Source organism: Arachis hypogaea, chromosome 13 (genome assembly GCF_003086295.3).
Source record: "Arachis hypogaea cultivar Tifrunner chromosome 13, arahy.Tifrunner.gnm2.J5K5, whole genome shotgun sequence".
NCBI classification, from domain to species: domain Eukaryota; kingdom Viridiplantae; phylum Streptophyta; class Magnoliopsida; order Fabales; family Fabaceae; genus Arachis; species Arachis hypogaea.
Window position 1 is genome coordinate 7,985,171 of NC_092048.1, and position 70,272 is coordinate 8,055,442.

Here is a 70,272-nt window from a genome sequence, read left to right on the forward strand (position 1 = left end):
TAACAAGGGCGGTTTCTTTCTTGGGTTGTTCGTTATGTCATCCTAATTTTTGAAAAACTGCTAGCGCCATGTAATAATAATAATAGTGTGACTTAATCAATAAGCATTAAGCAACTCACATCACAGTAAATCAATCTCAGCCGTCCGTCTCCTGCAACGGAAAACTCACCGGTGATAAGATTTATAACAGTCAAAACCGGCATGTGATTTTAACGTTTTTGTTTGTAACTGGTTGGAATGTTGAAGTGGACCGGACCTGCTTTCTGACTTTTCTCCTTCGGGTTTGGTCAATAGATAAGAATCATCGCAAAGTTTTTGAATTTACAAAGCCATCATCACACATCTATAAATAAAAGTATAGAGTATCTTCCGATGCCAAAAGATTTTTTAAAATTCAAAATTAAAAATAAAAGACTCCAATAATAGTGAAGACCCCACCATAGTGCTCGTACTACCAAATGTCACGCACTTGGTGCATGAGCATGAGTGCATAGGCCATAGTAGAAAAAGAAGAAATAAAAAGGAAAAGAAAATTGTAGTGACATATTTAAATTGTGAAATTGGTAGAAGAAAGAGTGAAGATAAAGATAAACCAATACCTCAGCGCCTGTTTCGCCCACGAACAAGCCATTCATTCAATTCACTGCTTCCAAACTAAACGAAACTCTTGTGCGGTTTCCCCTCTTTGTCTTCCACCGCTTTTTTATTTTTATTTATCAGGTAAAAATAATTTATTAATTAAAAATTTTAAATAGCGTGTAACCTTCGTGTGTCTTGCATAAGGAGAAAACATAAATTTAGCAATAAGTTTTGATGTTTTTCTTCTTATTGTGTGTGTAGTAATAATGGAAGTTGTGGTGGCCAAAGCGTTGAAACCAAGCTTAAGGGGAGAGCTTATTTTCCAGCCACCACTTGCACTCGGCGACGAGTTTTTGTGCTTCAACGCCGTCAACAACGGCGGCGCCGTTGGCGAAGATTTCTCCGTCGACGACCTCCTTGACTTCTCCGAATTCCAACATGGTTCTGTAGGAAAAGGAATCGATGTCTCCGAAGAAGAAGAAGACGAAGAAGACGAAGAAAAAGACAGCACCTCGGGAAGTTCCTCACAGGACCGTACAGAAAACGACACCAACTCCAATTCCTCCAACGCCGCCGTAGACTCCGACTCCATTTTCGCCGGCGAATTGTCCGTTCCGGTGAGTCCGTGTACAATAATTTTTTTCTCCTCTTTTCTTAGCTTATTTTTTTTAATTATTTCATGTTATAATTAAATTTAAATAATTCAATTAATTCATAACTCGCATGTTTGTTGTTTACAGGACGATGATTTGGCGGACCTGGAATGGGTTTCTCACTTTGTGGATGATTCAATACCGGAGCTCTCTCTCTTGTACCCTGTACGTTCTGAGCAAACAAGGGCCCGGGCTCAACCTGAACCTAAACCGGGCTCAGCTGTAACTTCTCTTCCCCATGGAGTCCCTGTCAAGCCCAGGACCACGAGGACAAGGAAGCCCAACGGCCGCTTATTGTGGTCCTTTGGCAACTTGTTCTCGCCTCCCTCTTCGCCGTCCTCGTGCTCCTCCTCTGTGCTTTCCTCGACGGCGGCGCCTCTCGTTTTGCATGGGGAGCCGCCGGCGAAGAAGCAGAAGAGAAAGCCCGAGGAGCAAGCCTGTGGGCTCCAGTTTCAGCGACGGTGCAGTCATTGCCAAGTTCAGAAAACGCCGCAGTGGAGAACAGGCCCTATGGGCCCCAAAACACTCTGCAACGCTTGCGGAGTCCGGTACAAGTCGGGCCGGCTTTTCCCGGAGTACAGGCCCGCATGCAGCCCGACGTTCTCAGGTGATATTCACTCAAATAGCCACCGTAAGGTGTTAGAGATGAGGCGTAGGAAGGAGATGTCTGGGCCGGAGCCCAGTCCAGACCGGGCCTTCATGCTTCCGAGCTGCTGAATTTTCAGAGTAGGAAAAAAGGCATAGACTAGAAGAATAGGTATACGTCAATGAACCGGTGTGTGAACCCGGTTCGGGTTTTTGTAACATATAGTGGATTTTAATTTTAGTGCTAGTCAGCTGTCTAGGCAGGTAACGGACATTAGGAAGGCATTGATTGTTTTGTATCCCATTTCCTTAGCGCCAGTTGATTAATTGTTTTTAATTAATCTAATTAAATCATTAGTACAATAGTAGTCCTCAGTTTTAACTTTTAAGTTCGAAAATTTAAAATATGAGGCCATCTTGGCCATCTATTTAAGATATTTTATTTGCCTCTCTTTCAAACTCAAGTATATTATGGCTGCTTTGCTTTTGGTTGAATAATTCAACCTAGTTCAGCGGTGGGTGTGTTAGATTCTACGTGTTATTGTGTGTGTGTCGGGTAGAAAGAGATAGAAAGGAAGGAAGAAAGGAAGGTGGGGTAGTGTGTGATTGAAGCATTTAAAGTTGGGTGGCATTGATTTGAGACCACTGAAACTGTGCTAGTGCCAAATGGAGTGGCCAAGTGGGATGAGGTGGATTATTATTATCTTTGCCTTTCTGTTTCTTTTCTTTTGAACAAAGATAATGATGCGTTAACTCATTGTTTTGCTCTTAAAATTTAGAATAATGGTAAAATATTTTTTAGTTCATAAATATTTGAATTAAGTTTTAATTCTGTTTATGAAAATTATTTTTTATTATTAACTTCTTATTTATTCTTTTATCATTTTTATTATCAAAATACTACCGTCATTATTACGGACACCACAGTATAATTATTGTAATTATCTAACAAAAATATATAAATGAAAGGATATTTAAAAAAAAAAGTTATGACAAAACAAAAATTTTGAGACAAAAATAATACATTTTATACGACATTAATGAAATTAGGATTTTATTCAAATATTAGGTATTAAAATAAGATTTTATTTTTATTAGAAGAAATATACACAATTAAAAAAAAAAAAGAGAGATTGAATAAAGACATCCTAATCCAGTGTAGTAATGGAGTGTCACCTCATTATTGTATTTGTTGAATTAGCCTCAGAAATAATAAGAGACTATTATAGTGTTTAGAGCTCAACTTAATTCTTAAAGTACTAATAATTAGTAAAAGCCCTAAATCTAAGGAGCATTATAGAAAATTAGAAATCTAGTCAATTTTTTTTTTTTTTTGCTTATTTTATATTACATCTTTCATTATAAGTATTTATAAACAAATTGTTGGTGAGAGTTATAGTCTCTATATTTAAATTCATTTTTATAAGTTTGTTATTATTTTTATATATAAACACTGCATTTCAACCATCAATTTTGTGTTATGGTCCGTCCTATATAATATAAGATTAATGATTTGAGATGGTCTGCTGAAATTTAAAAAAAAATTCCCCATTGAGAAGTGACCCATATATATAGACTATTGTTAGTGGATTGACTAGTTGTGAGTCAGTCATGCTTATATAGGTTGGAAAAGCAACTATACTCTTCCAACTGGAATAATGGTAGGTCGTGCAATTGAACAAATTTTTTTGTTGGTTAGTTGTTAGATTTGATCATTAAAAAATGAATTTTTTTTTTCAATTATTGATCGTGTAGAGTATAATTTTATGATACACAAAATTTATGTAGAATCAGAAGAGTATGTGACAAAAATCTTATATGTAATATTACACTTTACAAAATCAATTAAAAGAAATTGAGAAGAATCATTTTACTTTCGATAATAAGTATTTGGGATAAGTATTGTTTTGGTCCCTCACGTTAAGGGTCGGAATCGAAACCGTCCTTGGTGTATATTTTGATTTAAAATCATCCTTAAAGTCGTATTTAAATTTAAAATCGTCTTTTCTAATAAATTTTTTTAATTTATTCCTAAACTACTCCTATAAAAAAATTATAAAATAGAAAAAAAAACAAAAAAAAAACGCGTGGGGTGGGGGGAGGGTATTCGAAGGGGGAGGGGAGGAAAAGGGGGAAGGGGGGAAGGGGAAGGGGGGGAGGGGGGACAGCGCCGGCGTCAAAGAGAGAGAGGAGGGGAAGTGGAAGAAGCTGGAGAAGAAGAAGAAGAAAATGAAGGGGACGCGGGTTCGGGGTGGGGGGAAGGGGAAAGGACGTGGGGTGGGGGTGGGGGGAAGGGGAGATCAGAGGGGGATGGGGAAGGGGAAAAAGGGGAGGGGGACGGCGGCGGTGAAGGGGGAAGGGGGAAAGGACGCGGGGTGGGGTGGGGAGGAGGAGGAGGAAGGGGAAAGGGGGAGGGGGACGGCGGCGCCGAAGCTTGGAGCCGCCGTCGCCGTGGTGGTCCCGTCGCCGTTGGAGATCGCCGCCTCTGCCTCGCTGTCTCTGCTCGTCGCCTCTGCTTCGCCGCCTCGTCGCCTCTGCCTCTGCCTCGCCGCCTCTGCCTCGCCGTCTCTATTTGTCGCCTCTGCTTCGCCGCCTCTTCTTTCTTACTTCTGTTTGGTGTTCTTTCTGTTTCTGTTTGTTGTTTCTGTTTCTGTTTGGTGGTGGTGGTTGTGGTTGTGGTTGTTGTTGTGGTTGAGGTTGTGGTGGTAGTGGTGGTGGTGGTGGTGGTGGTGCTATTGGTGTTGGTGGTGGTGGTGGAGGGGGTAATTGTGTTGGTAGTGGTGAGGGTATTTTTGTCCAAAAAAAATTAAAAGGACGATTTTAATACGAAAAGAAAACGTTAAGGATGATTCTAAATCGAAAATTACGATGGGGACGATTTTGATTCGGACCCTCAACGTTGGGGACCAAAACAATACTTATCCCTAAGTATTTAATCTTTCTCAAATTAATTGTCTCTTTATAATTATATATGCACAATTATTAAGATAATTATTAAATTTTATTGAATATTATAACTTTAAAAGAGAAAGATAAAAGTACTCTTTGTTAATTGCAATATATTTTTCTCTTTATAATTATGATTTTCACTAGAATTTACTTTTCAATATCTGAAGAGTATAATAGATATAAGTTAATTAACAAATTATTGAAATAAAAGACAACAGTTAGTTTGATACAAAATTAAAAACCAAACTAAAAACACTTTTATCAAAAAAGAGAAATATTTTTTAAGGAGTAAAAAAATTATGCATTGGCAGCATTAAAATTTTTGAAAAATCTTTAAAATTTTCCCTGGTATTTTGTCTTCATTCAAATATACCCCCCAAAAAAGTTATATCTTCTATTGAAATTTTCATTTATGAAAGTTTAAGGATTAAATACTTTTTTCGTTCCAAAGATTTTGGGTTAAAATCAAAATCGTCTCTAATATTTTTTTTTATATTAAAATCATCCTCAACGTTACAAAACATTATAAAATCATCTTTTTATTAAGGAACAACATTTTTTAGACGACTTTACCTTTAAACAAAAATTAAATAAAAAGCTTCAAAAGCTGGCTCCACACTTCCACTAGTCATCAGATACCATCTCCTTTTTCACGCCATACTCTCTCACTTCCTTCAGAAGTCACAAATTCTTCCCTTAGCTATGGCACCTCATGCTACGATTACCTTCCATGCCACGACGACAACATAGATTCCAGCTTTGTCGCAGGTTCCAACTCCGCCGCAACTTTGACAGGAAAAACCGATCAGAGCAGAAAACAGAGAAGTTCGCGGATATGCTGAATGAGGTGAAGGCGAAGAAGAAGAAAGAGGTGTTGGTGGAATTGAAGCAAGTGGTGAAGGACCTGCAGTAAGGACCAATTCTCCAACCCGTTTCAGTTCATTGGATGCTCCGAACCCCCCAATCGTTCCTCCTACTTCAACCGTAAACCCCTTTCGAAACGGCACACAGAACGTGGAGGAAGTGTACGAGTGGGTGAAAATTCTTACCTTTGGCGCTTGTTCAAGTGGTGGTGTTTGGCTATTTTAGGGGGTTTTGGGTTCATCTTCGTTCTTCCTTTTTTCGTTCTTCCTTTTCTTTTTTTTTGAAGAACATAAACATCATTTTTTTTTAATTCTTTTTAATTTCAGTGATTGCTGATTTTGAATTTGAAATGCGATTGATGGTTGTTGAACTGTTGTCAAATTTAAAATTTTTAGTGATTTATTTTGTAGTTATTATTGCTGATGAATTTGTTATTGTTGAATTTGCTGAATTTGTTGTTGTTGCTGCTGAAGAAGAGAAGAAGAATTGTTGTTGTTGAATTTGGTTGTTACTGTTGCTGAAGGAGAGAAGAATAATTGGGGTTTTTGAGTGGAAGAGAGGGAGGAAGGGGGAGTTGGAAAATAGCATAAGGAATGGGATGGGGAGAAAAGAGACATTGGGGGGGGGGGGGGGGAAGAGGGGTTTTTTGTTTTTGTTTTTTGTTTTTATTATTTTTATTAATTGTTAAGGGTACTTTGGTCAAAAAATTAAAATTGAGATAGAAAATGATGATTTTTTAATGTTTTGTAACGTTAAAGATGATTTTAATAAATAAATAAAAAGGTTGGGGACGATTTTGATTTTAACCTAAAATCTTAAAGACGAAAAATTATTTTAACATAAAGTTTAATTAATGAATGCTATTTTGATGAGTTGATTTTTGTCCAATTATTTTGAAGCACAAAATTTAAAAATATGGGTTATTTAAGATCAATTATATTACGTGTATATTAAAATTATCCATTAATAAAAAATAAAATACACATTATTGTATTAGAATATAAATACATTAAAAATAAAATAAATTATACATATATTTATTAATAATTAATTTTAATGACTAATTTTAATATAAAAATAGTACTTTTGATCTCGGATAATATCTAGGAGAAGTTTATGAAATATTTGGAGGATGAAGAGGGAGTATTTGTCCATATCGATATGCAATGTGCGTGCATGTGAGTGCTTATGGTTTATGGCGGGACAATGACGACGCATGGAAGCAGTATCCATTCAATGTACAACGTGGATAGGGATGGATGAGGGCCATAAGGAGACTATTTCTTTTTTTTTTTTTATTATTTTTATGAAAAGGTCATTATCATTTTACTATTATTTTAACTTCAATCATACTATATATAAATTAGCCAATGCATATTTTTATGAAATTACTTAAGTTGCGATTTGTGCTCTAAAAAAAGTGGTACATGTATCACGAGTCATGAAATAAGAGAAATTGTATTGAATGAAATTTTTAAGAAAGAGTAAAAATTATATTTAGTACTTTTATAATGTATAAATAACTTTTGACATTGTCAAAATATCATTAACAAAATCCATCGTGCTATGCGTAAAGCATTGCCTCGTCATCGATTCCTAAAAAGTAAAATTCTTTTTAACAAATAATTAAAAGTATAATCTTCTTTTCTATCGTTTATATCTTTCTTCCAATACCATAGATCTAAAAGGTTGCTTTTTAAAAAAGTTGAATCTATGTGCCCAGAAAAAAGGGGGGAGAGAGAGAGAAGGTTAAATTTGATGTCCTGTATCCGCAGGAATTAGGACGTTAATTTTTCTTGTCAATTCACTTTGTAATTTTAATTTCAGTATACGCTTTATCTGCAATTAAATGCTCTTTGATTTGCATGAGATTAATGACATGTACGTCTTCTTGGTGGGGAGGATATGCACCAACATCATACCATTATTTTGAGTTTTTTTTTTTTATTATTATCATATATAAACCCATTCTTATATTTACTTTATCAATATATGTTGGATCAATTAGTAATTTTCTCTCAGCTAGAAGAAGTAGCTCACCCCAAATTAATAGAGCAAAAATAAAATTAAATTTAGAGAGTTTAATATTTCACATACACAAGACTTTGATTTAGTGGTGAAATTTTTTTGTCTTAGGATAGGTTCACTCGAATTTAAGACTTGATTGAGACCAATAATAAGTTGAAATAATACTTAATGTTGTATATGTGAGTGCACATCTAAAATGAACTTAGGAATTTTGTACAGAGAAATATATCTTTGCATCATTTTTTAATATATTTTAAAATATTTTTTATGGTATAAAAGTTAATTTTTTTATTTTTTATTAATCATTTTAATATCAATTATAAAAATATAAAAAAAAATAATACATATAACATTATTATTTTGTATGGCCACCAATATGCGTGGAAAAAGGGTTTTAGAAATGTTTAGTTGGAATCTCATTCTTACAGACAAAGTGGCATGCATTGCATGGTTGAAGAGATAGGACATTTGCCCCCATCCATGTTCTTTTTTCCTTCTTACTATCGGATTAAGGAGATGTTATATCATTCATAAGTGGATCTCACTCATTTATCTGGAAAGCTAGCTAATCAGTTTGCTGAGTTCATGACATTGGGTCATGCTCGTGGCTTTGGTGCTGGATTCTTTTACATTCCAATTTTTATAAATTTATTAAATTTTAATTAAGTCTTTATATATATATATATATATTGAGCTTTTATATCATATCAGATTTTGTAATTAAATTTTTTTCACGATAAAAATATTAGAATTAACAGAATATTAGATTAAACAAAATAAATATATCTAATATTTGACTGAATATTCTGTATACTGTATAGTTTAATAGAATATTCTATTAATTCTAATATTTTTATTACGGTTAGAATTTAATTACAAAATTTGATATAATATAAAAATTCAATTAAAAAAATATATAAAAATTTAATTAAAAATTTAGTAAAATTATAAATACCGAACCGATTCGAAGAGTAATTAAACCTTTTATTCCAATATTCCCTTCATGCATGACTAGCTTATTTCCTTTTTGAGGTCTACCTTATTTGTTGTTTCCGATTTTTTTTTTTTTCGTTTGGTTTTTATTTTAGCCTCATTTATTTACTAAAAATATAAAAAAAATCAAACGGAGACCGAGATGAATGGACCAATAAAGGCAATAATATCTTAAACAATCGTATTTGGACTCAATGTTGCATCTTAAAGGCTTCAATGGCAAGCCCAAAAATAAAAGACTTCAATGGCAAGCCAAAAAACAAAAAAAGGCTTCAATGGATAAGTAGAGAAGCCGCCCCGTCTAGTGAAGCAGTCCTAAAATTTCACTCTAGCTCGTTTAACTACGGGTAGACGGGCTAAATCTGCCAAATTTTTTTCTCTTTTTTTTATTATTAACTATTAAATAATATATATAATTTCACAATTATTTTAATAAATTTATAATTGCTAAAGGCATAAAAAAGTTATAATTTTTACATTCACAAACATTAAAGTCTTTATAATTATAAATATTTAATAAACATAATTATAAACTAAGTTTTTATCCAAAACATAATTATAAATATTGTCTCTAAAAAAAAATAAATATAATCCAAAATATAATTATAAATATTGTCTCCAAAGTAAAATAAACATAATAAAAAATACTCAATTTTCATCTTCATTCTCTTGTAAGTTGGGCTGGGAGAAGTTGGTTTTGGTAAAAAAAATTATAAAAATATCCCCTTCCCAAAAAAATACTAAGCCCGACGAGAAAGTCCGCTCCAAAACCCGCAGTTTAAACAGTACGAGTTAGGCAGACTTTTGTTATTTGGTGGTCCCAATTTTTCAGCCCAACTCACTTTTTTGCCGAGTTATGCGAGTCGGCCAGTAAATTTAGTTGCCACCCCTAAATAAAAGATAGGTATACATGACCAAAAATAGAAAAATATTCTTTTATTGATTAAAATATATTTTCTCTTTTTATAATTATAATCTTTATAACTTAATAAACGTCAGAAAGATATAAAAACTATGAATTATTTAACGAGTATGTAAAAACCAAAAATAAATTTAATTTGACTAAAAAATAAAACTAGAAAGAAAATTTATTATGAGAATAAGGAAATTATATTTTTTTATTTTCCTTTTTGTATTATTCAATACAAGTATAAAATTTCTATTTATGGCTCTTTAATTTTATGTTTGACTATAAATATGTGTTCTGTCAAATAATAACAGAGTTTGATTCTCATAGTTGTCAGAATCGAACCGGTAATTGAACCGGTCAAACTATTGGATCACTGGGTTAATAGTTTAACCGGTGGGTCACTGGTTGAACCGGTTAATCCGATCCTATGTAAATAAAAAACAAAATATAGTACAAAAATTAGAATTAAAAATTTAAAATACATATTTTTACTAATATTTTAAAAACATCTAGCTATTCTAAACAATATGGAACAGAAACAATAAGTATTTTATTTGCCTTCTCTATCATAAATATTTTTATTTTATTTTTATATTAAAATAAGTATTATTTTCAAATTTTAATAATTTATTAATTAGTTTATATCTATTATACTATTATATACTACAAGTATTTATTGAAAAATAATATTAATAGATATTATATAATTATGAAAAAAATAATAAGTGAGTTTATAATTACTGTTAAATAAAAATATAATTAATTTAAAAATGAGTGAGTTTATAATTAAAATTAAAATAAATTAAATAAAAGTAAATTATTTACCGAACCCCAACTGTTTCATTTTGAAAAAATTTTAAACTGTTCTGGTTCATCTTGTACGGTCCAATCATCGGACCGGACCGACATAGAATCCAGTTCATCCGGTCCGGTTCTGCTAACAGTTGTACTTTGTATTCAGGCATTATTACATTATGATTTATGACTCGATTATCAATAAAATTGAAATTTTCATAATGATAATTTATATTCACATAGTAACAGGTCATTTATAACAAAAGGATTATTTGCTCTTCTCACACTTATAACTCGAACTTCAAAATTCAAAAGATATTATGTTTTTAGATATGTATTTTTTTATTATTTAATGTTCTAATTTATAGTTCATTCAGAAAAGATTGAATATGTGTCTTCTTTTTGATATATGAAGTATATTTTGACAATATAGGATACATCATGTGAATACCTACAAAAGATATTTTAACATTTAAGTTAATACAAATATGTTTTTAATAAGTCGCGATAATATCTTTCAATATATTTTTTTGTAATCCGAAACTCTTATAAGGTCGTGTTTAAATTGGTTAGTTATTTTTTTGGTGACTAAACAAGGAAAGAAACAAAGCAAAAACTATTCTAAATCCGAGCGGATGATTCGTTGGAGATCAACACTAGGCTCAGACCAAATAACATGATTAGAGTTACTCTTGGCACCATATTTAGCCATCCAATCCGCAGCTCTATTTGCTTTTCGGGACACCCATTCAACGTGAACAAGCCAAGGACGAGATAAAAGCTCCTGAATCTTGTGAACCAAATCTGTTACTTCAGATGGATACCCACTTGTAAGCTCATGCATGATGGGCAGAATGTCAAGGCAATCTGTTTCACATATAATATTCCTCAAACCGCAATTCCAAGCTAAAACCAGCCCCCTCCAAGCAGCAAATAATTCACATCTGATTATAGACCAAAGGGGAATGCTTCCAGAGCAGCCCGAGATCCAATCTCCCTTAGAATCTCTAATAATACACCCAAATCCCGCTAAATTTGAATCCATATACAAGCTTGCATCACAATTAACTTTAAAACTATTGCCTACCGGTGGTTCCCAACACAGGCAATTTTGGAGAGATCTAAAGGCATTGCTTCGATTCCTGTAAACCTGTAAGTCCTTGGAGGTAATTCTGGCCAAGGCAACAACCTTATGGTCTGTCCAAGGGTTGTCAGTGTTGAATATGTCATTGCACCTATGTCTCCATACCCACCAAAGCCCTGCACCAAAGGACGCCTCATTGTTAGCCAAGGCCTTCCGAAACCACTCTTCAAGAGCAGTACCAGCCGTCGAGTCCAGGATACTAGGATCCAACATATACCAGATTGCCTTTGATCGTTCACAGTCTCTAAGGCAATGCTTCATAGTCTCCTGCGCCTTGTTACATCTCTTACACATATCTGAAGAAGCTAAATGCCGCTTGAATCGAAAGGCCTCAGTTGGTAGAGCATCATGTAAGCTAAGCCACATAGTAAATTTGAACTTCTCTGGAATGTTTGTGTTCCACAACCAGTTCCAATTACTGTTGGCATTCCAATTTAATGTTTTCTTTAATAACCATCTGTAACCCTCCCTTGCACTATACTTTTTTGTTGCTGCAGGCCACCACTCCCACTGTGGCTCCAACTCAGTCAAACTAGGATATCTCAGACCACAAATAAACTGCTTAATCTCATGCGGAATAGGCGTGGTAAGACTATCAACCTCCCAAGACACCCCTTTCCACAAGTCAGCCACCATGAAATCTGATTCAGAAATATGTACATAAGGAACAAGGTTGCAAAGCTTACCAAAAGGAGTCCACTCATCATACCAAACTGATTTGTGGACATCTCCAATATTCCAATGAAGCCCTTCCTTGAGATGCTCATAGGCACTAACAATGTTCTTCCAGGTAGCCGATGAAGAATTTCTACTGTTTCCGTTCATACCAGATTGATTCCTGAGATATTTATGCTTCAGAACCTGCACCCATAACTTCTCACTATTATTTAGACAATCACATACCAACTTTCCCAGAAGCGCCATGTTAGCACAAGAAGTATCCCTAATACCCAATCCTCCTGCCTTTTTAGGAGTTATGGCGACCTCCCACCTGACCAGAGGCAGCCCTTTTCCAGTCTCTTGGCCTTTCCACAAGAATTGTCTCATCAAGGAATCAATTTTATTACATGCATACTTCGGGAGAAGAGAAATTTGCATTTCATAAACTGGGATAGAGGCCATAACCGATTTAACAAGACAAAGCCTCCCTGCCTTATTCAGTAGGTGTCCTTTTCAACTGGAGAGCTTTCTCGAAATTTTTTCAATAATCTCCTGAGCCGTCTTCCTGGAAGCTCTGGCATGACCGATGTTAATTCCCAGGTATTTACCCAAATCATTGCAGAACCGGATGTTAGAGACCCCTGAGAGAACCTCTTTTCTCCTCTCCGACACCCTCTTGGAACACTGGGCCTTTGACTTATGAAGATTTACCTTTAAACCTGACGCTCTAGAAAACAAGTCCAAACAATGCATGACCTCTATTACTTGAGCTTTTGATGCCTTACAGAAAAGTAAAATATCATCTGCAAATATCAAATGAGAGAGTCGTGGTCCATTCCTAGAAACCGCAACTGGGTTCCACAAACCTTGGGAAACTCTATGAGAGATAAAGCAGACAAGCATTTCCATACAGAGTACAAATAGATAAGGAGACATAGGATCTCCTTGCCTCAACCCTCTCTTCGGATTGAAATTTTGGAGCCTGTTCCCATTCCACAAAACTGCCAACGAAGAGGAAGTCACACAATTCAATATAAGATTAATGGTAGCCTTTGGAAACCCAAACCGGACCAAAGTAGCTTCCAGAAAACGCCAGTCTACCCTATCATAAGCTTTTTCCAAATCAATCTTGAATGCCATGGTCCCTTTTCGAGACTTGGTGTTCCTCATGAAGTGCATAATCTCTTGAGCAATGATAATATTCTCTGTGGTTCCTCTTCCTGGAATGAACCCTCCTTGCAAAGGACCAATGATCTCCGACAGGAAAGGTCTGAACCTGTTAACTAGAACCTTTGTGACAATTTTATAAATTACATTACATAAGCTAATAGGCCGAAACTCCCATAAGGAAGAGGGAACTTCCACTTTAGGAATTAGAACAATGAGAGTATCGAAAATAGCCGCATTCAATGGCTCACCCTCAAAGGCTCGCTTGACCAGTCTACACACATCCTTGCTAAGAGAGTCCCAGAACTCTTTGTAGAAAATTGCTTGAAATCCATCTGGCCCTGGGGCTTTAAATGAACTCATGGTCATCACAGCTCTTTTAACCTCTTCAGACGTCACCGGTTCCACTAACTTTTGACAAGTCTCAGTACTAAGAGACGGGCAAGAAAAAGGCCCCATGGCGTCCAGGTCAATATCCTCCCTTGTAGAAAAGAGCTTTTGAAAGAAAGAATTTGCCGCCATTTCTAGAGTCGTAGTCTCCGTGGTCCAAGACCCATCCTCCAAAAATAACCCATGAATTTTGTTCCTCTTTCTCCTGATAACTATCTGTAGATGAAAAAATTTTGTATTTCTGTCTCCACATCTCACCCATTGTTCTCTAGATTTTTGATACCACAACAACTCTTCTTGAAGAAGGACAGCATTCAGTTCCTGATGCAAAACTTGCTCTTTGATCCTAAGCTGTTGATCCTCCCGACTTTCCAGATTATAGTAATCTGAACGTCATTCAAAAGCCTCTCCAACTCCCTTTTCTTAACAAAAATATTGCCAAAAACCTTTTTATTGAAGCTAGTTGCATCTTTTTGAACCTCCAACAAACATTTAACTACATCCGGAGCTCCTCTATTCCAAGCTGTATCAACAACATTCCTAAAAAGAGGATGAGTCATCCACGCAGCCTGGAATCTGAACGGACGATGGCCCTTGGTAGCCCTCTTTGCCATCTTGCACCTAGTGAATAATGGGCAATGATCAGAGTGAAGGCGCGCCAGCACCTCAGTATAAGCCTCTGGAAACATTAGTCGCCAGTCCTGGTTGATGACTGCTCTATCAAGCTTCTTGGCCACCTGCACCCCACCTTTCACCTTCCTGTACCAAGTGAATCTTCTCCCAATAGCCCCCATATCAAACAGCCCACAATCCTCCAATGTTTCTGCAAATTGTTCTGCTCTGGCAAGTCTAAATTGCCCCCCTCTAACTTCACTCTGCAACAAAACATCATTAAAGTCCCCTAACACAATCCAAGGTCCGTGGATCATATTAGCAATCCTTGTCAAGTCACCCCACAGTTCTTTACGCCGATGTATATGCGGATTAGCATACACCGCACTGCAGTAACTAGATGTATTGCCCATAGTGATTTCAAAACTGATACATTGATCAACTACATCCAATACTCTCACAGAAATATTTGAATTAGAACATAGAACCCAGATACCCCCACTATGACCATTAGCCTCAACAATACCAACACCCTGGTAACCTAGATTATTCCAAAAAGATTTCATCCTCTCGAAAGCAATTTGGGTTTCAAACAGAATGAAAAAAGTAGGATGAAATTTATTCGCTAACTCCTTACTATGAACCCGGGCCAATTTATTAGAGGCACCTCTAATATTCCAAAATAGAAAGCTTAAATCTAAATAATCCATAAAACAATTTGTATTGTAAAAAGGACCAACCTCAGCTGAAGTCCCTAACGAGATGATGAAGATCCACCATCATATCCCCCTGAGCCTTGCTTGTCCTTGTCCGGTTGTTGCCCGGTCTGTCTGTGTCCCTCCACTGACAACCCTTTCAATTTGCCGATTTGCTACTTGCTGGTGTCGCCAAGGCAGTCCGGAGTCGACGGCGAATTCTGCAAAGAAGAAGGGCGCAACCTCTTATGTCCGTTTTTGATAATGGCAGTGAAAGTCGGCACCACAACGGAGACAGATTTGCCCTTCACCCCTTGCTGTTTGGAAGATGCCATGCGTGCCTTAGATCCACTAACCGACCCGGTCTTCACCCCTGATTCGGCTCCTCTCATACGTAGCCCAAAGTCACAGTTCTGGTCCAATTTCTGATTTGAGCGCACCGGCATTTTATCTTTAGATGTTTGTTGGGCTTTGTTTGATTGACTCAATTTTCCTTTCCTTTTACTGCTGACTTTGGTCCTGCCAGCCTCATTTTCCAAATGTTGGGACCCCACTTCCTTCCCATGCAACGTATCATCTAATTTCTCCCCAATTTCTGCAACTATCACTGACTCTTTGGGATTGCATCCAAATTCAAAAATTTTCTCTTTTGAAGCTTCCTGTGGCTGCACCACCCGGGCCGCCGTCTCGGTCACTGATGTTTCCTTTCGATCCACCCTTTCCGAATCTATTGGGGTCATTCTGCAGTCAGTTGCTGGATGCCCGAAACAATTGCACTTGTCACAAATAAGGTGTAAGCATTCATACTCCACCTTATATTCAAACTCATCGACAATCACACTCCGGACCACCGGCAAACCAAGATTAATTTGCACGCAAGCCCGAGCAAATTTTCCCCTTTCCGCCAACTTAGTAGCCAGATCCACCTTGACTGGTCTTCCCACAGCAGAAGCGATTCTCATCATGGCTTTATCCTGATAGTACCATATGCTCAAACCAGAGATTCGAATCCAAACCATAGTCTCCTCGAAAGTGTCCTCACAAGGTTTAAAATCCGGTGTCCATGGCTTGACCGCAATATAGTGACCGAAGATCATCCATGGCCCCCCTAGTAAAACCTTCTCTCGATCGTCCATGCGATCAAATTTAACGAGGAAGTACCCAAAACCCACATCCAAGATTTCATATCCACCGGTGATCCTCCATACCCCTTTCAATTTGTGAAACATGGCCGTGTAACTAAGGTTTTTTCCAAGAACCTTAATCACAATTGCTTCCTTGTATGGTTCAGAAAGGATGTTCCTAGCCTCTTCGGAGAAGCAAACTCTTGGAGGCATAGGATCTCCTTGTTTTCCAGTGACCACTGCCATGGAATCCTCATCTAGAGCTTCAGCCCGATTTATCCCTGTGGCTACCGTAGAACCAATAACCTTGTCACGGAACGAAATCTTGGAAGTCACCCTGGAACTAAGGTCGCCCTTACTTGATCCCTCCTTCACACCTGATGCAAACCCTCCCACACTCTCCCCCTTATCTCTTTCGATGGTATGGCCATCTTCTTCACCGTGTTTCACCCTCAAACGTTCTCTCCCGCTCTCTCCTTCTCTCATTCTCTCTGAGTACGGAGTACGTACTCTTTCTCTGCTAGGGTTTTTTATTTCTTAATGATTTAATCATAAATGACTCTGATAATTGGTTAGTTATTTGGTTAGTCACAAATAACCATGATGAGGTGGTTTTTTTTTTAAGAAAAAAGAAGCTCAATATAATAAAGTGGAATGACAAAAAAAATAAAAATAATAAATAATAAATAAACATAAAAAAATATTAATTATATATCCGTTATTACTATCAACAATCAACAATGAAAAAGATTTTTTTAGTCCACTCCGTGTAATTAAAAAAGCGTTTGTTTAGTGTGTGTGTCTGGTCAATACATGAATACGGTGGAACGTATCTTTTATTTGATTTGTGAAACACAAAAATGAGAGTATGGGTGGCAACGGGGCGGGTTTTTGTTCTACCCGATCCAGTTCCGCTTGACAAAAAAACCGGCATAAAACCCGCGGGTAATAAAATGTTAAATCCTAACCCGCCCCTGCGGGTACCCGCCCCTATAATTATTAAATCCAACAAATAAAATAAAATTTTAAAAATTATATAACCACTATTTACAAACATAATATAAATTAAAGTAAAAATTTATATATGATATAATATTATTAATCATTTTACTAATTATTTTATATATATATATATATATATATATATATATATATATATATATACCGGGGCGGGTTTAACCTAAACCCGACCCCGCCCAAGAACCCGCCCCGATGCGGGGGTGGGGTAGCCCTGAGCGGGTAAGGGTGGGGTGGGTACTCGCGGATTCGAGTAGTGTTGCCACCCCTAAATGAGAGAGATACGCATACCCATAAACATATACAATATATATATATTTTGTGTCTCACTAAATTGATGAGGCAGAGAATTGAAGCCATGGACACTGATCTAAATTTTTTTTGGATTATTTTATTCTTATTGATTTTTTAAAATTTTAAATATCTCCTTTTTTTTACAAACCTTAATTTAATTTATGAGAATATAATAATCATTTTTAGTTATGTAGCGTTCTTGTGTTTTGCAACTAAACATAATATTAGACATTGCATTGATAGGAATAAAACATACAATTTCCTACTTGCAAGAATTAGAGGAGCAACAATATCCACTCCCACCAAGTATTAACACTAGTACAATAATACCCAATAGCAGCGAAAAAATCACATAAATCAGAAATTAGAGACAAGCTAACACACCAAGATTTTTAACGTGAAAAACCTCCTCAATGAGAGAAGTAAAAACCACGAGTCACCAATACCAGGATATAGCTTCACTATGATGAAAAATAGGGTACAAGAGAGATCACAAATTACTGCACAAAACGTGCATACAACAAGCCAAACAACCCAAGCTTCAAAGCTTTCAAAACAAGAACAAGAAGATGAAAATACTACAAAAATAGAGCTACTGTGCGTGGCCAATATCTCCAGCTACAGACATCGATTCGAAGATTCGAACGGTGAAATCAAAGAACCAGATGTGTAGAACACACTGTCCAAATTTGAGCTCGATCCAACAGTTAACGAATCTGCAGTGACCAATTTACAGAGACAGATTTGTGTATGCGAAAATAACTTTCTCTCTTATTTTCTCTCTAGTGTTTGGTGTTCTCCTTTCAAAATGACCTCTCTCTTTCAACCCTAACTCACCTTAGCCACTTCAACTATTCATGGGCTTTGATACTAGCATTTGGGCTTTTTCTCCACAAAGGAAGGGAGCCCCAAAAACCCAACAAATCTCCTCCTCACAACTATGTGGAGGTAACCGCTAATCCGGCGATTAAGCAACAAACTTCAAACTTCCATCTTGGTAATGCCTTGGTCATCATATCAGAACCATTCTCATCAGTATGAACCTTTTCAAGTTTCAACAACTCAGCATCCAAAACATCACGTATCCAATGATACCTCACATCAATATGTGTTGGATCGAGAATGAAAAGTATAATTTTTACCAAGATGTATAGCACTTTGACTATCACAAAATAATACATACCTCTCTTGAGTAAACCCGAGTTCTTTCAAGAATTTCTTCATCCAAAGCATCTCCTTGCACGCTTCGGTGATGGCAATAAACTCGACCTCGATAGTAGACAAAGCAACACATTTTTGCAATCTAGATTGCCAAGACACAGCTCCACCCGCAAAGTTGATCAAGAAGCCTGAAATGGACCTTCTAGAGTCAATATCTCCTGTCATGTCTAAGTCAGTGTAACCAACTAGAATAGGTTTATCACTTCCATAACACAATTTCATGTTAGAAGTACCATGAAGATATCTCATTATCCATTTTACAGCATTCCAATGCTCTCTTCCTGGGTTTGAAACAAAACGGCTAACACAACCAACAGCATGAGCTATATCTAGTCTTGTGCACATTATAGCATACATTAAACTACCCACGGCTAATGCATATGGAACTTTTTCCATGTCTTTCTTCTCTTCATCACTTGATGGACTTTGCTTGCAGCTCAATTTGAAGAGTGTGGCAAGAGGAGTACTGACGGCCTTTGCTTTCTCCATTTGAAACCTGTGCAACATTGTCTCTATGTATTTCTCTTGTGACAACCAAAGTTTCTTCTCCTTTCCATCACGCTCAATTCTTATACCAAGAATCTCCTTTGCCGGCCCAAGGTCCTTCATTGCAAATGACATTGCAAGTTGCTTCTTCAACATATCAATATTAGAAGCATTCTGACCAACAATAAGCATGTCATCAACATATATCAAAAGGATAATAAAATCATTACTAGCAAACTGTTTAACAAATACACAATTATTAGAAGTAGTCTTCTTGTAGCCTTGTTCTACCATAACAGACTCGAACTTCTTGTACCATTGTCTTGGAGCTTGCTTCAAGCCATACAAGCTCTTCTTCAGTTTGCAAACATGATCCTCTTTGCCCTTTACCATGAAACTTTCAGGTTGTTTCTATGTAAATTTCATCCTTAAGATCACCATGAAGGAAAGCAGTTTTCACATCCATCTGCTCTATCTCTAAATCAAGACTTGCAGCCAAACTCAAAATAGTCCTAATAGAAGATCTTCTCACAACCGGTGAAAAGATTTTATTATAGTCAACTCCCTTTTTCTGCCTGTAGCCCTTGACCACCAATCTAGCCTTGTACCTTGGACACTGAGAATTTTCTTCATGCTTCAACCTATAAACCCACCTGTTCTGCAAAGCTTTCTTCCCTTTTGGCAACTTCACAAGTTCAAATGTTTGATTATCATGCAAGGATTTTATTTCATCTTGCATTGCATCAAACCATTTCTTTTTGTCGTCGCCTTCCATAGCTTCCGCATAGCATTCAGGTTCTCCCCCATCAGTCAAGGTCACATATCCATCAGTAAATGTCACATACTCATTAGAAGGATACCTCGTTGAAGGTCGTCACTCTCTAGTAGATGGAAACCTGGTGGATCTTCAGGTAGCTCAGGTTGATTATCAGCATCATCATCAATTGGAGCATCAATCAGATCTCCCATCTCCTGGTCATCAGGAACCAAAGACTCATTTTGCTGCATATGCTCCTGATCTTGATTCTCTGCTAGTTCTGACAAAGGAGGCGGCTGAACTGGATCTACATCAGTCAAGTCACTGCTCTCTTGTGATTGACTCTTCTCTGCCTTATCAATGTCTTCAACGGTCTGGTCGTCAACAAACTCTACATCACAGCTTCTTACAAGATTCTTTTCAACTGGATCATAAAGCCTATAACTAAACTCATCTTGACCATATCCAATAAAAATGCACTGCCTTGTCTTCATATCCAACTTGGACCTCTCATCCTTTGGAACATGAACAAATACTTTGCATCCAAAGACTCTCAAGTGACCATACGAGACATATTTTCCCGACCAAACATGAGCCGGAACATCATTATCTAAAGCAATTGTAGGACTCAGATTAATCACATGAGCCGCTGTAAGTGGCGCTTCACCCCAAAAGACTTTAGGTAGCTTAGCTTCAGTAAGCATACACCTAACTCTTTCAATCAGTGTTCTATTCATCCTTTCTGCCAAACCATTTAACTGAGGTGTTTTAGGTGGTGTCTTTTCATGCCTAATACCTTGCTGCTTGCAATACACATCAAATAGTCTACAATACTCACCACCATTATCAGTGCGAATACATTTAAGATTTTTACCTGGTTGTCTCTCAACCAAAGCTTGGAATTGTTTGAACTTTTTCAAAGCTTGGTTCTTTGTTTTCAAAGCATAAGTCCAAAGCTTTCTTGAATGATCATCAATAAAAGTAATAAAGTAAATAGTTCCGCTAAAAGACCGTACCTTCAAAGGACCACAAATATCGGAGTGCACCAATTCCAATAAGTCTGATTTTCTTGAAGGTTGATGCTTCTTGAATGATAATCTTCTTTGTTTGCTATCCATGCAATGAGAATATTTCTCCAACTCTGCATTCTTCAAACCTGAAAGAGCATCCTTTCGAGCCAAATAATTAAGTTCTTTTTCACTAATATGACCAAGTCGTCTGTGCCACAAGCTACAAACTTCTTTATTTTCAACCGCATTCACATTATCTTTTGCAATCATGGCATGCATCACATACAAACTTGAAGTACCTTTTTCTCGAGCCACCACTAAGTTGCCTTTAGTAAGCTTCCATTGTCCAAAGTCGAAAGTGATTACAGAGCCTTCATTATCAAGCCTTTTAACTGAAACCAAATTCAAGCGAACACCTGAAATGTGTCTAACATCTTTAAGTAGCAGCTTCATTCCCATATTGGTCTCAAGACAAACATCTCCTACACCAACAACCTTGGCCAAGCCATCATTACCCATCTTAAGCACTCCAAAATTACCTGGAGTATAAGAGGTGAAGAACTCCTTCTTCGGTGTAACATGTATTGAGGCGCCACTATCAATTACCCAACTGAACTCATCATCAGAAACAAGATTGATCTTGTACTCATAATCAGCAATATCAACAGTAAGAAGATCATCTGAAATAGATGATACACGATCATTACCACTATCATCCTTTTTTTCTTGCTTACCTTTGTTTTCCTTTTTCCAAATATAGCAATATTTTTTTAATGTGACCCATTTTGTGACAGTAGTGACACTCAACATTCTTGTATCTTCCCTTGGATTTGCTCCTGCTTTTACCTCTACCCTTTTGAACTCTATTATGATTTCTCCCCCTGGTTTCAGTGACTAACATTTCAGAGTGTGACAAAGAATTCTGTGTCTTCCTTCTCATCTCTTCATTTAAAATGCCACCTTTAACAAGTTGCATGCTCACTTTACCATTTGGAGCATAATTAGTAAGAGAGATACGAAATGTCTTCTAAGAATCTGGTAGAGTATTTAGCAACCACAATCCTTGAACCTCATCTTCAAATTTGATTCCCATGCTTGACAACTGATCCAGAACCCCTTGAAATTCATTCAAGTGAGCTAATACTTGTGACTCCTCCTTGTATCTCAAATTCATCAATATATTCAACAAGTACAATTTATTATTGCCATACTTGGAAGCATACAAGGATTCAATTTGATTCCACAAAGCCCTATCATGAGTCTAGTTAGCAATGTGATTGTAAACATTATCATCCACCCATTGCCTAATAAAACCACAACCTTGTTGGTGTTCAAAATCCCATTCTTCATCTGTTTTAGATTCTGGTTTTGGTGTAGAGAATATAGGTAAATGTAGATTTTTGACAAACAACAAATCTTTCATTTTGTCCTTTCATAGATGGTAATTAGTGCCATTCAAACTTATCATTCTAGTAGAATTATTTGCCTCCATCTTTCAAGCAAGTTATAACCAAATACCCAAAACTGAGCTCTGATGCCAATTGATAGGAATAAAACACACAATTTCCTACTTGCAAGAATTAGGGGAGTAACAATATCCACTCACAACAAGTATTAACACCAGCACAATAATATCCAATAGCAGCGAAAAAATCACATAAACCAGAAATTAGAGACAAGCTAGCACACCAAGATTTTTAACGTGGAAAACCTCCTCAATGAGAGAAGTAAAAACCACGAGTCACCAAGACCAGGATATAGCTTCACTATGATGAAAAATAGGGTACAAGAGAGTCACAAATTACTGCACAAAACGTGCATACAACAAGCCAAACAACCCAAGCTTCAAAGCTTTCAAAACAAGAACAAGAAGATGAAAATAACACAAAAATAGAGCTACTGTGCGTAGCTAATATCTCCAGCTACAGACATCGAATCAAAGATCCGAATAGTAAAATCAAAGAACCAGATGTGTAGAACACACTGTCCAAATTTGAGCTCGATCCAACGGTTAACGAATCTGCAGTGACTAATTTACAGAGACAGTTTTGTGTATGTGCGAAAATAACTTTCTCTCTTCTTTTCTCTCTAGTGTTTGGTGTTCTCCTTTCAAAATGGCCTCTCTCTTTCAACCCTAACTCACCTCAGCCACTTCAACTATTCATGGGTTTGGATACTAGCATTTGGACTTTTTCTTCACATAGGAAAGGAGTCTAAAAATCGAACATACACTAGTGTCATGTCTATTATTTTCAAATACTATATATAAATACAAATATTTTATATTTATATCTCAAGTATATATTTTTTAATCTCTATGTCTCAATACATACACTAACTAAACAAACTAAATGGAGCCTAATTGAAGACTTGTTGATAATTTCTTCCAAACAAGTCTTATATTTTTAAAAAATCCTTCTATTTTTTTATCAAGATATAATTTAATTACAGCCGAGTTATAATAGACGGATCAATACCCATAATAAAATAAGATATTCACCTGTATTGATCTCAGCGTTAAAAAAATCTTTATCCACACCTTGTGTTTTCAATAATTTATTGAGGTGAATAATTTAACCATTGAAAAAGAAACGAAATTAACCTCAGTCAAACGAATTATATTCAAAGGAGTTTAATCACGCAGAAAATTACCATCCACAAATCTAATATGTATTTTAAAATTACAAGTTTAGATAAAATAATATTGATTGATCCAAAGATGTTATTAAAAAATATTAGGAGTTCCGTTAAAAAAGGAAAAGATATATATATGTAAGTAAATCTGATCAAACTTTATCTTAAAATTCATCAGGCCTCAGTGATTTACATAAAAAGAAAATGACATATATGTTAAAAAAAAATCTCTTCTAGATAATCAAATAAATCCTTAATTTTACACCTTAGTTTCATATTATAAAATAAAAACTCCATCATCATTTTACTCTCTCTCTCTCTGATATTAATGCATTTATTCGCTCTATATAAATGCTTCCCTTGACCCGTTTCCATCCATCCAAAACATAACAAAACATCATGGAGTTTTTTCTACACTCTACTTTTCAATCTTCAACCAACATTTTTATTTTCTTCTGTGTCTTGGCTTTCACTGTCTTCTTCATCTTTCGACTTCGCCGAAAGCTGCCATACCCACCAGGCCCAAAAGGGCTACCCATCATAGGAAACATGTTGATGATGGACCAACTTACCCATCGGGGCCTGGATAAGCTCGCCAAACAATACGGTGGGCTTGTTCATCTCCAAATGGGCTCCCTCCATATAGTGGCAATATCAACACCACAGATGGCCCGTGAGGTTCTCCAGGCCCAAGATAGCGCTTTCTCAAACCGGCCCGCAAATGTTGCAATTTCTTACTTGACATACGACCGGGCCGACATGGCTTTCGCAAACTACGGCCCGTTTTGGCGGCAGATGCGTAAGATCTGTGTAATGAAGCTTTTTAGTCGCAAGCGGGCCGAGTCATGGGCCTCGGTTCGTGAAGAAGTTGAAGAAACGGTTCGAAGCATATCAGCGAACGTTGGTTCAGCCATGAATTTGGGTGAATTGATTTTTGCTCTAACGAGGAGGGTCACCTATAAGGCCGCGTTTGGTGCGAGTTTAAATAAGGGGGAAGAGGAATTCATGGGAATCTTACAAGAGTTTTCAAAGCTTTTTGGAGCTTTTAACATTGCAGATTTCATTCCGTGGTTGGGTTGGTTGCATGCACAAGATTTTCACAAGAGAATGGTCAATGCACGAAAAGCACTTGATGTGTTTATTGATGAGATCATTGATGATCATATCAAAAAGAGGAACATCAACATGGGGAATGATAATGATGCAGATAAGGATATGGTTGATGAGCTTATGGATTTTCTTAATGAAGGTAGTGTTGGTGATGATGCTGTGAAGCCAAACAATTCACCATCAATCCTTAAGCTTACTAGAGACAATATCAAAGCTCTTATCATGGTAATTAAATACATAATTAATATAATTATTATTATTTCCTTTTGATTTTATCATTTTAAGTTGACTTTCTCTTGAGCAATTAATTTGGCAGATATCACTACTTTTGTCTCCATCAGATATTGCTTTGATGAAATTATAGTATATTCCTTGCTGTTTCTCGTTTATTATTGATTCTTAAATAGCCAACACTTTTCAAAAAGTAAATAATTTCCATTTAGGCAGATATACTGTTGAGATTTTTGTTACAAATTCATTGAATTCTGATCGACCAAATAATTCAATAATGATGTATTATTAGTGTGAGAAATATAGTAATAATGTTTACTAAATTGTTTTTGCTTAAAATGGTTCAGTAATAATGATATAAATTACTTTCTTTGTCTACAAATTGTTATCACCTTGATAAAAGATTCTTTGCCTACTTTAATTTGACAAAAATACTATTTGTACACAAAAATCAGCCACTAATGTATTTGTATATAAATACATGTATGGTTTAATTTATTTTTAATTTATATTTGTATTTTAACATGTATTTTTATACTGATGGCTAACTTTAGTGGCTAATTTTAATGTACATGTAACATTACACTTAATTTAATAGAAATGAACACTCATATAAATCATATACAATTATTTTTTTATGTGAAGTTGAAAGTTAAAAATAGTTAAATATTAATTTAATTAAATATGTTAAATTATTTAACAGTTTTTAACTAACAACTTTACATTAAAACAAATTCATGTGAATTTTCATATTTAGTATATAATTATAAGCGATATATGATAGATACTAAGGACTTTTGAAATTTGATGTGAGGAGGTTAAAAACTAAATCCTTTATTTTGTACTATAACAAAATTAACCACCGAATAAAGAATGAATAACTAATTAAAACAATGAATATTTTGAAATTCCCATTTTTAATATTCAAAAAAATAATTTTACATTAAATCATGTAATCTTTTTGGATAAATATATTATCTCATTAGAAGTACTTTTTTTTTTCGTAAATTCATAATTTTTCAAAAAATGTATTGGTGCAAATTGACTGTAGTAGTGTTAAATATCTTTATTAATAGAATTTAACTAATATGCAGTTTAAGAGTATATGTTAAAGTTATTAGTTAAAATTAATTTATAAAAAATACATAAATTTTTTTTCTTTTAATATATTTATCATGCATTTAAGAAAATAAAAAATAAAAAATTTTTGTTAATAATAATCTTAATATGTTTTGTAAAAATAAATGTTAGTTAAATCTATTTTAATAAGATTAATAAATCTCCTAAGAATACTTTTTAAAAATGCTACAATTAAAGTTTTTAGATAGAAAATTTAAAGCATATATAAATTTTTTAGATTTCTATGCATTAAATTTATTAACAGAATTAAAAGTTTGTGCTTTGGTCATTAGGATGTCATGTTTGGAGGAACTGAGACAGTAGCATCAGTGATTGAATGGATTATGGCAGAGCTTTTGAGAAGCCCAATGGACCTTCACAAGGTCCAACAAGAGCTTGTTGATGTGGTGGGCTTGGACCGAAGGTTCAATGAATCGGATCTCGAAAAGTTGACTTTCCTCAAGTGCGTGGTCAAAGAAGCCTTGCGTCTCCACCCTCCAATTCCAATGGCTCTTCACGAGAGCGCAGAGGACAGCGTAATTGAGGGTTACGCAATCCCAAAGGGGACACGTGTCTGGATCAACGCGTGGTCTATAGGACGCGACAGCAGCGCGTGGGATGAGCCAGAGACATTCAATCCTTCAAGATTCTTGCGAGAAGCGGCACCCGATTTCAAAGGAAGCGATTTCGAGTTCATTCCATTTGGGTCGGGTCGAAGGTCATGCCCAGGGATGCAACTTGGGCTTTATACCGTGGAGTTAACTGTGGCTCATTTGCTTCATTGCTTCAATTGGGAGTTGCCCAATGGAATGAAGCCCGAGGATCTTGATATGAATGATACTTTTGGGCTCACAGCTCCAAGAGCAGTTCAACTTGTTGCGGTACCTACTTATCGTCTCAAGTGCCCCCTTTATTAAGTCCTAGAAATGTGTAGTGAAACTTGAGTATTAAGGGTAGGTATTTGTGTCAATAAAGTCATGTCCATTCCTTTTGTGTTTGCTTCTGTTAGCTTTGTTTGTGAACTTGTCATTGCAATAAATGTTGTGGTTAATTTGCTTGCTACTTAATGCTTGTATAAAGTTGGTGTTATGGTGTGGTGTTGGCAGACCTTGAACGCATTATTAAAATCTTTTCCTCATTATTAGCACTAATTCAAGTAAATTCGAAAAGAAAAAAAAATTGGAAAATCAACTTTTTCACCTAGCGTTTTCTCTTCTGTTTCTCTTAATTTTTGTCGTCAACCATTTTATTAAATAAAAAAAATTGATTTGCTAATAAAATCGAATTTCGAATTGACCGTTATAGTAAGGTGAAATCAAAGCCAAATTGTTAATTATTGGATGAGTTAATAGGAAGTTAATTTTTTAACCCATTTTTTTACCCTAAATTTTAAGTACTAAATTTTTAAAATGAAACCATAAATCATAATTTTAAATTCTAATTTTTTAAAAAAATGATTAAAAGAATAATTTTACAATAAAAAAATTAATATATACTATTTTTTTTTTTTGGCACCAGGTATCCATCAAGTCGGAAGTCCAATGACTAATTTCGCAGAGGCACACAAAGTGGGCGACCCTCTCAAGCAAGCAAACTCCATTCCCATCCTCCAGTGAGTATTGAATCCGAAAAGATGGTTAAGGGACACAAACCCTCATCATCTGTGCCAACTTGCTGGTAATATTGACTAATTAAAACCTTGTTTTTTATACTTATTTTTTTGGACTCGTTGTGGGCTTGTCTCGTTTTCTTTTGGGCCAGATTCAAAATCAAATTGATACTTCAAGTTCTTTTTCTTAAGCTCAATCCAAAACGCAGTGTCGTCTTATTCATTGTTGCATTTCTTGTTTTGCTTAATACCGAAAGAGAAAAAAAAGGTTGCATTTTGTGGTTATTCATTGTGGTTAAATATATAAATAGCTCGGAAAATGTGAAAATTAAGAAGCAAGTTCCTCCGCGAATCGATGGAGAGTAACAGAGATGAAGCAGCAGCAACAATGGGAGGAGGAGAAGGAGAAGGTCAAGCTCGAATCCCTGCTCCTAACGACAAAGCTAATCCGAATCCAAATCCAAATCCAAACACAAACCCTAATTCTCCTAATAACACCACTCGAGGATCCAAAGCAAGATCGTGTAAAGGATGTGCTTACTACTCTTCGGTTCACAAATCCAAATCAAAGAACCCTACTTGTGTTGGCTTCTCCAGTACGCTCCAACAAGGTTTCTTCCTTTATCCCGTTCCCCGCTTCTTTCTTTTACTAAAGAAAATAGTTTCTGGCATTTATTTATCTATTATTATTGTTTTGATTTCCTGAGAGCTGGTAGGCCGGGGCAAAAGAAAAGAAAAGAAAAAGGAGATTAGAAAATGCATTGGTTGAAAATGTGAAAATTTGTAGCTAAGAAAATGGCAATCTTTGTCGTTTAACATGTTATGTTTGCTACCTGAGCTTAGGAAAGCATGAAAAGCATAGTATCTAATCTTGATGTTCAATTGTATTTTGAAGGCCAAGATTCATTCCCTTTTAATCTGGGGAAGTTGGTATTTGGAGTTGGCTAGCTATGAATTTGTGTATTTGATGATCATTTTACTGGAAAATTGGATTGTTGAACATGTACGTATTCATTGTGGTGTTATAGAATTCAATTGATAGACAAATAACTTGGATTTTTTAATTTATATTACATGTCTTGAACGTAACGGATGCTGAATTGTCTAATGTTCATCAGTGTTGAGTTTGGTTATATACTATTGTTTTATTCTGCAAAGGCAGATTGAAGCATATTCTATGGCCTTGTTTGAGATGTTTATATCACTTGGTTGTTGCTTGCTCAATTTTGCAGCAGCTAGTTGATATCTCGTCATTCATAATATTTTAATTTTAGTAATATTATAAGCTTTCAAGATTTTGATTTTGATGTTCATATGCATTTAAGCAGTACCTCCATATGTTGTTGGAGAGACTGAGTTGGAAGCTTCAAAAGAGGGCCGCAGCCTTGCAAATTTCAAGTATGCTTGCCTTGGATACTCAGTCTACTTAGACAACAAGGATTCTTCTGCTGACTCACAGGACAAAACAGCGAAGTTGCCCTTTTGCACTGGGCTTGAGGTTTGATATCTAAACCTTCTTTATTATTCATGTATAGGTTTATCTCTTTTCAACATATTTAACATGATATTATTGCATGTATCATGGAGCTAGCATCAATTTATTACAGGGGATGAAAATCATTTGAGAGTTCATTGAAGAAGAAAAATAAATAAAATAAATAAGGAGAATGAGGGTGGGGAGGGTGGTGGTGTCAAAGTAAGCATTTCAATTATGTCCAAGGAGATATGGTATTAGTTCTGATGCCACTGGTGCTTGTTTCAGGTGGTGTTGGAGGAGAGGTCTTCAACTTCGCCTGCTGGCCAAGTTCCTGTAAATGCTCATAAAACTGAAGGTATTGAGTTTCTCTTTCTTTTATTTATCTACATGTTTACAGTTCATGGGTTATTTCCTTCCTTTTCATTTGTTCCTCTTTAACATATAAACTGAATATCAATATATTTAAAAGTATCATCATATTGGACAATTCTCTTGGTTCGTGGTGTTTCTCTTTGTAACAGTGATAACTTCTCCTACAATTGTTATATATGTAAAGCTGGAAAATGTTCATGCTATGTCATAGAAGCACTAGAGCATTTTATCTGTTGTGTTCTCTAGCATTTTCAAGTTGCTGCTTTTTGACATTATAAATTATCTTTGAAAGAAAGTAAAATATGACCACTTTTTCTGTCAATCGTAATTAGTTTTCCATTCTTGAATAATTTTATCAATTGAAGATATTCTTTGTTAATAAGTAATTATGCACCAAAGATTTTCGATAGCGCTTGTGTTTGAGCAATTTCCTCTGCCCTATTCTACCAGTAGTCTTCTCTACACTTGTAATGAGGCAAGTGATATTATCCTAATTACTGAAGCATCACTTGAAATGCATGACACAGTTATACTTCCAGCTGTTTTTTAGTATGATCCTTTCTTCTGCACAATAAATCTATGATTTGCAATGGATAAATGTGGTTCTTTATTTTTGAGAACTCACCTCTAGGTAGTCCTGGACAGAGATTATCGCATCGATTAGACTATACGTGTATAGAGTGTAGAGCAGTTGAAATTAAAAAAAAACGTGTCATCAATTTTTATGCTCTTTTTTATTTTGTTGATGATGTATTTTGAGTCTGTTACTTTTTTTTTCCCTTTGTTTTTTATTTGTTTTTCCGTTTGTTTTGTCCCTTTTTATTTATTGCTTTGCTAATCAATGTTGTTTATCCAGGTGCCCATCGACCTCATCCTCAATCACAATCACAACCACAACCACAACCACAACCCCGAAGATATAATAAACCTCCAAATACCACAGCAGAAGAATTCCTTAACAGGCAAGCATTAGTTTTCGGCATAAACTAGCTGTTCTAGCACTTTATATTTGTCTTCTAGATACAGAAATGGTATAGATGATTAGATGTTCTCTGAGTATGCTAAATCTAACCCCCTGAAGGTTCCAAATACGCAGGTTTCGAAGAAATGCAATCCTAGTGGCAGCCGGTGTTGTAAAAAACATGAACAAAGTGGGTAACTACGTAAAGGAGACCTTAGATGACATCTTATATAGGCGACCCAAGTGAAGTTTGTTACATTTCTGCATATTTGGCCATTTTTCTTATCAATGGGGCCAATTTTATTATTTGGATTCTGACGGTGTATGTATCACTTATTGTAATAAAACAAATTTAGAAATTATTAAGAATAAGTAAGGTATCACTAATTTATAATGATTCCTCTTTCTTTTGTTCTTTGCGGTCCATTAAACATGAAAGGATTTTATGATGGCTTCGTTGTACCCATGTTCTATTATGGATTTTGCAGAAGGTATCGGAGTGGGTTGGCTTCTATAGTTTGTCCGCTAATTAATACCTTTGTTTTATCTGCATTTGTTGTCTATTCTAATACGATAGCACCGTAGAATTTTTCTCTGTTTGATTTGAAAATAAAGCTGGACCTTATGACCTTTAAAGTTCATTTTTTTTTCTCTGTTACTAATTGAACATTAATTTGATGCTTGGATGTTAATGAAGCAATGCTTCGCCGTCAACTAAATTTCCATTTTTGTGATTTGTTAAGGTCAAAGATGAAAGGCCTTTGGTACTCGCTCATTTCCTAAACAATTAATGTGATACAAGAAATCATTTAATGGAGATTGACTGATCACTGATAAGTATGTTTATGTGCTCTGTCCTGCACCACTACATTTTTTTCCCTAAGAGATGAATACTCTTAATTATTAAAAAAATGTTACAATTTAGTCCCTTATATTCTTAATTTTTAGAGATACTGAAAGAACTGAATTTTGTGTCTTAAGATTGAAATTTTAGTTCTAATTTTGTCACTAAACACACTAAATTTTATGTTTTGGTGTTCAATAAAATTACTCAAAATCTTGATTAGTTGGATAGTTTTGTTTAATATTTTTGATGCACTGACAGTATAAAATATTTTATATAATTATGCAATTACATCGATTCTTTTGGATGACCATTCACGTAGTGATTGTGAAAAGTAGTTATTTTTTTTATGTGGTGTTACGTAATTTAATGCACATGTTAAATTACTTTACACTGATAATATATCAAAATTAAATTCTAATTTTGACATACCAATACATTTAAATTTTTGACAATAGAAAATGAAAATTATTTTAGAATTTTGCTAACTTATGTTCCAAAAATATATTTTAGAAGTATCATAAAAAATATTTGATTATAATTTTTGAAAATTGATTTTTTTTTTTACACTTTCAATATATTAAATGTATTAAAAATGTAAAAATTTTTATTATTATCTTCTTGACATATGACTTTAAGGCACAAATCTAGACTAAATCCCCATAGTGGTCCCCCAGATTCAGCCCGTGCATCAATTTAGCCCCTGAGATTCCAATTGCACTGTTTATGTCCCCCAGATTGCGATTCGGGCACCATAGTCCTTCGAAAATTTTCCGGCGTGACTCAGCGACGGCGTTGCTTATGTGGCACAGCCACTGCCACGTTGGACATTCAGAACGACGTCGTTTCATTGGGCAAAAAGATTGAAAGCCCACACGTCGCCGTTTTGATCACAGTGAGAATAGTAGTAACTTGGGCAAATGGTTTGGCATTCGTTACGTCTTCTCCTCCATATTTTCACACCTCTCTCAACGCTTGGTCTCCTCCTCCATAATCATTGGGCAAGGGCACTGCTGCCTGGTTTCTTAACGTTGCTGGACTGAACTTGGGGGAAGGTCCGTGGTTCGCCATTGAAGCAACGACTGAAGAACCGTTTAAGCTAGCTTCAAGGTACAAATCTTATTTTATTTTTTTAATTTTGTTGGATCATGTTTCATTCCTGAAATGGCCGATTGTTAAAGTTACTTGAACATGATGCATGTAGTTTGTGTTAGAATCCACTGCTTGTTAGGGTTTTAGTTTTTTCCTTCTTCAAACCACTAATGCATGCTCTGTTTCTTGTGAAAAGAACAAGGGTTAATCTCTGGTGGTGTGTAATATCTAAGTTATTTGTTGTTTTTGTGTTGCATGCGTGATAAATTTTAAGCATTTTCCTTGTTATGTTGCAGATGAACGCCGAATTGTTAGACATAATGTTTCATCATGGGAGAAATTTTGAGAGGGGTAAGGATGGGAGATGGACATACACACCTGACAATAAGCATTGTTTAGGTGATCTGGATGTGGACAGGTTGGATGTATTCTACCTGAGAAATTACTTCAAAGAGCTAGGCTATGAGACCATGAAGGAGGTTTGGTGGCAGGTCCCTGGGATGAGTCTGGAAGTAGGTTTAAGGCGTTTAGACTCTGATAATGAGTTGAGAGAGCTGTGTTCTCATGGTGGAAAGAACAATGGGGTAGTGGATGTCTGCATTGAACATGGCATTTCAGAACCTGAAATAGTACAAGGAGAAGATGTTGTTGTGCATGTTGATGACCAGGTGAGGGATCTTGGAGAGCAAGCCAAGTCAAATTCTAGGATGGTGAAAGACCCCCCTGTCAAACCTACCACCGAGAAGGACCCTCCTATGAGTTTAAGCATGGTAACATACAGGCCCCAAGCTAAAGAGGCGTTACTGAAGAAGAGCAATGTGAATTCTAACATGGAGTCCCAACCTAAGCCTAAGTCAAAGTCTAAGCCTAAGACAGTTCCCAAACCCAAACTCATGCCCAGACAGAACAATGTAACTAGGACTAGGAGATATTGTCTAAGGTCTGTAGGGAAAGGTATTTCAAAAGCAAAGGGAAATGCTGGTGATCATGTTCTTTTATCCTCTGACTCAGACTCTCATGACAGCTATGAGAGTGCTGAGGACGAGGCCTATAAGCCACAAGAGCCGGATGATAGCTCGGATGAATCAGGCATTGGATATACAGTTCCTTCACAGAAGAAGAAAGTCAAGAAACCCAATGCAAGGAAGAAGGTCCAGGCAGATAGTGGAAAGGAAAAAGGGAAGGCCAAGGTCTGTGTTGATGATGATGGATTTGTGGAAGACGTTTCTGATGAAGATGTGGACATCGGATTTGTGGGGGGAGGTCTAAAGGGGGATAATCATGACGCTTTTGATCCGGGGTCAGAATCGGATGGTGGCAATTTGTGGCACTCTTTGGAGATGAAAACACCACCTAATTCAGAGGATGAGCTGATTGGAGAAGAAAGTTTGGAGGAGGTATTTTCGGTGTTTAGACAGGGTGGTAGGTTCGGGAACTACATTTAGAAGTCAGGATGAAATTCAATACTAAGTGGGAGTTCAAGGAGGCAGTGAGGGAGTTCACTATACAAGAAGGGAGACGGATGAGGTTTAGGAAGAACGACGGAAAAAGGGTAAGGGCAATATGTAAGGTGAAGGATTGCAAGTGGGTTGTGTACGCATCAAGGGACCACGAAGACAGTTGCTGGCAAGTTAAGACTTTCTTCAATGACCACACTTGTCCACGAGAGGATAAGAACAGGACAGCAAATAGAAATTGGGTTGCAGGTAAGTTGGTAAAAAAACTAAGGAAATATCCCAATTTCAGGAACTGTGAGGCAACAACATATTTCAAGACGAAATATGACTTGTCGCTCAATAGGAACTCTATATCACGGGCACTGTGTGATGCTATAAATATAGTCTATAGGGATGCGAAGGAGCAATATGCCATGCTTAGGGACTATGGTGAAACACTATTGAAAACCAACCCGGGATCAACTGTTCAGATTTGCACAAAGCCACAGCTTAGTAGTGAGGTCATATTTGAGAGGATGTATGTCTGCTTGAGTGGCTGCAAGTCAGGTTTCAAGGCTGGTTGTCGTCCGTTAATTGGACTTGATGGAGCTTTTCTAAAAACTGTTTTCGGGGGGCAAATTCTATCTGCTGTTGGACAAGATGCTAATCATCATGTCTACGTTATTGCTTGGGCAGTTGTGGAAGTAGAGAACTTTGAGAATTGGAAGTGGTTTCTAGAGTTGCTACATGAGAATCTTGGAGACTACAAGACCCATGGGTGGAACTTCATCTCTGATATGCAAAAGGTAATTTCCTACTGTAACCTTAATCCTTAATCTCACATAAGTTTTAATTTGTAAAACTGTGTTAGCATGATTTAGTGCATAAAGTGCAGTATACTGCCATATTGTGATGATACCTCTGTTGTTGTGCATATTGTGATGATACCTCTGTGGTATACTATTGTTTGATATAATTGTTTGGTATAATTGTTTAGTGCATAAAGTGCAGTTTACTATACCTTTGTGGTGTGCTGTTAGGGTCTACTGCCATACTGTGATTACTGCTCTGATATAAATCTTTCATTACATACTATACCTATATGGTGTGCTGTTAGGGACTATTATGGTGATCGATTTTTAAAGTTAGGGACTATTATGGTGATCGACTTTCAAAGTTAGGGACTATTATGGTAACATATTGTTTGCTATCTTCAGGGATTACTGCCTGCCATGAAAGCCGTGATGCCTAATGTGGGCCACCGATTCTGTGTCTGGCACTTGTGGCGAAATTTCAACAAGCAGTGGAAGGACCTGGAGCTTAGGAGACTGTTATGGGAGTGTGCTAGAGCTACAACATTCCAAGAGTTTAAGGTACATAAAGCTACTTTTTCTGCAACTGCAATTAGCTTACATGGACTTTTTTCCCAACTATTAACTGTTGAAATTCAGGAATACATGGATAGGATAAAGAGGCTGAATGAGAACGCATGGAAGTATCTTGACAAGTGGCCAAGGGAGGCATGGACGAGGTCACAGTTCAGGCACAACCCGAAATTAGACTCGATTTGCAACAACGCTTGTGAGGTTTTCAATTCAAAGATCAAAGAAGCAAGGGGCAAGCCTATACTTACTCTTCTAGAAGAGGTGAGGATGTTTGTCATGAGGACTATGGCTAAGAACAAGGTTAAGTTGGACAATCACCTGGGGTTGTTACCACCCGTAATCAAAAGTAGATTAGAAAAGGTGAGGAAAGAGTCCAGACATTGGCATGCTATATGGTCTGGAGATACTGGATATGAGAAGTTTGAGGTCCATGGGCGCCCTACAAACCATGTGGTGGACTTGGGGAAAAGATAATGTACCTGCCGGTTCTGGATGTTAACAGGTTATTTTCTCCCATCCACTTACCTTTACTCATTGAATTTTACACTAGTGTTATAAATTTTGTTTTAACCTAAGCTGGATGTAAACTGGACTTGTAGGGATTCCATGCGTTCATGCTTGTGCAGCACTGGCCAGAGTCAACAAGCACCCCGAGGATTTCTGCCATAAGTTGATAACCATGGAGTCTTACAAGGAAACATACAAGTACCACATCAATCCTATACCTGGCCAAGCCTTCTGGGAACAAAGTCAGTTTAACAAGCCATTGGCACCACCAATCAAGAGGAAGCCAGGGAATCTTCAAACAAAGAGGAGGAAGGACTCCGATGAAGACACAAGTTCTAGCAAGAAATCTAAGCCAGTAACAGCCTTGAAAAGTCAGCTTCGGCCTTTCACCTGCAAGTACTGCTTGCAAAAAGGTCACACCAAGAGAGGATGTGAAAAGAAAAGAGCAGCTGATGCTGCTCAAGCTGCAGCTGATGCTGCGGCTGCTGCAAAGGCAGCAGAGGCTGTTAAAGACCCTAAAAATGCTAGTGCACAAGCAACTGCAACTGCCTAGGCCACCACAACTAACACTGCAACTGCCACTGCATCTGCCAGTGCCACTGCAACTGCAACTACTACTACTACAGCTACGGCTACTGCTAATGTTACAATCAATTCTGCTCCTATTGGTCAAGCTTCAGAAATTGATATCTCACAGCCAATTTGTTCTGAACCAGAAGACTCTCAAAAGGTACAATATTAATTCTATAATAAGCCTTTCTAATTTGTATAGTTTACTGGGTGACAATGTTTGGTATTTATTTCTGGTTTGAAATTTGTATAGTTCACTGAAGTAACCGGGGAACCAGCCACAAGACCTGCCAAACTGCCTGCTAGAAGAAGGTCACCACCAACAACCCCTTCTACAACACTGGACCCAATGAAGGGTGCGAGTTCTACCACTGCTTTACGATTCACAAATTTTCTGAAGTTCGTGCCGACTCCTGGATTTAAGCACCCCCGGAAGAAGTGAACTTTCGTATTAGGACATTAGGACATTTTGCTTGTCAAGTGTTTGTTTTTTGTTAAAAGATACAGTGACTGCGCTCACTCTAAACAATGGTTCATTTTGTTGATTACTAATCAAGTATGTCATGCTACTTGTTCAATTACTTATGGTTGTAATGTGTTAAAACTATGAATGGTTTGCCATATTTTGGTATAGATCAATTAATACTGTCCATGGTTTGGATCAATCTTTCTGTTACTTATTTACAAGTACTTTTACTTCATCCAACAGGATATTATATTATATCAAACTAAGATCATTTACACAAACCTTGTTATGTTACCACATAACACTTTCATTCATTAATTTGGGAACTACATTACATTGATATGTTCTCAACCCTTTAATAGCACCAATCCTACAAAAACAACAACTACTAAGAACCCAAATCCAAGAACATGAGTTATGAATTTCAGATTCCTAATGTCTGCCTCCATCTTGCCCATCCGCCATGCAAAGTTCATCTTCCTGTCACCATCATCATCTCCTGCAACAGCTCTTTCAGACACCTCCTCTTGCACAGAATCAGCCCAGACGAATAACCCACACTATATTTTTCCACTTGTCTGCAACCAACCAAAATAATCAACCAAAAAAAAAAATTTTCAATCAGCTACAAATTATTTAACTTTACTCACATTATAGTTGGGGCAACCAAAGAAGGGCTTGTTAGGATGCGACTCCGTCCCAGACCACCTTAGCACCAGCCGACAACCACAGCCGCACCAGTCCGGAACCCGTCCCTGCCTGCTTCGCGTCGTGCTTCTTCTCCATTTCTCCGTCGACGATGACCGGTTGGAACTTCCTGCAACATGGCTCCCACTTCCTCTCATGGGGGACAGCTACTGGTGTACAGAAGAGATGCAGAAGAAAACGTTGCTGGAGAGAACCATAATGAGGGAAGGCCAACGAAATTTTAGGGTTTAAATATGAAGACAGGGACTACATTGAAAAATTTTACCAAACAATCCACGTCATCTGTACACTACGGCGTCCAACGTGGCAGTGGCTGTGCCACATAAGCAACGCCGTCGCTGAGTCACGCCGGAAAATCTTCAAAGTACCATTATGGTGCCCGCAATCTGAGGGACATAAACAATACAATTAGAATCTTAGGGACTAAATTGATGCACGGCCTGAATCTGGAGGACCACTACGAGGATTTAGTTCACAAATTTACTAAGACCTTTACTCTAACAGTCTGAATTCACATTGAAATCAACTAACAAAAAGACATAAATTTTAGAACTTGGAAAGTGGACCCACAAATACCGCACTTTTCTTTTCTTTTCTTTTCTTGAAGAGAACCACTCGCATTTGTGCACTCCGAGGAGATTTAGCAACAGCATGTGATCTCACTCTCTCTCTCTCTCTCTCTCTCTCTCTCTCTCTCTCTCTCTCTCTCTCTCTCTCTCTCTCTCCCACGGCCACTAGTAATTCAATTGTCGGCGATCTCAGCTATAAAATACCATAATTGACCTTCGCCATTTCTCTGCACACTCTTAACATTACAACATTCTGCGCTCAAAAGATGAAGGGAGTGTTTGTAGTTGCGCTCATTGCATTTGCATTCTTGATGGCTGCGAAGTTAGCGAGTGGAAGTCACGACTACCAAGACGCGTTGACGAAGGCAGTACTGTTCTTTGAAGGGCAGAGGTCAGGGTTCTTGCCGCAGGACCAGAGGATGAGCTGGCGTAGCAACTCCGGACTCAGCAACGGATGGACCTACAACGCCGATCTCGTCGGCGGTTACTACGACGCCGGCGACAACATCAAGTTTGGGTTTCCGATGGCATTCACCACCACTATGCTCGCTTGGAGCGTCCTTGAGTTCGGTGCCATCATGCCTCCCAATGAACTCAGAAACGCAATGCTTGCAATCCGTTGGGCTACTGATTACTTGCTCAAGACCGTTTCTCAGCCTAATCGAATTTTTGTTCAGGTTTCATTTCTCTACCTAATTCAAGTTGCTCTTTTGTTTTAACTATAATCGAATTTAAGCGACACTAGATTAAGAAGTAAAACGATGAATTGTAATCATGATAATTTATTAACGATGTAGAAAAATAGGTGTAAGGAAAATCATAATTCGCATAAGATCTCTAATGCTTGAATAAAGTTGCCTCAAGTAAGAGAATATATGTCATTTGGATTAGAAAACGAGTATATAATTACGGTAATGCGTAGTTGATTTGGTTTTTCTTTATTTGTAAAGAAAATATGATGAAGATAGTATAAACTTATTGCGTGAACCAAAATTAAATTCTATTTATATTTATTAATTTACAGAAATGGAATGTCAATTTTATTAATTTTCTTTTGCTTAGAAAAATTGAAAAAGGAAACAAATTTGTTGTTAAATGGCCCACTCTAATAATGTTGATTAAAGTTTCATCATTGCACGTGAAAGTGTGGAATACTCAGTGTTTTCTTTTTTTAATTGGATGAGATACATTTACTTTTTATTAATGCTCCGACTAGCGGGAGATCAAATTCTTTAAAAAAATTGATAAAATAAATAAATAAATAAAAATATTTAGTAACAAAAAAATTATTAAAAATAGTTAAAATTTGTCTTATTTAATATTCGTCAATTATTGTTAGAATTATTGAATACTAAATAAAATAAATTTAGATTCTTCTTTTATCTTCCTAACATTAAAAAAATTATTTTATTTTTGCCTTACTAATTTTTAAAAATATATTTTTTTTGGGAAGAAATATACTGCAATTTAATTGAAGTGGTTGAGTTGGTAAATTGGGTTGTTGGGTGAAGGTCGTCTGGGAATTCAAGAGAGGCTTCAACTAATCCGTACAAGTGGCGGGAACATGGTCTCCTTTTGTCTGCTATTGATCCTTTGGACCCACACCACAGGGCCAGCAGCCCAGCACCATGCACCTTTTCAATCATTCATGATTCATCACTCAACCCTCATAGGGCACAGCCTGGATAATCCAAATCTAAACCCACCCCTATTAGTTTCAATTTAATTTCTATTGAATAAAAAAATTATACATACATACATACATACATGATACATACATGCATGTGTACAATAATAGTGTCATATTCTACTATTTGTAGTGTGTTACCTACACTAGTGTCAAGGTTTAATGAGTGATGACTAACAAACTTGAATTGATCAGACACTTTTTTTTTTTTTGAGAAAAGTCTTGCTTAATCCCCATCCTTTAATGTCCACAAATGGGCCACTTTTGCTTTTGTCAAATGCGGTCATAGTTAGTTATAGTTTCTCAACTATGCATGAACGTGGACCACAATTGGGTCTTGAAATTCATAGGCTTAGAAATTTACAAGTTGAGAATTCTTTCCTTTTCAATTCTTAATGACTTAATGTGGAAGCAAGCATACGTCGTTTACACACAAGGGAATAAGCATAAAGATGCCCCACGTTCCCTTGTGCTTTATACCATTCACTTCTCATTTGTTGCTAACTTTGCATGTGTTAGTTTTTGCTATGTCCCCTTTACAAATTTCTCTTGAAAATGATCTTAATACGATTAAACAAAAAGTTGTAATTAAAATATTGCGAGCATTAACAAGAATTCAATGTTTTCTTATAATTATTATGTCTTATGAGGACCTTTAAAATAATTGCATAGGTGGGGGATCCACGCTCAGACCATGATTGTTGGGAGAGGCCTGAGGACATGGACACAGCCAGGACGGTGTACGCTGTTGATGCCCCAAACGCGGCTTCTGATGTTGCCGGTGAAACCGCGGCCGCGCTTGCAGCCTCATCCTTGGTATTCTGGTCAACTGACCCGGGTTATGCAGAAACATTGTTACGGAATGCTATTAGTGCCTTCCAATTTGCAGATAACTACAGGGGTGCTTACAGTGACAATGCCAATGTTAAGTATAGTGCTTGCCCATATTATTGTGATTTTGATGGATATCAGGTAACTAATTTGATTATTGGATAAGTTGCTTTTGCCTTTTGGATATACTAGAGACTAATAGCATTGGTAGGATAGCGATTTAAACTTTTCAATGAAAGAGACAAGGAAAATGATGCATCCAAATGATAAATTTAATAGATTAATTAGCATAAATACAAGTGTAGCCATCATAGCTAAATCCAATTAGCATTCTAATTTCTTTATATTTATGCTCATCATTGACAAAGTTCAAAAGAAATTTGTGTGCAGATATAATGTACACCATTGGTATAACATGTAAAACTATTTTACTCTGCTGATATATAGTAATTGAATTTGAATAGAATATGCATTAACGGAATTTGTGACTTGTGACATGATAGGACGAGTTATTGTGGGGTGCGGCATGGCTAAGAAGGGCCACGAAGGATGATAATTTCCTCAACTACCTTCAAACCAATGGCAAAACGCTTGGTGCTGACGACAACATCAATGAATTTGGTTGGGACAACAAGCATGCTGGCCTCAATGTTCTTGTCTCCAAGGTCAGCCTCTCATTACTCCTCTGCTCCACTAAACCACACACATTAAAATCACAAAAGTTTAATGTGACACCAAAAATGTACACAAATCATACCAACAGAAATTAAAATCAACGTGCATCTTGTTGATAATCAAATTGATCAATCCCTCTCCTTTTCTCTCCCAGGAAGTCCTTGAAGGAAATCTATACTCACTTGAATCCTTCAAGGCGTCAGCCGATAGCTTCATGTGCACGCTCATACCCGAATCTCCTAGCTCACACATAGAGTACACTCCTGGTGGACTTTTGTTTAGGCCCGGAGGGAGTAACTTGCAACATGCTACTTCAATTTCATTCCTTGAGTTGGTTTATGCTAATTACTTGGATCACACGTCACAGTCCCTCAATTGTGGGAATGTTGTGGTTAGCGCTCAAACACTTCGGCAACATGCTAAGAGGCAAGTTGATTACATTCTGGGTGATAATCCAATGGGGTTATCGTACATGGTTGGATATAGCAACTACTATCCGCAGCGCATTCATCACCGTGGCTCCTCTTTACCTTCCATCAAGGATCATCCTCAGTTTATTGCATGCAAGGAAGGTTCAACGTACTACAACTCCACTGATCCAAACCCAAATGTGCTTGTGGGAGCCATCGTTGGAGGACCTGGGGAAGATGATGTGTATGTGGATAATAGGGATGATTTTAGAAAATCCGAGCCAACCACATACATCAATGCACCATTTATTGGTGTTCTAGCATATTTTGCTGCTAATCCTAACTTCAGTTAATTCATGTGTCAACAAATACAAGTTATTTTTTGTAAATTAAAGAAAGATATAGGGCTAAGATTAAGATGTCTCTCATCTTGAGGGAATTCAAGATAGAAGAGGCTTTGCCCGTGTTTTAGAAATGTAACTGAATTGAGTTGAAGTCACAAAAGCTCCTTGTGACTTTTATTTTGTTTTCATTTATAAGGGGGGAATCAAACTTCTAATTACTTATAAACAAAACCGCAGGAACAAACATGTTCTTATTATTTCTCAGTTTAGAATTAGATTTTAACTTTTTTTCAAAAAGGTGTAAACTCTTGAATATCTGTTTGTTTGTTGAGAATAGAAGACTGATCATAAAACCTGCTATATACATGTAGTTCTAAAAAATTGAATTCAGGATATGAAGTTTAAGTAACCCAAGTAACTATCACCAGTGCTAGGCTTTATGAGTTTTTATAAATTCTAAATCTTAAACTTCACATTTTTATTCTCTAATTCAGCTAAATAAAATTTTTTGGATAAAGTATGATTTTTGTCTCTAATATTTGTGACTTTTTTCAAAAATACCTATTTAATTTTGTTCAATATTTGTAACGTTTTCGATTTATTCAATTTTGTCCTTTCAATTTGTGCCAAAACTATCTCCCAAAGTTTTTAATTTTGTCCCTAAAATTTTACATGAACTAATGTACAAGAGTAATTTTGACACAAATCAAAAGATGTTGAGCGTATTTTTTAAAAAATCGCAAACATTAAGGACAAAAAAAACATACTTTACCCCCTTTTTTTTTTGTTCGAACTATATATTCTCTTTTGTGTTTTGGTATTGGAACTACATTTTTCAAAACATAGGGGTTAGTTTTTGGGCTTGACAATGATAGAATCCAGATAGAAACTTCATGGGCCAACGAGATGTAAGGACAAACCAAGGTATTGGGCTTCCTTTGGTGGATTAGATCCATCTCTTGTTCAGTCTAAGCCGGGATGAACCAAGTTTTCTTTTTGAAGTTAATCTTGTCCTGACCAAAAAAAAAAAAAAGTTAATCTTGTATTTTGTTAACCAGAATCTTCTAATGTTTCATAACTATTGATATTGCTGCATTTTAACCAAGGTCATTGAATAATGAATATAATTGCAGTTTGGCATGTGTGGCAGGGGAGGGAGGTCTAAATCCGCAAGTAACTAACTCACATAGCAATATAGCATGGTTTTGAGACCTTAATCTCACAAGATCCTATAACTAAACCAGGACCATAGACCACTAAGAAGAAGACAAATCAAGATAATCATAAGGTAAATTATAACCGCATATACTTGTATTCCCCTAGAAACCACTCTTACTATTTTGTACCCTTTTGGATGAATGCTATACATAACATATGTCGCTACTAGTAACGCAAAGGGAGAAAAAAATATCTCCATTTTCTTAATTTTTCATTTATTTAATTTTTTTGGGGAGGTTTGAAAGGAACCATCCATTCCAAAGAACGTACCTCAGAATGCCAAGTAAGCAGGAATTATCATCCACGTGTCAAATGAGGATAGGTTGGTTGACATGAGCCTCAAATGAGATATCACTTTGTAACTATATAAACTGTGTGAAGAGCATGCATGTGTGGTAAAGAGGCACACTAAAAGAGGTTGCTGTAGGGGATAAGATTCTTGTGTTGTTGCTGCTGGTTTAGGCATATTCATTATTTTTCTTGCATTGAAACAATGGCCTCAGCATCAGCATCAGCAACTCTTCTCAAGTCATCCCCAGTTCTTGACAAGTCTGAGTGGGTTAAAGGCCAAACACTTCGCCAAACTGCAGTGTCTCTTGCAAGAACTAACTCTGCCACCCCTTCACCACTCACCATCAGAGCTGGTTCCTATGCCGACGAGCTCGTAAAGACCGCCGTATGTATCAATCATTAACCAAGGATAGACTCACATGTAGATAACAATTTAAAAGTTTACAACTAACAATTTCACGTGAAGACAACTGCACGAGTTTACAACTAACATATCATTAGTAGTGTTTATTTGTTTTGATGTTGAGTTAGTTCAAATTGTTGATGTGAATGCAGAAAACTATTGCCTCACCGGGGCGTGGTATTCTGGCCATGGATGAGTCGAATGCTACCTGTGGGAAGCGTTTGGCCTCAATTGGGTTAGAGAACACCGAAGCTAACCGCCAAGCATACCGTACCCTGCTTGTGTCAGCACCAGGCCTTGGTCAGTTCATATCTGGCGCCATTCTCTTTGAGGAAACTCTCTACCAATCCACCGTTGATGGCAGGAAGATTGTTGATGTACTTGTTGAGCAAAACATTGTTCCCGGTATCAAAGTTGACAAGGTAAGCCTTTTTTATTTCAATTTCCTTTCAAATTATACTGAACTTATGTGTACAATATAAGAAAAAAAAAAGTTGATATATTGGTCAACTGTTAATCAAAAGTTGTTAGCTTTTCTAGAATTCCTGTACTCTTCTTATGTGAACTTGGTAGTATTTGATTTGATTGATGATAGAGATGTGGGACATGTAACCTCCCATTGGATGGAATAGGCTCTGATACCATATTAGAAACCCAAAAAACTTGCTGATAGGGTGAGAGATGTTTAGCACTTAAAAATTCTTAAGACACCTTATCTTTTAGAGATGTGGTTTAATAATTTATGACATTCTACACTTTAACAAGTGGTTTATGTGGCAATAACAACAGGGTTTGGTGCCATTGGCTGGTTCCAATGATGAGTCATGGTGCCAAGGTTTGGATGGTCTTGCCTCTCGCTCAGCTGCATACTACCAGCAAGGTGCTCGTTTCGCCAAATGGTGAGTTTCTGCCTATTGTTATTGTCCTCTTTTTCTTTGGCAGCAACATCAAACTTATACCAAACTCAATTTCATTCATAAATTAGGCGTACCGTTGTGAGCATCCCCAATGGTCCTTCTGCTCTTGCAGTTAAGGAAGCAGCCTGGGGTCTGGCTCGCTATGCTGCCATTTCTCAGGTGAGAAGTGAGAAACACTAAGTTACATAAAGAGATTTTCATTTTGGTTTCACTTCTATAAATACAGTCTTCTGATGTGCATTCTTTTTAATGCTTAGGACAATGGCTTGGTCCCAATTGTGGAGCCAGAGATCTTGCTTGATGGTGAACATGGCATTGACAGGACTTTTGAGGTAGCGAAAAAGGTTTGGGCTGAGGTTTTCTTCTACCTTGCTGAGAACAATGTCCAGTTTGAGGGTATCCTCCTTAAGCCTAGCATGGTTACTCCTGGAGCCGAGTCCAAGGACAGAGCCTCTCCTCAGAAAGTTGCTGACTACACACTCAAGCTTCTTCACAGCAGAATTCCCCCGGCCGTCCCCGGAATTATGGTAAGTAACACTGCCAAACTCCATCATTACATTGTTCTTTATATGTTGATGTACTAAGAAAATGTCCAATTTTGTGTAGTTCTTGTCTGGTGGACAATCTGAGGTGGAAGCAACTCTCAACTTGAATGCAATGAACCAATCTCCAAACCCATGGCATGTGTCCTTCTCATATGCCAGAGCCCTCCAAAACACTTGCTTGAAGACATGGGGAGGCCGTCCGGAGAATGTCAAGGCTGCTCAAGATGCCCTCCTTTTCCGTGCCAAGTCTAACTCGCTTGCTCAGCTTGGAAAGTACACCGGCGAGGGTGAATCCGAGGAGGCCAAGAAGGAGTTGTTTGTGAAGGGCTACTCCTACTAAGATGTTTGATAGTGGTTATGGATATGATACATGTTAGGCAACAAAAACAAGATGGAATGGAAGGCTAATTTGTGTAAAATTGTGTAATGTTTTTATGTAGTCTTGGAGACTATTTTTGTTTATGAACACTTTCACCTCTACAACTTAATAAACCTTTTGCTATGAGTTAGAAGCTGTGTCCTTGGATATATATGCATCTTCATACAGTGAATTTCTGCACTTGATGAAAGCCCTCCTTCAAAGAACTAACTATGACCTTGAGTATATACCCATCTCCTTTAATTTATTTAGATGCAAGAACCATAATGCAGTTAATCATTAGCTAGAACTAACAGAAGCTGTAAACTGATAACTGAACTTTTTCATTCCCATATTTATTTCCCATGTACTTAATTGTGATCAATCATAAGCTACAAAGAGTCAAGGATCTGTCTTGGGATAACAAATCAACAAAATTGTAACCTCAACTATATTACTCTTCTAACTTGTTAAAAAGGCAAATGGGTTATTAATATTTACCTTTTATCATATATGTTAAGTTGGTTACACATCTCTTTGTTATTAAATATAGTGTAGAATTTATATAAAAGATTTTTCACTTTCATCTATTTAAAAAATTATGTGTCAGATATACGAGACAAAATAAGTACACAAAATATTTCTCTTCTTAATAAAGAATTTTCTCCCAGAAATGAAATTTTTTACTAATGTATATCTAGTGGCCTTCCGACACGACTAACCTCTTAAACTAGACTCAAGCTCAACACAATATCAATTCCAAAAAAACACCTGAGAGCCCCTCTCTTCTTGGCCTTTACATTGTTTACATAGTCTTTTCTTTTTCTCTAGTTTTACTCATGAATCATGATTTTCAACTTTTCACTCAAGAATTACATCAGCAAAGGATGAATGATGATGTGTAAGATTTGATCAAGTTGTGAACTATGCATATCTAGCAAAGGATATTCTTTTAATGCCCCCCCCCCCCCCCCCCCCCCCTTCTCTCCACACCTGTCTTTTCTTTTGTGATAGATATTGAATATGGTTTTGTACTTCATTCCTTGTACTCTTCTATGCTAAGAATACTAGAATAGGAAATAAAACACTCAGTAGATTACTGTAGTAGAATGTTGATTAATCACCAAGAGTGCCCTTACTAGATTGGATTATAATAATAAATAAAATAGTTTTATAGAAGCTATCACTTGGTAATGTGTAGGGTTGAAATCTTGGTTCTGTTTGCACTTTATAATGTTCATTAGTTTGCCAACTTCAAGAACCATGTCAGTTGGATTCTTATTTTATTTTAACCAAAGTTTGCAGATAACTTAAGTACCTTCCCTTCAAATAGGTTTGGTAATTCTGTCTTCTTTATTCTTTTTGCTTCTACCAATCTACATGCGATTGCTTAATAGACTTGATAGTTTCCCTACTACCAAAGAAGGAAAAGTAAATATATTTGTGACTTTGGCCATTGAATATCATAGTTTGGAGACCTCAATCTCTCCAAAATCTGAGACTAAATCAGGACCATAAAATCTTTTAGAAGGAGACAAATTGCATCATCATCAAGCCTAGTTATAACCGCACACTGGTTTTTCCATACAAAAGCCACTAACTTGTACCCTTTTGGATGCATGTTACACCTTTGTCACTAATAGCAGCACAATTGTGGGGAAAAAACTCTACCTTTTATTTCCAAATTCCAAGTCTATTTGTTAACTTTTACAAGGTGAGCAAAGAGCCATCCATTTCAACCACTTAATGCAGGAGATTATTGTAAGAGCACAAGTTTACCATCTTATATTTAAACACACTCGTAATAAAAATAGTATTTTTACTACTTGTTATTAAGAGTGCGTTTAAATATGAGATGGTAAACTTGTGTAATGTATTCACCTAGGAATTTTTTGACAATGGAAAATGCCAAGTAAGCAGGAGTTATCATCCACATGTCAGGTGAGGATAGGTTGGTTGACATGAGCCTCAAATGAGATATCACTTGGTAACTATAAATATAGAGAGAACAGAGTGCATGTGTGGTAAAAAGGCACACAAAGAGGTTGCTGAAGGGGATAAGATTATTGTGTTGCTGCTTGTTAAGGCAGATTCATACCATTTTATTGCATTGAAACAAACAATGGCCTCAGCATCAGCAACTCTTCTCAAGTCATCCCCAGTTCTTGACAAGTCTGAGTGGGTTAAAGGCCAAACACTTCGCCAAACTGCAGTGTCTCTTGCAAGAACCAACTCTGCCGCCCCATCACCATCAGCACTCACCATCAGAGCTGGTTCCTATGCCGAGGAGCTCGTCAAGACCGCGGTATGAACGATAAAACATTGTTTTGAATGCTAGATGATAATGATTCACCCCCATAATTCATTTTGTTCTTTGCACTTTGGATTTCTAGTACTTTAGTTATGAACTTATGTTGCACCAAAGCATGGTTTACTTTACCAACTACGAACCAAGAGTAGCTCCATTTATGAACTTCAGAGGGCGTGTAGTTTTACATCTTACATTAGCATGGTTTTGAAATTGTTGCTTCAATCTTCTTCAACCGTGTAATCTTTTGAATGTGTACGTGTATAATATATTTAGAAAACTATTGCTTCACCTGGGCGTGGGATTTTGGCGATGGATGAGTCAAATGCAACCTGTGGGAAGCGTTTGGCCTCAATTGGGCTAGAGAACACTGAAGCTAACCGCCAAGCATACCGCACCCTCCTTGTGGCAGCACCAGGCCTTGGTCAGTTCATCTCCGGTGCCATTCTCTTTGAAGAAACTCTCTACCAATCCACCGTTGATGGCAAGAAAATTGTTGATTTACTTAAAGAGCAAAGCATTGTTCCTGGTATCAAAGTCGACAAGGTAAGCTCAATGTGTCTTCTTTCTTTGAAATGTTTGACAACAAAAAAATTAGCCAAAAACAACAAAAAATTCTCTTATTTAATATTTATTAATTATTACTAGAATTAATTAATCTTAAATAAGACAAGTTTGGATTTTTTTTTTCTTTCTAACATTAGCGTCTTTTCTGTTTTGGATTACCTTTATGCCTTAACCAGTAGAGTAAAGAATTGAAGGAATGATATAAATATATCTCTAACATCAAATATCCTACTTATACACTAAAAATCAACCATCAAATCAATCACATGTATAAAATACATATTAAAATATAAAATATATATTAAAAATAAGTTAAACAATATATGTATTTACATACAAATATATTTTGGGTGATTTTTAGCATGTACATAACACTTTTGATATACCATAATTGAAGTTAGCTTGTTGTATGATTGTCATTGTCGTTGTCATTGTGTAGTACATGTGTGTGAAACGCACAAGTAGTAAGATGAAAGAGAGAAAGCAAACGATTTTCCCTTGGTGTGTAGTATTTTATTAAGAAAACATGGTTTATGATATACAAGTTTAGAATTTTACTCATGCCATTGTATTTGTTAATACATGGTTTATGCATGCGTTAAAAACAACAGGGTTTGGTGCCCTTGGCTGGTTCCAATGATGAGTCATGGTGCCAAGGTTTGGATGGTCTTGCCTCTCGCTCAGCCGCATACTACCAGCAAGGTGCTCGTTTCGCCAAATGGTGAGTTTCTGCATATTCTACTCTTTCTAGGGTCATCAGAATTTATTGTTTAGCCATTAATGTTTAAAAGTATGGGATAAAATATATTGTTGGATTACTAGATTAAAAAGATTAAGTTGATGGGGAAGTGATGGCCAAAAATAATAGATTTTTAAGGTTCGTATCTCAAATCGAAATTTTAAGATAATTTTTGCATTAATAATGACTTAATTTATAAACCAGGCGCACTGTTGTGAGCATCCCCAATGGTCCCTCTGCTTTGGCTGTCAAGGAAGCAGCATGGGGTTTGGCTCGCTATGCAGCCATTTCTCAGGTAGTAAATTAAAGAAACAATTCAAGTTATTCAAGAATACTTAGTTGTATTTATATAGTCTTCTAAGCTGTTTTTTTTTTGGTTCAATGGTTAGGACAATGGCTTGGTTCCAATTGTGGAGCCAGAGATCTTGCTTGATGGTGAACATGGCATTGACAGGACTTTTGAGGTAGCGAAAAAGGTTTGGGCTGAGGTTTTCTTCTACCTTGCTGAGAACAATGTCCAGTTTGAGGGTATCCTCCTTAAGCCTAGCATGGTTACTCCTGGAGCCGAGTCCAAGGACAGAGCCTCTCCTCAGAAAGTTGCTGACTACACACTCAAGCTTCTTCACAGCAGAATTCCCCCGGCCGTCCCCGGAATTATGGTAAGTAACACTGCCAAACTCCATCATTACATTGTTCTTTATATGTTGATGTACTAAGAAAAAGTACAAATTTGTGTAGTTCTTGTCTGGTGGACAATCTGAGGTGGAAGCAACTCTCAACTTGAATGCAATGAACCAATCTCCAAACCCATGGCATGTGTCCTTCTCATATGCCAGAGCCCTCCAAAACACTTGCTTGAAGACATGGGGAGGCCGTCCGGAGAATGTCAAGGCTGCTCAAGATGCCCTCCTTTTCCGTGCCAAGTCCAACTCGCTTGCTCAGCTCGGAAAGTACACCGGCGACGGCGAATCTGAGGAGGCCAAGAAGGAGTTGTTTGTGAAGGGCTACTCCTACTAAGATGTTGAGTGGTGAATCTGATATATATATATATATATATATATATATATATACATGTTCAGCAACATAATGTGGAGGGAAAGATTGGAATGGAAGACTGATTTGTGTAAAAGTTGTAATGTTCTAGTCTTGGAGACTATTTTTGTTCATGGAGACTGTTTTGCTCATGGTTAAGTGCAACTCTACAACTTAATAAGCCTTTTGCCATAAGTTAGGAGCCATGTACTTGAATATGCATCATTATATAGTAAAATGTTTGAATTTCAACTTAAAAGAGTAATTAATTAACTAGAAAACATGTCACTTGGTTGAGAGCCAAAATCCTCTCTAGTAGTATGATTTGTTGTTCGATCTTCTTAGAACGGTCAAATAAATTACTAAGTTTGTTCATCAAATACTGTTAATGACACATTATAAGTCTTTAAATACATCAAGAAGTAAACTATATGACTGAAGTTAAAAGACTGATGCAAAAGAATGAAGGTCAAAATACTTCTTTAAGATCAATGCTAAAAAGAATGAAAACTATAGAATTGAACATTTTTTAATCAAAATATCCCTTTCGGTTCTAATGTAAAAGATTTCTAGCTTTCTTTGTTATACATCAAAATTAAAACTTAAAAGGTAGATTTGCAGGTCAACATCATTGTTAATTAAAGGTTATTGAAACAAAGCCTGCCTCATTTTTTATTAAAACAAAAATGTTATTTTTGGTCAGATTTCTTTTTTCTTTTTTTTGGGGGGGGGGGGGTGGAGGATGTGGTCAGTTTCATTAGTGGCTAGTGGCTACAAATATGTACTGTTCTTTTTTAAAACTGAATTTTTTATGTGACAGTGGGTTGTGATGTGTAAGCTGGGCCTGTGAAGAACCCTTGCCACAAATTTGTGTATGTTTTAGAACTTAATTTCATCGAACTGTTGGAGGTTTCTAATCAATCTAGTGGTGCCTACCGCTGTAAAACGGATCAGATCGGCCCATTTAGACCTGGTCCACATAAGGCTGTATGTTAAACAGATTGGTTGTTTAAGTTCATTTTGTTTATGGATCGTAATTATTCAATTCAGACCGTTTATAATCAGTTCAATAATTTAAATAAATTGTCCTATTTACTCTGTTATTTTTTAAAAATATATAGACAAAAATATTATTTTTTAAGTCAAAAATCTTAAATAAATATTTTTTAAAAAATTGATGGGTCAACTTTCCAAATATTGGATCATAAAAAATATTGTCTAAAAATGCTAATTTTTTTTATATTACAAAAAACAAAAATTAAATGGACCATCAGCTAACGAGTTGGTCCGTATAACCCAAAAGTTAAAACAAGTTTAATTTGAGAAACAAACCCGCTCGTTTAAATAGGTAAATGAGTTTATCATACGGATTTGGCCCATTTGAAAGAACCTACTGGTGCCTCAGCCTTTTCCTGTTTCTATTCGGGGAAAAAAATATGATATAAATAAAAATTAGAAGGAATAATGGAATATACCAAAAAAAATTTAGAAGGGGAGGGGGGGGGGGGGTGAGTTAAAGATGGTCACTGGAGCTCGGCGATAGTGCTAATTGCAGAACTGAGTGGAACGGGGTTTTTCTATTAATTCTATAGGTTTGAACCACTGCGGTATTTTCATTTTCCCAATTGTTTAGGGTGTATGTAATTACAATGTTCTATTGGAATTGTAGTTAAATAACTAGAAAATATAGGCCTAAGTTAATTCTCAGTTTGATAGAGTTGCATGTAATTTGTTTCGGTCTCTTGGGATAAAACTGCAACTTTTAAAAAATTATGGGTCACAATGAAATATCAAATATGTCAAATTTGAGAGAGCCTTGTGTACATAACTGAATTTTATAGTGGAAAGATTGCTTGAGGTTCGTCGGAAAAGGTTGTGATATGGGGCTTGATGACTACTCTTTTTTTCTTTTTGGAACCAAAAGAGCTCAACACAGCTTTAGTTTTCTACTTGTGAGTGAGTCTATATGATAGTTGATAAGTTGAATATGAGTTTCAATTGCTATAGTAATTACCTATTCCATAGGATTTCAACTAACTTGTTTGGTCCCTTTGACAAATTTGTTATGCACTACTACTGTATAGTTAGTTTTATTGTCTCTTGTATCAAAACTTTTGTTTAATGAAATTTTTATTAATAAACTCTTACAATTTTGGTGTATTATTTCTTCCATATATCGGTCCAAGGGCTAACTCAAATTAGTTTTCACTCCAATTCTCGTGTACCTGAATACTAGCTAGACTATAATATAGCTCATGAACCTTCATTAAACTGCAATAAAATTAGATTGATCAACCAACTGTGGCTATGCGTACATGACAGACCATACGTAATTTGTAAATAAAAAATTAGGCCTATAAATTAAGAGGTACAATTATTGGAGGAGGATTTTATGTGCCTATTGTAAAAATCTTTATCCTATCTCAAGTCATGATAAATATCATGAATCATGATTAGCACAAATCCATTTAACGTCAAATAAGCATCTTTTGTTGGTAGTGATAGACTTTTCGAAATTTTTCTTAATCTACCAAACTTTTTACAGGGGTTAATGCAATTTCTATAAACATCAATGGTCTAGATAAATAAATTTGAGTGAGAATTGAAACCCTCAGTAAGCATGGAAGTCAATTCTCTAGTGATATCTACAATAAAAAAAAATGCGAAGAAATAAGTATTAAAAAACAAAGGTCGATATTCTTTTACAAATGAAAACATCTTATGCATGTGCTAGTTTATTACAACTCATTTTTTTATAATAATATTTCTCTTTTTCTTGATTAATTTGGTTAGAACTCAAACACTTAATAGATAATCTTATTACTTCATAAGACATGCAATAAGTTCACTCCATATGTTATACCTTAATTACTTCTCAGCTTCTTGTTTGAACAATTCTACCGGTACAACACCAATAGAATCATGATTATTACTGCCCAATATATCCTTATCCTGCTTCTCAAAAACCAGAATATGTATTAATTCAATTGAACTATCAAAACATTAGTCATCACATGCTCAATAAATTAATCAAATGTCATGAAATGAAATCTAGAAAATATTTTTTGAATCATAAAACTCTAGAGAATGAAAAACAATTACCAGGTTGTTTGATGTTGAACCATTTATCCGTTGTGGCCTGGTATTAAGATCAAACAGTTTTTTGTCCATTTTTCTATGACCATCAATATTATTTTCTAGCATTGTAACTGATATAACCTTGTGATTGTGACTCTGGTGGTTATCTCTTGCATTTAGCTTGATTGATTGACTCTGGTCTCTCCTTGGTTCATTTTGATCCAAAGTTTGCAATCCAAATTCATCCAATCCACCAGTTTTGTCACTTGGAAACTACCACAAAGAACCAAGAAACATTCCTTCAACTTACAAGCTAGAATTTTTTTAAAATTTTATTCTTTGTTCTTCTACAGTTGAAAACATACCTCAATTCTCTGTCTCAACAAGAGATACCTTTCATGAGTTCTTTTACCACCAACATGTACTATCATATCACATTGTAGACACAACGAACTACCGTCTATCTCACAGTAAAAGAAAGCTACATGTACAAATGTTTATGATAAAAAATAGTATTTAGTTATGGTCTTATATATCAAAATGCACAATCTGGTCAGGAATCCATATAAATACCAGGTGCATTTTCACATATATCACATCGAGGAACATCACTAGGATCAGCAAGTCCAACTCGAACATGTCTACTAGCAAGTTTGTTACACATGTGGACCTGAAACTCAAATGTAAATCACAAGTTTATTTTGTCATATAAATCTACAGTTTCCAACCATCTTATTGTTTTATTCTTGAACCAAAAACTAACAATCTAAAAATGAGATGAATGTAGAAAAAAAATTATGAATTATATAATCAACTGCAAACAATATCTAACGAACTTATGACTTCATTAGTCCTTTGATTAAATCCAACTTCACATAACATAACACAATTCAATTCCAATATTCCTACTCAAGATAAAAATAAAATAAAATAAAAGAAAACTCAATTCAGTGGACCAGTAGATTAATAGAGAAAAGCTTTAGATCTTGTTTACCAAGCAATGGCGTGAATTCTATTCATATAAGTGAATCAAGTCAAACGATGCAATATACTTGTCCTAGGCTCCTAGTATACAATAATTTCATCTATTATTTTGACTCCATAACAATTCAATTTGTGTAGTAAAATAATCGAAATGACTAGACATTAATGAACGGAAGAACAATAGCTTGATAAAATTGAAGTCAAACCTTGTCATCGCAAGAGCGGCAAAGAGCGGCCTCGTCGGCGGCGCAGAATAAAATTGCAGCGGCGTTTTCGCATACGTCGCAGAGGGTTCTCATTGTCGCTCTCTTAATAATTATGCCTTTCAAACGTCAATTATTCTTCAGCTGCACTGCTTTCTCGCTCTTTCTTCCTCCGCAATAACTTTGCGATTTGAACAAGTGGTTCAGGTAGTTAGCATCATTAACAGAAGAAGAATAACAAATAGAAGGAATGAGGAAGAAGGAAGTTCAAACTTGGAAAGCAGGGTCAGGGGCTCCTTGCTGCTTCCTATTCGTCGCTCACTATTATTATTATTTTTCAAATACTGGAGGTTCAAATCCGAAATTTTTAGATGAGTACAAAAATATTATACCATTTAAATTATAACTTGTTGATTATTATTATTTATTTATTTATTTTTTTTTTATTAAAGATAGGAGACTCGAACCCGCAACTTCTTAATTGAGTATGAGGAGACTATGCCATTTGAGCTATTACTCATTGGCTATTTATTTAGTTTAGCAAAAAGTGCCAAATAAACTAAAATTTATACTTTGTATATATTAATTCTAAAAAGAATTTAATAATTGTAAATAAATTATATTAAATTAAGATTTTTTTATCTTATTCGCATATATTATCATAAATTTTATTAGTATCTTTTTAAATTAATTTATCCAAAATTTTAATTTCCGGAATTTATTTGTGACTTTATTATTTATTTTGTTATCAATTGCTCTCTTTTATTCTACCTTCCACTATAATCCACTTTTCCCGCAGGGTAAAACCGTAAATATGCCTCCTATTTATAAATCCCATCCTATTTACAAGTGGAATTCACTAAAAAAGAAACAGACTACAAGTGGAATAAAAATTGAAAATAATGGAATTGTCTTTGAGATAATAAATTAATAATCAATGTAACAAATCACTAATCGGTAATCTGTGGTGGAAATAAATCGATTTGTATCAAACTACCAATTGTTGCTTCGGTCAGTTCATGTACCCGTAAAACCCAACATCTTGCCTAGATAAATATAAATATAAATAGAAATACTAGCTACTTTAATACTTTTTTAATCCACTAATTCATCTATTATATAAAAAGTATTAAAAAAGTTTGATCCACATTTTTTTATAAATTTAAACTTTAGTGGTTTTTTTAGTGAGAAAACATGGAAAAAAATCTAACACAAACAAAATGCCAGACCAGTCTTTCTATGAATGAACACGGATCAAATTGGATTCGATTTGGCTAACACTAGAAAAAAAGGAAGCAAAGCTATAAGCCAAGCTAGCGTGCAGTTGTAGAATGATCATAGTTTATTCATCAAGACATGTTTATACTTGAATTTCGATAACTAGGAAAAATGTTATATATTTTATTTAAGTCTAAGATATTGTAATCAATTTATGTTTTCTACTATTAAATACTTTTTTAAAAGAGTAATTTATAATTTTGTTGTCTTTATTAAAAGAAAAATAAAATAAAATGTGCCGCACAAAAGAGTTTTGCTTCATCAACAGTTAGGGGGAAATTACAAATGAAGAAAACTGAGTCACCAAAAAAAAAATGAAGAAAACTGCAATAGAATTCATTGGTGTTGAATATTTTGGTTTATGTCTGATTGGGTTTTATTGGTTGAGTCCAAATTGGTTGTCCTCCCATGACAATGTGGTAGGAGAGTGGCTGATTTTGTGTTGTGTGTAGTGAATTGGTGCTGCTCTAATCTAAAGGCTATATTTGAAAAAGAGATTGACTAGAAATTGAGAAATAGAAATTAAATTAAATTTTTGTATTTTATTTAGTATAAAATATATTAAATTAGGTTATGTCTTTGTATTATATTTAGTTTAAGAAAAATATAAAAAATAATTAGTAAATTTAAAATTTAAAAAATTAAATGATGATATTTTAAAAAAAATTATTAAAATTTGAGTTTTTCTCTCCAAAAATTTTAATTCCTTTTGTCTCTATTTTTTAGAGAAATAACTAAAATTTTGTATCTCGAGACTAAAATTTTAATTTCAGACACACAATATTAAATTTCAGTTTTCAATTTTTGAAAACAAACGTTACTAAATAGATGATATTCTGTCAAATGTTTCTGTAAAAAAACAATAAAATATAAATGACGAAATATTTATTTTAAAAATAAAAAAACAACAGACAATATTATATTTTAAAAAATATAAAATAGAATAAAAATGAGAAAATGGAAAAAGATTATTGAACTATAAATCATTTTAAAAGAGAAGATAATAGAACATGCTGCTGGAACCACAAAAAGATTCAAAGCTGTCTGATGAAAGCAATGGTTCACTCATTCTGGGCCACATGTTCTAAAACTACCATCAGTTTGGTGTTGGTGGTAGCATGCTATTATTATGTTTAATGAGGGAAGAAAAGTGCAGTGTCCATGAGCCAACAGATGGTAAGTAACTTAATAAATAATAACTAACTTTTGAAAATAAGTAATTCTAATAATAAATAACAACAAAAAATCAGAACCACAAAAAACTCGTTCACAAAAAGTCGAATCTCATACATGATACACTGTCCCACTCCCACGCCCTTTTATTTATTCTTTGAAGCCAGTGGCTATTTCTTGCCATATTGATTGATTCTCTTCTCGACACTTGTCTCAGATAAAAATGAACAAGCCTGAAGATGTTTCTCTGAAAATGCACAAGCTAATTTCGTTTCCCTTTGTCTCTAAATTTGTTCAACAAAGTAAAACGATTAAAGCTTTTTTTTTCCCTCGTCAAAAATCAAAGTTTTTTTTTTTTTGTTGTCCACGGTATTCTCTACCTCGACAGGCCAAGGACTAATTCATCGCAAATTGGAGCTTCATTTAAGGGTCTGCCGCTGGCCAATGAGTTGCTGCATGTACAAGGCCGGATTCAAACCACCGACACTTGCTTAAACGGACGAGTGAGCTGACCACTCGACCAACCCAAATTGATTATAAATCAAAGTTATAAATACACGTTAGTGATATTTAAAAATGGGCCAAGCCCAAGGCCCAAGATAAATCAGTACTTGTAAGGCAAAACGCTTAAACACGATACACTTCAAGCCCAAAAAAATAGCCCTTATCGTTCTTAGTAGATTTGGTGGAGATCCCAAAAGAAAAAGTCATATACCAGTACAAGTCCAAGGCAAAATATACGATCCTGGGCTCCGGATTCTGACAAAAAAAAAACCAGTTTTGTTCTTCAACTAAAAACCATTTAAATATATTTGGCAAAAACATAAATAAATAAATAACAACACAAAAAAAAGAAGAATAAGAAGCACAAGGGTGGAAAACTGGAAACAGATCAGGAGTCTACTGGCTGCTTATCAGAAGTCTATAACTAGGCCAGTATTTGGCTTAATCAGTTACAAAATAGACCCAAGTTTAAATTATTAATATATTAATATGTCAAACTCAAATTTACTAATTAATTTGATTAGATTGTAAAGTTTGTCTGAATCTCTTAAAATATAAATAAATATATAAATATTTTATTATTATTATATTAACAAAGTTAGTAGATATTTTAAATTTATTATATTTTATTATAAATATTTTTGTATATTTTAAAATTTAAAATTTTTTGTAAACATTAAATTCAATATATTGTATATAAGTAATTTTTATTAAAAAATATTTTTAAAATAATATTTTTTAATTTTTGTAAAAAAAAATTCTATCCAACTTTTTAGGCTTTTAGTAGACTTTAAATCATATTAAATTTAAAGGAGCCACTTAGATAAAGATGTCAAAAATGTCTTTTTTTAAAGATTTTTTTTTTACCAAAGATAAGAGATTCGAACCCGCAACCTCTTAATTGAGCATGGAGAGACTATGCCATTTGAGGTATAACTCATTGACTTTTAAAGATGTTTTTAAATAATTAAAATTTAACACATATAATCAATTAAATTGTATTATTTTTATTAAAATTAGATCGGATAAATCAGTTTAGTAAAAAAATTAATAAATTAAATTTTGAACCGATATAAATTAATATTTTTTATAAAAAATTACTACAATATCCCTATTATAAAAACACAACTAAAATATCCCTATTATATATATATATATATATATTAAAAACTTTAAATTCTAACTCGATAAAGAAGAAAAGAGTTAGAATTTAGGATTCTCAAAATTAATATATATAATAAAAATATTTTAGTCATTTTATATAATAGAGATATTGTAGTCATTTTTTATAAAAAATAATATTAATTTAGATGGATTCAAAATTTGATTAACTGTTTTTTGGTTAAATTAATTTATCTGACCTAATTTTAACAAAAATAATATAATTTAAGTGATTATATGTGTTAAATTTTAATTATTAAAAAATATCTTTAAAAAAAAAACGTTTTCTGCGTCTTTATGGGAACATCCCCTAAATTTAATAACAAATGAAGCTTAATACTTAAAAAAAAGTTTATAACAAATTGCATGTTAAACTCAAGCCTAATTAATTACAGTACAAACTTAATCTATTAAGAGTTAAGTCTGGTCTCACCTAACCTGTTTTCACCTCTAGCAACAATATATGCATGATTGCATGGTATGCAAAAATTACAAGAAAAAAGAGTTCATATGCAACACTGGAGATTAAAATTTCAAAAATACGATAGCCACCTATCTCAAACCCTCCAGTGGTTGGTTGATTGTCTTTTGAACAGAGTACGTTACAAAGCTGAAATGATGAAAAGAATTGTTAGTTAAAGGAAATGTGCTGCAATTATTATTGAATATTGTTGAGCTGTTATTCCATTCATAGTTTATGACTGTATGCAAGTTATTGCAACATTGATCAAAATAAGTCTCGTGTGTAAGATAAATGATATGAAATTATGAACTCTAGTTTACTAAAATTGTGTTTGTTTACTATTTTAGAATAACAAAGACACAGACAAACAGATGTATATAGGAATATATTTGTCATTAAAAATAAATCTTATGATAAAATTTTGAAAGAAATGAGATTAGAAAATAAAATTTAGAAAATGTTAAATTAAAAATATTATAATAAAAATAATAATAATAATAATAATAATATGTAGGGGCAAAAAGCCTGCAAGACTCTCATGTCTCATGCATGATGGCATCTCTGAGCACAACATAAAAAAAAAGGCATAAATTAAAGACACAGAGAACTTATCCTTTATCAAAGGAAAACTCTTTATTAAATCTTCTATTTTTTTCACTTTTGTTGACCTCTTTAACACTTTTGCATGTGCTATTAATCATGGACATATGAATTGAACAAAGGCTCCGATTTTAACTTATTGATTGGCAAACCTTGTACTCTTCTCATATTGATTGATGATACAACATACATTAATGGCATCCATGACGTTATGATTCTGTTGATGTGTTTTCAATATAATTTTCTAATTCTAATTTATATTTATACTCACAAATTGTGGAATTTTGGGTAGTATTAATTTGGCTGGAAACTGGAATTGTGAGTCAAAATATTATATCGATCTCCTGTAAGTTTTTTTATTAAATAGTCATAAATAGTAAAGGTTAAAAAAAATTAAAGAAAAAGAAAAGGGAACATTTAATGAATAATTTATCAGAAACATACATTATTATTGATTTTTAATTTGGTAAAAAAATTGTTTAATTTACCTAGACACGTTACACGTGAAAATTAGATACTAAATCTAGAATTTGGATCTTCTAAAATAAAAAAATTAATAAAAAAAAAATTAATCATCATTAATTTTATAATTTTTATAAAATATTATTTTATTATCTTAATTTAAAAATAATTAATTTTTTATTTTATCATTTTATCAACTTCTTTATTTAAGAGAATCTTAATTCTTAAATCTAAACTTGGTATAGAAATAAAATGACCTAGCCCAGGCTAATTTATTTTTATTATTTTATTAATTTTTTAATTAAATCATAATCCATATCTTTGGGGAATAGATTCTTTCAATTGTTAAAAAAAATTGAAAGTGTAAAGTGTGATCTCTAATTATTTATTATTTTTTCTCATATTTATTTTTCGTCTCACTTACAAAATTAATAGTGTGAAATCACATTTTACTCTCTCAATTGTTAAAAAAAAATTAAGAAGACCAATTCTCATGTCCTTGTTTAATTAATTTGTCACTGGTTGCACATTTTAGTAGATGGAACGGAAGAAAAAATAAACTCCAAAATTAGTAGCTACGATTGTCGGTTATTTTTTTTAGATAGTAGATAAAAAATTGTGTAATTCTTTAATGTTGCAAATTACGATATTTTGTAAAATTTTGGAATTATAAAATTCGTAGAGTGTAAATTGTCAGATCAATTTTTTTTATTTATAAAGACAATATATAAATTACGTATTGTAAATACACTGTATATTATCAATATAGTACGTATTCTACTTACATAAAACAGTATCTCAAAAAATTATAAAATCCCATTTTTTATAATTACCGTAAAACTCTATTCATTTCTTAATATTAAAATAAAAAATCCACGACTGCCAGCTTTCTTATCTACGTAATATCAACTATATACAGAGAAATTCTCAGGGGCTGTAATGAGAGCAAAAATTAGCGATTTGCTTTTTTCATTCAGCATTTGTCAGATTAACTAGTGAGTTTTATATTATTGTTAAATAAATAATTGTTTTTAATTTAAAAGGTAATTAATGATGGTAAATAATATAAACTATAAAGGCTTGTTATTCTTGTGTGGTAAATACTAGGGGTGTACATGGTCCGACCCGACTCGAAGATCTGGTTCGGTTCCAAATATTTTATGGACTAATTTAGTGTGATTTCATCGGATCTAAAATCGGGTAAGAGTCTTAAAAATAGACCCGGTTATTATTTCGGGTCGGATCCGGGCCATAGTTCGGATCGCCCGAACTCGGTCCGGTGGCCCGGTCATCATACACAATTAATATTTTGTGTTATTAGTGATGGATGATGGCTATTCTTATGTGGAATTTAAATATTGTAAACCTTAATATTTTGTGTTATTAGTCATTATAAGATTATAAGTTAATGTTTTATGTTTAAAATGCATAGGACTTTAGACTAATGCATAATATTGTGTTATTTGTATTGATTTAAATATTTGGTGTTATTAGACAATATTAGTATTGATTATGGTTATGCTTTAATTTTAGAGAATGGTTGGTTCTTGTTATATTTTTTTAAGTGAATTTTACTATGTGAGTTATGAAATAATGGTTGGAGATTAGGTGATTTTTACATGCTAAGAACCCGGTTTTTATCCGGTTTTTATTCGATTTTCACCCGGTCTGAAGATGTATAGGTTTTATCAGGTCTAAAATCGAATTATGGTCTAAAAATTAGGCCCGACCTATATTTTGAATCGGGTCTGGATTAAACCAAACCCGATATAGCTCGGCCCATATAGGCCCTAATAAATACTATATACTAAATGACGAGGGCAAATCACTAATTCTGTTCTCCAAATACCCACTACAAATATACAATTATTATATTTACTAACTTTATATTTGTAACTAATTAAATAATTATTATACATATTCAATTTATAAAAATAATAGATATAGATATGCTTACTAATACACTAGTATTTGATAGACAATTACTCATATGATATGAAAATAACCATCGATAACTATTAAATAATTTGATATATTTGATTAAACTGTTTTACATAATATATATTTACATTTTAATTATGATCTTTGTGTAAGTAGTCATAAGTTAAAAATAATTGACAAATGAATTGTTATTTTAAATAATTTAATTTTAATATATTGTCAGTGTAAAATAATTTTATATATGTATCTAATTACGTAACGTTACATCAGTAAAAATAACTATTTTTTCAAATTAATTGTATAAATGAACATGCAAAAGAACGGATATGACTGTATGACGGTATAAAATATTTTATACTGTCAGTGCATTAAAATTAAACATATTTTTAAATTGGTTAAATTATTAAGTGTTTTAAAAAAATATTACTCTCTTATTAATAAAATCATACCATTTTTTCATGAATGTAATTATACTCCTTGAGGCGTGCATCCCACAACCGAAATAGCAGGGGGTTTTGTGTTTGTTTGACTCTTCTTCCCACAATCTCATCTCAATTTTCTTCTTTTTGTTACCACTTTATGTTGCCAACTATTAACTATAATGCCGTGGCCCATGACTCGTTCAAGCAAGAAGGAAAGACTTCTTTAAATTTTTTCTTCCTCTCCTGAAAAGGCTTGAACCCACAGAAATCTAGCTTACTACATACTAGGTTATTGTTCTTGATGCCTTTAAATAATCATTAATTAGAGCTAATTAAGCTGAAAGTGTTTAAAGTCAATAATGACTTCATTGAGGACTGTTTTCTAAGTTAAATAATGGTTGTGCTATCATTGTCACACTTTGGAATTGGACTAGATCTGCCGACGAAATTGAAAGCTTGACTTTGTTAAAATTCGAAATACAAGACAATTATGATAATGATAGACATTGAGACAAATAATTAAAAGGCAAATTCTATGGTGCCTATAATTTTGAAATTGAATTTGTCGAATTTGTTTTTATGATAAATTTTAAATTTTAAAAAATTATTTATTTTTATATTTTTTAATTTAAATATTTATTTTTATTTTTTTAATAAGTTAGACAAATATATATAGACACCATAACATGCATCATAATTAAAATAAGCAAACATAAATTAAAAATTCTGATAAAGTATAACTTTTAGTCTTTTACATACATACAATAGATCATTTTATCTGAATATTTTGGATTTAGCTCTTCTAAAATTATTTAGTCACCTAAAAAAAAGCGAGTTAATCATTAATCATCCTTAAATTAAGATAGTAGATTCATAAATAATAAATATTATAAATTTAAAAATAATTAAAAATATCACTTTGTCAATGAAATATAGTTTAAATAACATAGTTTTTTTTTCTTATCTAGAGGTCTCGAGTTAGATTCTCACTCATAATTTAAAAATAAAAAAATAAAAACATCACTTTACTACTTTACTAATATTATTATTTAAGAGAAATTTTTTTCGAATTCTTCACCTAGTATATATAGTCGTAATAATCTTATTAATATATGGTCTTTTATTATTATTAATAATTAAAAAGGTAAAACTCATTCTAAATAGAAGAGAATCACTAATAAATAAAAAATTCTCAAATATTTATGTTATATACAATCTCGCAACTACTTTCCTTTTTAACTTAGACCCGCGCGTTAATTTTCTAACTTCTAATGATTCATTTAAAACACTAACACCATTAACAGCGAAGCATCATTGATTAAAAGACAAATTACAATTGCTTCAATCCAAAAGATTAAGACTACAACCAATAAATTAAAAAAATTAAAGAAAAGACGTGCTTTTTTTCCCGAGTGTTTGACAAATGCTAAATTTAGGTAAATTTTATAGTTGGCATCACTCAACTTACCAAAATCATAAATCAGATATCAAATAAACAATAATAATAACAATAAAGAATATGTTAACCTTTTTTTTTTTAATTTGTCCTGAACCTTTACACTTATATTTATCAATAATGCTATGTAAATATTAAATATCAATCATTAAATTAATTACATTATAAATATATATTAAAATATAAAATATATTTTAAAAATAAATTAAATAATATATATACCCAACTACATACATGGTAATTGTTATAATAGTTAATTTTTAATGTACACGTAGTATTCTTTTTATATTTATATAAACTTTTTTATGTGACTTGTTTATTCTTTCTATAAATTTTATATTTTTTGCTAATATATGATATTGAGGAGTTCTAAAGTTAGTAAATTTTATGATTTGTAGTTATTATTAATATTTTTAATAGTATAAAATTTTATTTAATAATGTAACATTATTTATTTTTTTATTAATTAAATACTGGTCAAATTTTAATAAAAGTGCTGTATTACCATATTTAGAAACAAAAATAGATATAGCGTGACAGACAAAAGGAAGCAATTGTCTTTATTTATGATTGAATTGTCTTTCTTACAACTGTCTTCGATCACCACCGTGATTCATGCAACTTTTTATAAGCACCGCCCATTCCTTTGTTTCTTTTGTTTTAATTTCTATATCTCTAAACAGTTTTTTTAGAGGAAGCTTGAAACTTAATGAGTAGTAATCTCCCCAAAAACATTATAATAAAACTTTGTTGGTGTTACATATGGAGTGTGACTGTGTTTAATTAATTTTTTGCTAACTTGTTCTTCTACAATCTTCAGCTCATCGTGTATGTCATTATTATGGAGTAGTATAATCAACTATAAAATCATGCTTATAATTTAGCTACCATTCGTCAGAATATTTAAGAGTTAGGTATGTGATGTTAACATTCTTAATTTATTCGGTCATCGCTTTTTATTTCTCTCTCTCGAGTCTTGATATATAGTTTTACCTCAAAAGATTGTAGTATAAAATAATTGGAATTGTAATTATTTTATCCATAATGTTAAAGAGACAACAAAATACTTTATTTAACATGTATTAATTATGTACCAAATATAATTAATAAATATTAAATTAAACAAATTTTAATTTTTTGATTAATTTTTTTTATTATCAAATATTTTCGTTATTTTATCTATTTTTTTATTAATGTGACATGAGTGTAAACTTAATTTAACGGAAGCATTAATTAAAATCTTAAAAGTTGTGATTTTTATATTTAGATTGGTTACCATAATGAGTTTTGGTTACGATAGAGTTGAACTTTAAGATTGGTTTAGAAGAATTTTGGTTACGATAGAGTTGAACTTTAAGACTGGTTTCTCTCCTTTTCCTTTCTTGCAGACGTTCATTAGGATGACAATTTCTCTATTTTCAGTTAGTGGAAACTGTAAAAGACGTCGTGTCTAAAGGTAGAGAAATGACCACCTTTTATGTGTTATTATCTTTAAATCTAATGCGTCTATCAAACATTAGAATTAACGGATGAGATTAAGTCATTAATTATTTATAAATAATTACAATTAGGCCACAACAGAAGTTTAAATTACAATAACTTCTAACATTCTCCCACTTGACCTAAGTGTAATCATATTTTCACACGTTACATAATTGTTTTAATATGGTAAAATACTTTATGTGAGTTATGGCAGTCATGAATTTAATATGAAACATATTTCCTTATACTACAACCATTAGCATCTTACTACACAAGCTATATAAATAACGTAAAATTTTATATCAGTCCCATAAAATTTCTAGATCATTATGTTATAACTCATAAAATAATATTACTTTAACTAGAAATAACAAACTATCAATGTTCAGAAAACACATAAATAAACATAGTGAGCTCAGAGTGTTAGCATCATTTAGAAGAACCAAGACCCATTCCATGTACATATTCTTTAAATATATTTGGTTGCAATTCTTTAGTCAATGGATCAGCCATCATAAGTTCTGTTCTAACATGTGCTATGGACACTCTTTGTTTCCGAACTTCCTCCTTAACGCCAAAGTACTTTATTTCCATATGCTTGGCACATTTAGAATATCTATTATTTTTGGAGAAAAATACTGCTGTAGAATTATCACAATAAATTTTCAATGACCTAGCAATTGAGTCAACAATGTCAAGTCCTGAAATGAAATTTTGCAGCCATAAACCTTGATTTGTAGCTTCAAAACATGCTACAAATTCAGCCTCTATAGTAGATGTTGCCACAACACTTTGCTTGGAATTTTTTCATGATATGGCAGCTTCTCCAAATAAGAATAAGTAGCCAAATGTAGACTTTCTTGTGTCAGCACATCCACTAAAATCTGAATCTGAATAATTAATTACTTTTAATTGGCTAGACATTTTGTACATGAGCATATAATTCTTTGTACCTTGAAGATATTTTAAAATCTTTTTTGTAGCTTTCCAATGATCCATTTCAGGATTACTTTGATACCTTCTTAGTATTTCTACTGCAAAGCTAATGTCCGGTCTTGTGCTAAGTTTGCACATACATAAGACTTTCCACTACAAAACTATATGGAATTCCTTCCATTCGCTTCCGTTCTATATCATTTTTTGGGTATTGCATAAGACTAAATTTGTCCCCTTTTTGAATTGGTGCAATTCCTGTGAAACACTTTTTTATATTGAACCTCTCTAGAACTTTATTTATATAGGCCTTCTAAGACAATCCTAACAATCTTTGTGATTTATCACGAAAAATTCAATTTCTATCACATAGAATGCCTCCCTCATATCTTTTATTTCAAAGTTTATAGAAAGATATTCTTTAGTCTCACGCAACATTCTCAAATTATTTGTTGCAAGTAAAATATCATCAACATATAAGATCAAAAAGATGAACTTACTCCCACTGACCTTTCGGTATATACATACATCAATGTGTAAAATTTCAAGAAGTTGACTACTTCTTGTGGCACCTTTCTTGTTTTGTTTGGTTTGTTTTTCCTTAATACAATCCACACATAAATCAAGATCAGTAAAATTTAGATTTTGTAAAATCTCATGCTTTACTAATCTTTCCATTCTTTCCTTGGATATGTGACTTAAAGGTTTATGCCACAAGAATGTAGAACTTTCTTTAGACATATTTGGCCTAACTACATTATTCTCGTACTCAATAAGCAATGATTCAGAAAATTGATCAAGAAGTTTTAATCTATATAAGCCATCAATTAAAAAATCATAACCAACAATATTAGAATTTTTTAAATAAATTAAAACAACCATATCCACCATTAAAAGAAAAATCACAATTGTCCAACTTTAAAACAGAAATTAAATTCCTAACCATTGAAGGTAAATAAAAAATCTTGGGTAAATCTAAATAAAAGCTTGTATCCAACACCAAACGATAAGTTCCTATTCCTTCAATTGGTGTGGTTCCCATGTAGAGGAACATCTTACTTTGGCTTGTGGTTTGAATAGTAAGGAATCTTGCATTACATTAGATACATGAGTTGTAGCACCAGAATCAAGTCACCAAGAATGATGAGAAATATCAATTAAATTTGATTAATAAATACATACATATATTTCAAATATATCTTTCTTTTCGAACCATGCCTTACGTTTAGGACAATCCTTTTGGAAATGTCCTTCCTTTATTCTTTAGCACTTTCTGTTTGTGGAAGGTTAGTCTTAATATTTTTTTTTATCAAAGACAGAGAGACTCGAACCCGCGACCTCTTAATTGAGCATAGAAAAACTATGTCATTTGAGTTATAACTCATTGGCAGGGTAGTCTTAATATTGCTTGCAGTAGTCCTTCGCATAAACATAAGGCTTAATCTGTTAGAAGTTAGAACGTTCTCATGTCTTAAGTGCATACTTCTCATCCTCATCATTATCATCCGTAACAATGGGTTTCTCTTCCAAGAGTGACAAGTCAAGATCCAAAAGACCTAAATGGAACTTCACCTGTTCACTCCATTCAGAGAAGTTTAAGCCATTAAACATGGTAACAGATGACATAACAAAGTTTATTATGCTCATATTAATTTTAATTTTATCATATCTACTCATATTACAGAACATAACAAAGCATATTATATAACAAAGCATATTATAGTTCACCTTTGGTAAAATTCTATAATATACTAACATACCAAATAAATGCCATATTTATCATACTTGAAGATTAAAACTCTCTACCAAATACATATACCATCTTTGGACAATACATATATCTGACTCAAGAATAATAAATTTTTTTTCAAGTCTATTAATAATAAAAGAGATTTTTCTTTGGATAAATCTAATTGTAAAATTAATTAACACATTATTCACTATACTGCATTATAACTTGGTCACTTTGGTGTATAAGTAGTAAATAGTCGAAATAAACTTAATACTATAAATAAATATTTATAGATTTTTCATAAAATTAGAGTACATTACATACTCAAAATAATTTCATAATTGTCAGCAACACTAAACTTAAACTAAAGGTTAAATTCATACATGAGTATAATTTATGGTTAAATTAAAATATTTCAGAAGAAGACATGTAGAATATATACAACCCCAAATATGCAGTTTTGATGGCATGAAATTTCAAACCCACTTAATTAAAATCCAATTATAAATAATTAATCAGAAACATCGTAGACATCATAATTAGATCAGAAAAAATCACATACTTTTAAAACATATGCTCTGATACTACATATAAACTTAATTTAGCGAAAGCATTGTTAGGATCTTAAAGATTGTGATTTTCAGATGTGGATTGATTGCCATAATGAATTTTGGTTACGGTAGGGTCAGGGACGGACTTAGAGGGGGGCGAGTAGTGGCCTCAGCCCCCAAAATTTTTTTAAAACTATATTTATATATGAAATATGTATTTAAAAATATAAAAAATATTACATAATTTAGTATTTTTATATGTATTATTTTTTATTATATGATAGTTTTATGTCTTAATTATTTAATTCGCTAATATTTTTCACTTAACTAATTTAATATCATATCCTTAAGTCTTTGTAACTTTCAAATTAGCTTTTATATAATAATCTGTATATTTATTTAAAAAAAATCATTTGTTTATTTTATATTAACATATTTAAAATTTATATTATTATACTAATAATAATTTACGTAGTTATATTTTGGTAATCACATTATGTACTTTAGATATTCTTTTCTTATAAAAAATACTTATTTTTCTTCTAAATTTACGTTGTTAAAAGAAAAATTTTTATAAAAATATCTTATATCTTGTATTCTATAAAGGTATTGTGTCTTTCAAATAATTAATAATTTGTCATTTATTTTCAAATTTTTAAAATTTTTTAAAAGAATTAATTTTAATTAATAAGATATGTGATCATTTTTAACTATACATGCTATAAATTATTAGTACTTTATAATTTTATAATGTACTATTGATATTGTTATATTTTTTTATGTAACTATTATATTAAAAATAAAATTGTGAAAAAAATTTATAATTATATATATATTTTTTGATAAATTTTTTAAAAAATTAACTCTAATAACTATATGTTAATTATTTTTATGAAATAAAAAAATATCTAAAATTCGGCCCTCCATACTAAACTTTGTGGATTCGTCCCTGTGTAGGGTTGAACTTAAAGACTAATTTAGAAGAATTTTAGTTACGGTAGAGTTGAACTTTAAGGTAGCGTTTGGTGGAGAGACAGAGACGAAAAGACTGAGACCGAGAGACAGAGACTAAGAGACAGGGATTGAAATAAATCTCAGTATTCTGTTTGGTGCAAAATGGGAGACAGGAATTGAAACAAGAATGAAACTCTAATTTAATTTGCACAAAGGGTAAAATTGGAATTAATTAATTGAAATGAAAGTATTTTAGGTATAAAAGGTTATTAAAGTTTCAGTCTCCATCTCTAAAAATTTCAGTCTCCTGTGTCCCTACTTTTTGGAGATACTGAAATACTGAAATTTTAGAGACAGAGACAGAAATTTTAGTATCAGTTTCTGAACTAACAAACACGATACTGAGTCTCAGTCTCTCAGTCTCTGTCTCAGTACCTCAAAACAAATGCTACCTAAGATTGGTTTATCTCCCTTTCTTTTCTTGCAGAAGTTCATCAAGATGGCAGTTTCTTAGTATGTTCCGTGAGTGAAAACTGTAAAATCTAAT

At 34.0% G+C, this 70,272-nt stretch overlaps 9 protein-coding genes across 13 annotated transcripts; 7 read left to right on the forward strand and 2 right to left on the reverse strand.

Moving 5' to 3' along the window:
* Positions 1-211: 211 nt before the first annotated feature.
* On the forward strand, positions 212-2,180 carry LOC112736934 (GATA transcription factor 5). The gene is made up of 3 exons (XM_025786616.3): positions 212-720; positions 841-1,196; positions 1,320-2,180. The coding sequence occupies exons 2-3, from the start codon at positions 846-848 to the stop codon at positions 1,947-1,949; spliced, it is 981 nt and encodes a 326-aa protein (XP_025642401.1). The 5' UTR covers positions 212-720; positions 841-845; the 3' UTR covers positions 1,950-2,180.
* Positions 2,181-14,031: 11,851 nt separating this feature from the next.
* LOC140177420 (uncharacterized) lies at positions 14,032-14,895 on the reverse strand. The gene has a single exon (XM_072210519.1). The coding sequence runs from the start codon at positions 14,893-14,895 to the stop codon at positions 14,032-14,034; it is 864 nt and encodes a 287-aa protein (XP_072066620.1).
* A 9,010-nt stretch (positions 14,896-23,905) lies between these two features.
* On the forward strand, positions 23,906-27,089 carry LOC112736935 (cytochrome P450 84A1). The gene is made up of 2 exons (XM_025786617.3): positions 23,906-24,902; positions 26,321-27,089. Exons 1-2 carry the CDS (start codon positions 23,967-23,969, stop codon positions 26,942-26,944), a joined length of 1,560 nt encoding a protein of 519 aa, XP_025642402.1. The 5' UTR covers positions 23,906-23,966; the 3' UTR covers positions 26,945-27,089.
* A 660-nt stretch (positions 27,090-27,749) lies between these two features.
* LOC112736936 (uncharacterized) lies at positions 27,750-30,843 on the forward strand. The gene is made up of 5 exons (XM_025786618.3): positions 27,750-28,247; positions 28,965-29,134; positions 29,399-29,468; positions 30,342-30,447; positions 30,582-30,843. Exons 1-5 carry the CDS (start codon positions 27,992-27,994, stop codon positions 30,691-30,693), a joined length of 714 nt encoding a protein of 237 aa, XP_025642403.1. The 5' UTR covers positions 27,750-27,991; the 3' UTR covers positions 30,694-30,843.
* Positions 30,844-33,835: 2,992 nt separating this feature from the next.
* Positions 33,836-35,677, forward strand: LOC112732537 (uncharacterized). The gene is made up of 2 exons (XM_072210520.1): positions 33,836-34,624; positions 35,036-35,677. Exons 1-2 carry the CDS (start codon positions 33,836-33,838, stop codon positions 35,675-35,677), a joined length of 1,431 nt encoding a protein of 476 aa, XP_072066621.1.
* Positions 35,678-37,961: 2,284 nt separating this feature from the next.
* Positions 37,962-42,201, forward strand: LOC112736937 (endoglucanase 24). The gene is made up of 4 exons (XM_025786619.3): positions 37,962-38,700; positions 40,383-40,682; positions 41,045-41,206; positions 41,371-42,201. Exons 1-4 carry the CDS (start codon positions 38,290-38,292, stop codon positions 41,977-41,979), a joined length of 1,482 nt encoding a protein of 493 aa, XP_025642404.1. The 5' UTR covers positions 37,962-38,289; the 3' UTR covers positions 41,980-42,201.
* Positions 42,202-43,051: 850 nt separating this feature from the next.
* Positions 43,052-45,853, forward strand: LOC140172901 (fructose-bisphosphate aldolase 1, chloroplastic). 2 transcript variants are annotated; one of them, XM_025786620.3, is made up of 6 exons: positions 43,052-43,864; positions 44,035-44,304; positions 44,672-44,781; positions 44,868-44,958; positions 45,057-45,326; positions 45,406-45,853. In XM_025786620.3, the coding sequence occupies exons 1-6, from the start codon at positions 43,682-43,684 to the stop codon at positions 45,682-45,684; spliced, it is 1,203 nt and encodes a 400-aa protein (XP_025642405.1). In that variant the 5' UTR covers positions 43,052-43,681; the 3' UTR covers positions 45,685-45,853. The 2 variants fall into 2 exon arrangements, with proteins under 2 accessions (XP_025642405.1, XP_072069208.1); XM_072213107.1 differs by having other exon boundaries at positions 43,366-43,868.
* Positions 45,854-47,016: 1,163 nt separating this feature from the next.
* Positions 47,017-50,607, forward strand: LOC112736939 (fructose-bisphosphate aldolase 1, chloroplastic). Its single transcript, XM_025786621.2, has 6 exons — positions 47,017-48,007; positions 48,287-48,556; positions 49,189-49,298; positions 49,521-49,611; positions 49,706-49,975; positions 50,055-50,607. Exons 1-6 carry the CDS (start codon positions 47,675-47,677, stop codon positions 50,331-50,333), a joined length of 1,353 nt encoding a protein of 450 aa, XP_025642406.2. The 5' UTR covers positions 47,017-47,674; the 3' UTR covers positions 50,334-50,607.
* Positions 50,608-52,610: 2,003 nt separating this feature from the next.
* On the reverse strand, positions 52,611-55,113 carry LOC112736941 (B-box zinc finger protein 19). 4 transcript variants are annotated; one of them, XM_072213110.1, is made up of 7 exons: positions 54,887-55,113; positions 54,617-54,794; positions 54,000-54,096; positions 53,792-53,907; positions 53,451-53,699; positions 53,212-53,300; positions 52,611-52,993 (listed from the first exon to the last, which is right to left on the reverse strand). In XM_072213110.1, exons 2-6 carry the CDS (start codon positions 54,707-54,709, stop codon positions 53,217-53,219), a joined length of 639 nt encoding a protein of 212 aa, XP_072069211.1. In that variant the 5' UTR covers positions 54,710-54,794; positions 54,887-55,113; the 3' UTR covers positions 52,611-52,993; positions 53,212-53,216. The 4 variants fall into 4 exon arrangements, with proteins under 4 accessions (XP_072069211.1, XP_025642409.1, XP_025642408.1 ...); XM_025786624.3 differs by having other exon boundaries at positions 54,617-54,986; XM_025786623.3 differs by lacking the exon at positions 52,611-52,993 and having other exon boundaries at positions 53,026-53,300.
* Between the last annotated feature and the right edge of the window lie 15,159 nt (positions 55,114-70,272).

Coding starts and splice junctions, on each gene's coding strand:
- LOC112736934 (XM_025786616.3), top strand. CDS start 846: ATGGAAGTTGTGGTGGCCAAAGCGTTGAAACCAAGCTTAAGGGGAGAG. Junction 1,197..1,319: donor CCGGCGAATTGTCCGTTCCG/GTGAGTCCGTGT, acceptor TGTTGTTTACAG/GACGATGATTTGGCGGACCT.
- LOC140177420 (XM_072210519.1), bottom strand. CDS start 14,895: ATGAAATCTTTTTGGAATAATCTAGGTTACCAGGGTGTTGGTATTGTT.
- LOC112736935 (XM_025786617.3), top strand. CDS start 23,967: ATGGAGTTTTTTCTACACTCTACTTTTCAATCTTCAACCAACATTTTT. Junction 24,903..26,320: donor ATATCAAAGCTCTTATCATG/GTAATTAAATAC, acceptor TTTGGTCATTAG/GATGTCATGTTTGGAGGAAC.
- LOC112736936 (XM_025786618.3), top strand. CDS start 27,992: ATGGAGAGTAACAGAGATGAAGCAGCAGCAACAATGGGAGGAGGAGAA. Junction 29,469..30,341: donor AAATGCTCATAAAACTGAAG/GTATTGAGTTTC, acceptor TTGTTTATCCAG/GTGCCCATCGACCTCATCCT. Junction 30,448..30,581: donor GCAGAAGAATTCCTTAACAG/GCAAGCATTAGT, acceptor CCAAATACGCAG/GTTTCGAAGAAATGCAATCC.
- LOC112732537 (XM_072210520.1), top strand. CDS start 33,836: ATGAAATTCAATACTAAGTGGGAGTTCAAGGAGGCAGTGAGGGAGTTC. Junction 34,625..35,035: donor TCATCTCTGATATGCAAAAG/GTAATTTCCTAC, acceptor TGCTATCTTCAG/GGATTACTGCCTGCCATGAA.
- LOC112736937 (XM_025786619.3), top strand. CDS start 38,290: ATGAAGGGAGTGTTTGTAGTTGCGCTCATTGCATTTGCATTCTTGATG. Junction 38,701..40,382: donor CTAATCGAATTTTTGTTCAG/GTTTCATTTCTC, acceptor ATAATTGCATAG/GTGGGGGATCCACGCTCAGA. Junction 41,207..41,370: donor TCAATGTTCTTGTCTCCAAG/GTCAGCCTCTCA, acceptor TTTCTCTCCCAG/GAAGTCCTTGAAGGAAATCT.
- LOC140172901 (XM_025786620.3), top strand. CDS start 43,682: ATGGCCTCAGCATCAGCATCAGCAACTCTTCTCAAGTCATCCCCAGTT. Junction 43,865..44,034: donor ACGAGCTCGTAAAGACCGCC/GTATGTATCAAT, acceptor ATGTGAATGCAG/AAAACTATTGCCTCACCGGG. Junction 44,782..44,867: donor GGTGCTCGTTTCGCCAAATG/GTGAGTTTCTGC, acceptor TTCATAAATTAG/GCGTACCGTTGTGAGCATCC.
- LOC112736939 (XM_025786621.2), top strand. CDS start 47,675: ATGAGATATCACTTGGTAACTATAAATATAGAGAGAACAGAGTGCATG. Junction 48,008..48,286: donor AGGAGCTCGTCAAGACCGCG/GTATGAACGATA, acceptor TAATATATTTAG/AAAACTATTGCTTCACCTGG. Junction 49,299..49,520: donor GGTGCTCGTTTCGCCAAATG/GTGAGTTTCTGC, acceptor TTTATAAACCAG/GCGCACTGTTGTGAGCATCC.
- LOC112736941 (XM_072213110.1), bottom strand. CDS start 54,709: ATGAGAACCCTCTGCGACGTATGCGAAAACGCCGCTGCAATTTTATTC. Junction 53,908..53,999: donor TATATGTGAAAATGCACCTG/GTATTTATATGG, acceptor TTGTACATGTAG/CTTTCTTTTACTGTGAGATA. Junction 53,301..53,450: donor GTTCAACATCAAACAACCTG/GTAATTGTTTTT, acceptor TTTGAGAAGCAG/GATAAGGATATATTGGGCAG.